The 72,089-nt window shown below is 36.1% G+C and overlaps 1 protein-coding gene across 1 annotated transcript; it reads left to right on the top strand.

The window, feature by feature from the left end:
* Positions 1-27,613: 27,613 nt before the first annotated feature.
* LOC121369961 (protein kinase C-binding protein NELL2-like) lies at positions 27,614-67,367 on the top strand. The gene is made up of 9 exons (XM_041495044.1): positions 27,614-27,710; positions 28,473-28,598; positions 51,890-51,985; positions 57,915-58,055; positions 62,542-62,658; positions 63,043-63,125; positions 64,790-64,960; positions 65,531-65,767; positions 66,955-67,367. Exons 1-9 carry the CDS (start codon positions 27,614-27,616, stop codon positions 67,045-67,047), a joined length of 1,161 nt encoding a protein of 386 aa, XP_041350978.1. The 3' UTR covers positions 67,048-67,367.
* The last annotated feature ends 4,722 nt before the right edge of the window (positions 67,368-72,089 follow it).

Raw genomic sequence — 72,089 nt, 5'->3', positions numbered from 1 at the left:
AAAAAAAATGTAGTAGGTGTTCTTGACATGCAATAGCCGATGATTAATAGATCAATGTGCTCTAGTGGTGTCATTAAAGAAACAAACTTTAACTTTTCATTACCACTGTTTCTCCTTTTCCGTCTTTTTTTTTCATTTTTAATTTCCTCCCCTGTCTGACCTGACATCCAGGTCCTACCCATTGCCTCTCTTCTGTCTCCTCATCATCACCCTCTTCCATCTCTTCCTCTATCACCCTTCCACCTCCTCCCATTCCATTCCTGTGACTAGCATGAGCACATTATGGGAGACTCGTGTATCTGATCCCTTTCTTCCACTCATGTGAGCTCATGTGGCTCAGTGTATTCTCAAGCAAACATGCAAAATCAATCTCTATAAAACAATCAGAACCTCCCACTTTTATTTCTCTGACATGAGTCTTCAACAAAATAGACTGACTGACCTCAGTGGTGTTGTGGTAGGCTGGTAGGTATTGGGTTTGCATACTGATACCGGTTCCCAACCAAAGCAAGTTTAATGACTCAGTGGGTAGGTGTACAACCACTACACTAACTTATCTTTCACTAACCACTAGAAAGTAACCTCTAACCCACTGCCCTGATAGCTGAAGTTTGTGTCCCCAACAGCATGCTTGAACCTTAATTTGATATAAGCATAAAAATAATGAACATATTGATAGCTAAAAAGATCAAACAAATAAGAATTTGTTATTTTCTTCGCTAAATGTCTATTAATATGATTGCACCTTGAAACCTTTCTAAATTGGACACCCATGTGAGCAAGTAAAAAGTCTGGTTCTAAGAGCTATCTAGATTACAGATGTTCTGTTTTGTCTAGTTTTTGAGGCAATTCTGGTTTACTGAGGGTCTCGTTTTGAGGGGTTTGACTATGTGTTGCACTGACTGAACAGGTAGCATTTCTCCAGTCCTGATTGTACAGTTGTAAATAAACGTATACACCAATGCCAGGACGAACAATTTACTGAACAGTATACTTGCATGCAGATTGACACGTTGTCTGTACTGAAGAAACTTGACTTTGAAAACTGTAAACGTGCAAGTCAGAGTTAAAAAACAATGATTTTTGAAGAAGTCTTCTTACGTAACGCACTGTTTTGGTTTGGCAGCCTGCCTTATTTTGGTCATTATGTCTTATCACATTAATTATTCCCAGTGATAACAGGTTATGATTTCAGCAGATGGTTTGTACGGATGTTGTCTAGGCTATCGGTATCCAACAAGCTCAGACACTCACGCACGTACATACATACAAACACATTACAATGTGCTCCTGCTGGGCATTAAACGGCTTCATCACCATTCAGGAATATCTTATATCATTGAATGAAAGAAAAGAAAGAAATGTTTTATTTAACGACGCACTTGACGCATTTTATTTTACGGTTATATGGTGTCAGACATATGGTTAAGGACCAAACAGATTTTGAGAGGTAATGCGCTGCTGCCGCCACTACATGGGCTACTCTTTCCGATTAGCAGCAAGGGATCTTTTATTTTGCTTCTCACAGGCAGGATAGCACAAACCATGGCCTTTGTTGAACCAGTTATGGATCACTGGTCGGTGCAAGTGGTTTACACCTACCCATTGAGCCTTGCGGAGCACTCACTCAACGTTCGGAGTCGGTATCTGGATTAAAAATTCCATGCCTCGACTGGGATCCGAACCCAGTACCTACCAGCCTGTAGATAGATAGCCTAACCACTACGCCACCAAGGCTGGTCAATATCATTGAATGAAGTAATTTATTTGTATTTCTACAGTTATTTTACCAGAAAAAGATCAAAGCTGGGGCATAATTAACTGGTTCACATCAGGTGTGTAGAATATATGCACAGCTTAAGAATATGTGGGATCATCATCATCAGATTACATCATATGCTATTAAAATTATGCTGTTAGGCCAGACAAAATTTTTGGTCTTTGGTTAGCACGTGTGTCAGTTTTGACATTCGCATGTCAACATTTCTTTTTTTAATTTCCTGTGGTATATGACATCAGTTTTTGCCAGGCTTTTCTTGCTATGACATAAAGCTGCCTTTGGAGCCAAAGTGCCATCGTGCATGAACTAGGATGTGCATTTTGATTTCAAATTAAATATGACCCTTATTTCGATATCAAATATACCTACGGTACCTTTTCTGTGCAATTCATTCTTTAAAAAGAGAAAGAAAAAAAAAGCTGCATTGCCACATCAATTCTGGAACTTTTGTCTGACCAGAGATTGACTTGTTGTTTTCATTGGCCTTATTATCTCACTTTTACAAAGTAAATAGGTGAGGTACAGTTATGAATTTTCTGATGGTGGCAGCAGCAGCAATGATAGCGTCAACTTGTGCATTAAAGATTAACGGAGTGGGATGTAGGCCAGTGGTAAAGCACTCACCTGATGCGTGGTCAGTCTAGGATCGATTCCCGTCAGTGGGCCCATTGGTTTATTTCTCGTTCCAGCCAGTGCACCACGACTGGTATATGAAAGGCTGTGGTATGTGCTATCCTGTCTGTGGGATGGTGCATATAAAAGATTCCTTGCTGTTACTCGTAAAGAGTAGCTCATGAAGTGGCGACAGCAGGTATCTTCTCTCAATATCTGTGTGGTCCTTAACCATAAGTCCGACACCATATATGTACCCCCCCTCCCCCCCCAATGTATGGATAGAGTCAGCATGTAAATAAAATGACTTCAATCTTACCTTTCTGATTAAATAATATGCTGGGGTTCCATTTACACATATATTCCTTTCTTTCTTTCCTGATTTGTCTAAAACATTACGTATAGGTACTGTGCTTAGTAAGCAAAATCAATGAGGTGTACCTCATTAGCTGGGTCTGTATAGACTTGGTGTTGAACATTAAGCCATAAAACAGGCTTTTATCTGACATTGTTCAAATAAAGCCAGTGCTATTAGGCAAATACTTTGTGTTCTCCAGGAACCTTTGATTTTGGCAAAGTCTACAGGATAGGAAGCAATAATTGTGATAACAAAAAATAAAAGAAATATAAAAAATAATCCACTTCCTGGAAAAGGTGAGGGATTCAGACTAATTGAAACATGCTGGGTCTGTGTACATGTACTTCAGCTTGTTATTATTATATTCCAATCAGGGCTTGAACATTTTAAATCGGGTGTACGGAGAAATCATATTACCCAGGTAATTCAGTTAAAGTTTGTTATTTATATTTAGCAACACCACTAGAGTACATTGATTTATTAATCATCAGGTATTGGATGTCAAACAATTAAACATGGTTTTTTCCATTAGCAGCAAGGGATATTTTATATGCACTTTCCCACAGACAAAACAGCCACATACCATGACCTTTAATATACCAGCCATGGTGCACTGGTTGGAACAGGCAAAAATACCCAGTCAAAGGTAACTGAGTCAAATTAATTACATTTGTAAAATCAATCCATGGTGAGAACCTATTGATTTGTATTTCATACTGAACATTTGAACTAAAATGTTATAAATATAATACACCTCCTTTTAAACTTGAAAATGTTGCAGGTTTCCTCTGATGACTATGGGTCATAATCACCAAATGTGTGACATCCAATAGCCGATGATTAATTAATCAATGTGCTCTAGTGGTGTCGTTAAACAAAACAAACTTCTTTAAACTTGATTTCTATGCATATATCCAATTATGGTTCAAGCACACTGCCCTGGTCATAGACCTACCTCATCTATCCAGGTCGTTTGTATGGGACAGTGTGCTAAATGGGTCAGAGAGAAATCTGTGGTCTTATACCTCCCCAGTGTATTTTCTGGGGGAGCATGAAGGAAAAGAAGGAAATGTTTTATTTAACGACGCACTCAACACATTTTATTTATGGTTATATGGCGTTGGACATATGGTTAAGGACCACACAGATATTGAGAGAGGAAACCCGCTGGTCGCCACTTCATGGGCTACTCTTTTTCAATTAGCAGAAAGGGATCTTTTATATGCACCATCCCACAGACAGGATAACACATACCACGGCCTTTGATATACCAATCGTGGTGCACTGGCTGGAGCAAGATACAGCCCAATGGGCCCACCAATGGGGATCAAGCCCATACCAAATGCGCATCGAGTGAGCGCTTTACCACTGGGCTATGTCCCGCCCGCTGGGGAGCATAACTCAACCATCTAAAAACTTCACCCACCACAGTTTAGACCCATCTGTATAATTCCCTGCACACGCACCTGATATGACCTTTATGTTCAATGGCTTAAAACCACTAAACCACTGACACTGGTAAAACAATAAAATTATTAACACATTCCTATAATAAATGTCAAAGAAAATATAAATGGTGGTGTGTAACCTTAACCATTGTGCCAGCAAGACCAGTAGGTTATTAATCAGACTCTTTTTTTTTTTTTGCCTTGTAATCTGAATTGTAGCCTTTACATCCTCACTCTGAATGCTGGCTGATCTAGCAGACAGACACAAGTCTATTCTGGCAACAACCTGTTGATATATCTATCTACTGCTTAGAGAAAAAAAAAAACCCGACCATTTCAATCATCATCATAACATTTGACCAATTTATTTACGACCCATCGAGTACAAAAGCCAACCAAATGAGCATCCTGCTGCTTATTCTGTGATGTACTCCATCTTTCTAATATCTGAAGGTGTCTGTGTGCATATGGCAAACACAAAATTAGCTCATTTGAGAGGTCTACCAGACACATGCAATATTTTTAGAGGTGCAAAGTATGTTTATGCTTTTTTTGTTATTCGATCCACTGCCTTGTCAGCATATTAATTCTCCCTCTACCCTAGACTGCAGACAGATTACGTAGTGTTGCATCGTTTTTTTGGGGGTTTTTTCAGTTTGTTTTTTTCATTTTCTTTTTCACCTGTAATTCTCTTTGAGCTTTCTAAGAATATAATGGCCATTTCTCATTGTATTTGTTACAGGCTGTCACACATATATAGACATGTGGGGATTATGTCTGTCTGGCATCCGTTCATGTTCACTGGTTTGTCTCATCTGTCTGTTGATTTGGTTGTGGGATTCATGTTGTTCAGTTCTCTGTTATTTATTTTGTTATGAGAGTTGAGTTACATTGTTGAGGTGTCTGTCTGTTTTGAGATTCACTCTGTTCATTTGTCTGTCTGTTATTGGATTCACTCTGTTCAGTTGTCTGTTATTTTGTTATGTGATTCACATTGCTGAATGGTCTGTCTGTTTTTGGATTTATATTGTTCAGTTGTTTGTCTATTATGGGATCCACACTGTTCAGTTTACTCTCTTTTATGGGTTTCACAGTGTTCAGTTGTCTGTCTTTTAAGGGATTCTGTTCAGTTGTCTTTCTGATATGGGATTATGTCTGTTCAGTTGTTTCTCTGTTATGGCATTCATACTGTTCAGTTGTTTGTTATGGGATTTACACTGTTCAGTTGTCTGTTATGGGATTCACACTGTTCAGTTGTCTGTTATGGGATTCACACTGTTCAGTTGTCTGTCTGTTATGAGATTCACACAGTTCAGTTGTCTGTCTGTTATGTGATTCACACTGTTAAGTTGTCTCTTATGTGATTAACATAGTTCAGTTGTCTGTTATGGGATTCACACTGTTCAGTTGTCTGTCTGTTATGGGATTCACACTGTTAAGTTGTCTGTCTTTTATGGGATTCACACTGTTCAGTTGTCTGTCTGTTATGGGATTCACACTGTTCAGTTGTCTGTTATGGGATTCACACTGTTCAGTTGTCTCTTATGTGATTCACACAGTTCAGTTGTCTGTTTGGGATTCACACTGTTCAGTTGTCTGTTATGGGATTCACACAGTTCAGTTGTCTGTTATGGGATTCACACTGTTCAGTTGTCTCTTATGTGATTCACACAGTTCAGTTGTCTGTTATGGGATTCACACAGTTCAGTTGTCTGTTATGTGATTCACACTGTTCAGTTGTCTCTTATGTGATTCACACAGTTCAGTTGTCTGTTATGGGATTCACACTGTTCAGTTGTCTGTTATGGGATTCACACTGTTCAGTTGTCTCTTATGTGATTGACACAGTACAGTTGTCTGTTATGGGATTCACACTGTTCAGTTATCTGTCTGTTATGGGATTCACTCTGTTCAATTTTCTGTCATGTGATTCACTCTGTTCAGTTATCTGTCTGTTTTGGTATTCACTCTGTTCAGATGTCTGTCATGTTATTCACTCTGTTTAGTTGTCTATCTGTCTTGATTCACTCTGTTTAATTGTCTGTTTTTTTATTATGGGATTCTTTGACTGTTTTAGGTGGGTTTTTTTTTACATCTCTCGATATATTCCTGACTATTCTATGGTGTAATATGTGACCCACTTGCTGGTTATGTGTGCACCTCATAACCCATTCTGTTTCATTAGTCTGACAGTGCAGATATTCTCTGTCTTTATTTGTGTCAGTCAAGCATGTTATTGTCTTGTAATGATGCCATAGCATTCTGGGCGAAATCGCTGGCATTGTCAGTCAGGTTTGGATGAGCATTTGTCACACCATGCATCATTGTCATGTGGGGGGTATGCGGCTATTTACACTGAACCCTTATGCTTTACATGGGGAAATTTCATACATTTGCCGCAAATGAGCAGCATTTCTGCATCTGGATTGGGAAAGCGCTGCAGAGATTGATTGGTGGATGTTTTCGGAATGTGACTGCTGCAGACGGGGTTATTACATAATCCCTCATAATAGTTTGTCTAGCAGACAAAATGAGCCCCAAGTACAGATTATGTGTTGGTTAATACAAATGTCATCTCGACCTAATAATAACCTTTTTTGTATGAAAATAGTACATTAATAATATAATGATTATTATTATAGTAATACATGTATTTATTTTAAATATAACTGTGTAATCCCTCCCCAAAAATACCACCCACCCCCAAATTCCACAACCACTTTGGTGGTGAAAGCATTGCTAAGACACAATATGATATTCTTCTGTATACGGGGCGAGACGTAGCCCAGTGGTAAAAACATTGCTAAGACACAATATGATATTCTTCTGTATACGGGGCGAGACGTAGCCCAGTGGTGAAAACATTGCTAAGACACAATATGATATTCTTCTGTATACCGGGCGAGACGTAGCCCAGTGGTGAAAGTGTTGCTAAGACACAATATGATATTCTTCTGTATACGGGGCGAGACCTAGCCCAGTGGTGAAAGCGTTGCTAAGACACAATATGATATTCTTCTGTATACGGGGCGAGACGTAGCCCAGTGGTGAAAACATTGCTAAGACACAATATGATATTCTTCTGTATACGGGGCGAGACGTAGCCCAGTGGTGAAAACATTGCTAAGACACAATATGATATTCTTCTGTATACGGGGCGAGACGTAGCCCAGTGGTGAAAGCGTTGCTAAGACACAATATGATATTCTTCTGTATACGGGGCGAGACGTAGCCCAGTGGTGAAAGCGTTGCTAAGACACAATATGATATTCTTCTGTATACGGGGCGAGACGTAGCCCAGTGGTGAAAGCGTTGCTAAGACACAATATGATATTCTTCTGTATACGGGGCGAGACGTAGCCCAGTGGTGAAAACATTGCTAAGACACAATATGATATTCTTCTGTATACGGGGCGAGACGTAGCCCAGTGGTAAAAACATTGCTAAGACACAATATGATATTCTTCTGTATACGGGGCGAGACGTAGCCCAGTGGTGAAAGCGTTGCTAAGACACAATATGATATTCTTCTGTATATGGGGCGAGACGTAGCCCAGTGGTGAAAACATTGCTAAGACACAATATGATATTCTTCTGTATACGGGGCGAGACGTAGCCCAGTGGTGAAAACATTGCTAAGACACAATATGATATTCTTCTGTATACGGGGCGAGACGTAGCCCAGTGGTGAAAGCGTTGCTAAGACACAATATGATATTCTTCTGTATACGGGGCGAGACGTAGCCCAGTGGTAAAAACATTGCTAAGACACAATATGATATTCTTCTGTATACGGGGCGAGACGTAGCCCAGTGGTGAAAACATTGCTAAGACACAATATGATATTCTTCTGTATACGGGGCGAGACGTAGCCCAGTGGTAAAGCGTTCACTTGATGCACGTTCGGTCTAGGATTGATCCCTATCAGTGGACCCATTGGGCTATTTCTCATTCCAGCCAGTGCTCCACAACTGGTGTAACAAAGGCCGTGGTATATACTATCTTGTCTGTGGGATGGTGCATATAAAATATCCCTTGCTGCTAATCGAAAAGAGTAGCCCATGAAGTGGTGACAGCAGATTTCCTCTCTCAATACCTGTGTGGTCATTAATCATATGTCTGGTGCCATATAACTGTAAATAAAATGTGTTGAGTGCGTCGTTAAATAAAACAGTTCCTTCCTTCCTTTCTTCTGTATACCTTCCAATTGCACATTACTGGTATGTCTGTCTGTACCATATGGAAATTTATGACAATCACTAAACACTGGTATAATTATATGACTAGATAAAAAAAATTTTTTAATTGATTGGTCAATGACTAAAAAATATAGGTCATGACATTAGCATAATGTGTTATTAAGATCAAAGTAGATTATTTATGGCATACATTTTAAATTGTTTAAATGTAGTATTTTACAAATAAAACATTGGATTATGTTAAGCATGACAAATCTTACAAATTTGTTTGGAATTAGCGTTTAAATCTCTTTACTGACATTACAAATTGTAGCATCTATAGATAGAATAATGTTGTTTATCTTATATGATGTCATATAGTAAAAAAAATGTGCATGCTACCAATAGATTAACAGTACATGATTGACATAAAATATTTCTTTTGATCTATAATAGGGTTAGTAATTTTTAATAATGATCAGTGGGGAAATGATTGGGGGGAATGACCTAGAGGGAAATACCAGGGGGAGACCAAAGGGGGAAATTACCTGGGGGAAAGATATGCCCTGTTACCACCGTACACAATTTTCATGACAAAACTGGAATAATATGAATTTTCCATCTCTTCTTGTTGGATTGCAGAATAAATGAAATATATCTGGCCCTGTGCTTATAAACCTTAAAGTCTAGACTTTAATAAAGTCCAGACTTTAACGTCATGGCAACGTCATTCAAATAGCATTACGTTAAAGTCTGGACTCTATTAAAGTCTAGACTTTAAGTTTTATAAGCATGGGCCCTGGTTGTTGCCTTAAGATATTGGCTTTAGCCTGTCTGAATCTTATGGCGAATGCTGCTGTAGTCAGATATCTTTTCAAAACATCTCATTGTAAGAGGGTGAGCGGTCTAGTAGCCAAATATTCAACTTCAACATGTATTCTGTCCCCACTTATAGAAATGGATAAAAAAAAACCCACCAAAAAATCAAACCTGGTTTAATAATGTTGCATGATGCACCTGAGAACATTGTCTGCTACTCCCAAAGTAGGTTCACAGCTTTTCATTATCAGTATTATTAGTTATATTTACGGCACCACCCACCCACCCCAGTTGAAAATTCCGACAAGCCCATAGCTGTAAGTGTGAATGCAGTGCACACATGGTAAGAGTGTAGGTTTGTAAAACCAGCTCTCTCACACGTTGAACTGATACAGAATAAATATCAATCTGACATTGGTGCCAAAAATCATAAAGCACAAACATACATGTGTAACAAAAAAAATGTCTAGGTTACCGAGTCTATATTTTGTAAGTACGGTGTAGTTTAGAAAAAAAGCTATATTACAGTGAAATCCCTCTAAACCGGACATCCATGGGACCAAGACAAATGTCTGGTCTTAAGAGGGATTCGGTTTATATGTAAAGCAAATTGCGAATGATGTATCATATACTAGATTGTTATAGAAACCAGAGGTAATAAGTTACAGTGTATCATTTTCTTCTGGTAATATTGGCTTTGATATTGGAAAAGTGTTAGGTTGGAGTTTGGGTACAAGTAGATACATTAGTTACAAAAGCAATCAAGTTAATTCAAAAGTGAATTGTTTATTGTGAAGATCTCATGTCATTGCTTAACTTAGTGTCCACTCTCATTTCACTGTCATGGACATATTGACCATCCATTCATTAGGCATTTGCTTAAACAGGTGTCACTGTCTAATAGAGGTAGCTATCTAATAGAGATAGTTGTTTAATAGAGATAGTTGTTTAATAGAGGTGACTGTCTAATGGAGATAGCTGTATAACAGAGGTAGTTGTCTAATAGAGGTGATTGCCTAATGAAGAGAGCTGTATATCAGAGGTAGTTGTCTAATAATGGTGACTGTCTAATAGAGATAGCTGTATAACAGAGGTAGTTGTCTAATAGAAGTGATTGCCTAATGGAGATAGCTGTATAAAAGAGGTAGTTGTCTGATAGCGGTGAATGCCTAATGGAGATAGCTGTATAACAGAGGTAGTTGTCTAACAGAGGTGACTGCTTAATGGAGATAGCTGTATAACAGAGGTAGTTGTCTAACAGAGGTGATTGCCTAATGGAGATAGCTGTATAACAGAGGTAGTTGTCTAACAGAGGTGATTGCCTAATGGAGATAGCTGTATAACAGAGGTAGTTCTCTAACAGAGGTGATTGCCTAATGGAGATAGCTGTATAACAGAGGTAGTTCTCTAACAGAGGTGATTGCCTAATGGAGATAGCTGTATAACAGAGGTAGTTGTCTAACAGAGGTGATTGCCTAATATTAGCTCCCTAACAGAAGTAGATACATAATAGAGATAGCTGTCTAATAGAACTGCTAATAGAACTGGCTGTCTAATGGAGATAGCTGTCTAATGAAACTGGCTGTCTAATGGAGATAGCTTTTTAATAGAACTGCTGTCTAATAGAACTGCTATCTAACAGAACTGGCTGTCTAATGGAGATAGCTGTCTAATAGAACTGCTGTCTAATAGAACTGGCTGTCTAATGGAGATAACTGTCTAACAGAACTGCTGACTAATAGAACTGGCTGTCTAATGGAGATTGCTGTCTAATAGAACTGCTGTCTAATAGAACTGGCTGACTAATGGAGATAGCTGTTTAATAGAACTGCTGTCTAATAGAACTGGCTGTCTAATGGAGATAGCTGTCTAATAGAACTGGCTGACTAATAGAACTGGCTATCTAATGGAGATTGCTGTCTAATAGAACTGCTGTCTAATAGAACTGGCTGACTAATGGAGATAGTTGTCTAATAGAACTGGCTTGTCTAATAGAACTGGCTGTCTAATGGAGATAGCTGTTTAATGGAGATAGTTGTCTAATAGAACTGGCTGTCTAATGGAGATAGCTGTCTAATAGAACTGCTGTCTAATAGAACTGGCTGACTAATGGAGATAGTTGTCTAATAGAACTGGCTTGTCTAATAGAACTGGCTGTCTAATGGAGATAGCTGTTTAATGGAGATAGTTGTCTAATAGAACTGGCTGTCTAATGGAGATAGCTGTTTAATAAAGATAACTGTCTAATAAAGATAGTTGTCTGATGGAAGTGGCTGCCTGAAATGGTTTAACTGTGCATCTATCTATTGTTTCAGTTTATCACAGCATTGTTTTCAATTTCTTCTCCCAGTGTGACCTTTGCTAATATATATATGGATTAATGGAACATCACTTTGAAATATACCCGATAAACACCGTTTGTCGCACTCCTTTCGTTACAGCCGTCTGTAAAATTTAAAATTACTTATCCACCTCTTATCGTACTGATATCTTTTTCACAGGCTTGAACTAAACAGTCTGAGTTTATTTTAAACTCAACACTGCAGACGATACACAATGAAGAAAAAAAATGAATTGGAAAGAAAATGAACCGAAAAAAAAGAAGTTTCTTGTTCCTTAGTATCAGTTTTGGGCTTAGATGGCCTATAGTATTTGCGTGCCGGCACCACGCATGGAGCTGCACTGCGTGTGGTAGGAGAAAAACACCAATCTAATCTAGATGATGTTGGAATCTCACTGGCTTCTGCACAACTCTGATTACAGGGTTCGTGGAGGAGCAGTCACCGTGCAGTCGTGTGTTTTTCGGTCTTGGAACACGATCAAAGACACTGATCCTGATGATCACTAAAAGAAATGCTGCAGCCGACAGATGGAGACAAATGTATTAATAAGTGGTTGTGTAGAAGCAGGTATCAGAATGTAGACGTGTAAGAGCAAGGGATATTGTTATATATATAGTGGAACCACATATTTGTCCCTTTGACTAATTTATGCAGAGATATGATTTAAATAATTTTGTAATGGTTTTGTCATGTAGATGTCACTTCAGTTTATTTTGACTCTTCAAGGTTCGACAAATCTACTAGCCCTCAGTACCAGCTAGTCAATGTTTGGTCTAGACTAGTGGAAATTGTATCGACTGTATTGATATAATTCTTAGGGCATGTTGACCCTTGTAAATGGTTGTGATGCAGACATGCTGTTCTGGATTCACACCTGACCTACATCTAGTTAGAATGTTTCTGTTCAAAGTTTGTTTTGGTTAATGACACCCCAATTAATTAATTAATTAATTAATTGATTAATTAATAATTGGCTACTGACTGTCAAACATTTGGTAACTTTTTCATGTACTCGTCAGAGGAAAAATCTGCTGTATTTTTCCATTAGCATCAAGGGATCTTTTATATGCATTATACTTCAGACACAACAGCACATACCACAGCCTTTGATATACCATTTGTGGCTTGGACAGGAAAAAACTCAATGTGTCCGCTGAGGAGGTTCAATCCTATGACTCAAGCACCTCATACAAGTGATTTGTGATTTACCCAATGAGTAGAATCTTGTCTTGTGTCTTTTCAATGTCAGACATCATTAAATAAAAACAGCAACTGCTACATTTCTAGGGACAGAAATCAGAAATGGTTTTCTCTATTATTGTAGAGGGAAGAAGGCTAACCATAATTATATAGATAGAACAATGTTATATGTATTATATGTATATGTATTTAGAATGTTATGAAAGTGTTTAGTTCAAATAACATTTACCAGTATGACATGTTAGGTGTTCATTTTGTTAATTAATAATAATATATATATACAGGGCTAGCTCGGGATGTGCAGTAAATTTTGTCACTTTATTTATTTAACTTTAAAAATTACAGAAGCCCACCATTATATTCCAAAAAATACCAATTATTACATGAAATTATTTCTGCAAATTAAAATAAAATTTGCCAATTGAGTTTAAAATTAGCAAATGGCAAATTTTGTGAGTGGCAGAGCTAGCCTTGGTATATCTTTAATTTACAATGATAACAGAACTGGCCTGTCTGGAAGTTTTCAAAGGCTATAACAGCCAGTCTGTTAAGTTCAAATAACATACATCAGTATGACATAATAGTGCTCTATCTTGTTAATATTAATTCATATCTTGATACATGTATATCTAACAATGGTGAAAGAATCATGAACATTATATGAATAAAATACTAGCTTGATTTATTACAGATGTATAGGTGCAAAAACATAAACCTGAAAACTTATTATTTTCCAACAATATTTATATGATAATTATTAAAGCCGTGTTATCTCATTACAATCATATATAAGGTTCCCATTAGGTATGAGATTTGCCCGTCTACTCTATATTGGTGCGAATATGTTTATTTTTGGCACATTATCAAAATTCAACAAACTGTGTGACCACACGCACGCATCACTTTTGATGAGTTAGCTAAAGAATTGTCTGTTGCCACCAGTTCCTCCTTCAACAAAACATCCATCTCTTAATTTATTTTCCATGTTTGCGATATTCCTTATCACAGGCCACCATTTGGCTGGGGAGGAAATACGGCAATATCATATATTTTTTAATAAATCAAAGTCTCAGACTTTTGGGTTCCCTAGGTGAAAGATCTAAAAACATTGTTGAAGACCACGGGATACAGGTTACTGTAAATTTTTTCTCTCCTGTCTGGGTTATTTCAAAGATTTAACAGACAGTCTGGTTAAGTCCATATAGTCATGGTTGTCAGAAAAACAAGTTTTGATGTTTAAAAAATTTAGAAAAATCTTCAATTTGTTTGTTTTTTTTCAAATTATATAACTTTGTATCACTTCATTTACATGTATGTCCTCCTTCCTACTAAAAGAACCAACTACTTTTTAAAAAGAAAAGAAAAGAGAACTCATACAAAATAGTGGAATAAACTCTCATTTCCAGAGAGCTACATGTACAGTTGGCAGAACCATTTGTTTTTATCATCTCTTGATTTGTTTTATTTACATACATGGAACCCTGTTGCTTTGTTTTTGTATGTAAATGGGTTTGTGGAAAATATTTAAGCATAACTTGTGAATACAGTTGTTTTATAAATTAAAAAAAGAAAGAAAAAAAAGAAGAAGACTTGATTTTAAACTGATACTTTGTAGGAAAAAATTCTATCCAGCATCGTAATAATGCCTCATTGCATGTTGGCAGTGTATGTGCAACATCTGTGTAAAGTTCAAAGCAATGCACTAAAAATACCAGCTGAGTTGATTACATGATCTATGGTCCCAGTTGTGCAACAGGAGCTAAAAAGATCACCAGGTTCAATTGGCCAGCATTTTGTGAAAAAATTCATTTAGCATCAGCGTAATGCTACATGTGCATCTGCAGAGTGTAAAGAACAACAGTGCAAAGTGTCTGAAGAAAAGTTCCATCTTTAACTGATTAGCTGAATTTTGAAACACTAGCCAAAACAGAATTGGAAAATTCATAAAACCAAGTTGAGCAACACCTAAGTTCAGGTGCGTGTGCAAAGGGGGGGGGGGGGGGGGTTGCGGGGTCAAAATCCACCCCTGTTCAAGCACATTCCCACCTTTTTTTCCCCATTATATTTTCTTGGGGAGTATGATTTGATCCCCCTGTAAACTTAAACTCCTCACAGTATACAGACTCTCTCTATCTAAAATTCCATCACAATCGCCTGAAGTAGAAGTTGGAACTGTTTTTAAAGACACCAAAGATCACTTCCCAACTGCTGTGTCGTATAAACATGAAAGAAAACTTCTCTTTTTTTTAAATCAGGTGATGTGTGCAATGTAAGATAGACTAAATTATGAGAACAGGGGCAGATCCAGGAACTATTTGGGGGGACTAAGGGAAAAAGAGCACATGGATTGGTCAACTTTTAAAAAGGGCAGCCCAATAAAAAAAACATTTTTTAAAAGCCAGAAAAAAAGATGTCCCCTGGTCCCCCATCGGATCCACCTCTGTGAAAATGCCTGTACAAAATCTGAAGCTTAGACTATAAATAAGAAATTAAGCAAGGACAAAAAGGTATTTTAATCTAGACATTTTATGAAAATGTATGTCAGGAACAAATTAGATATTTAAATAATTTTAAATATTTTAATTAAATAAAATGGTTGTCTGTATATTCATACTATGATTCCATCTACTATATTTTCGATAAACAGCATTTACGTATACAGTCGAACTGAAAAGAATGTGTGATTGACAAAATAAAGTCATATGGCTATTTATGTTGTTACGTCATCAGCTATATTTGGGGCAGGTTGTAGCCCAGTGGTAAAGCGCTTGCTGTCAGTATGGGATCAATTCCCGTCGGTGGGCCCATTTGGGTTGTCTTTCATTCCAGCCAGTGCATCACGACTAGTATATCAAAGGCCATGGTATGTGCTATCCTGTCTGTAGGATGGCGCGTTATAAAAGATCCCTTGCTATTAATGCAAAAATGTAGCAGGTTTCCTCTAAGACTACATGTCAAAATTACCAAATGTTTGACATCCAATAGCCGATTATTGATAAATCAATGTGCTCTAGTGGTATTGTTAAACAAAATATTCTTTTATCAGCGATAATAATAATATTTTAATAGTATAATTTGTACTGGCTGCAATCAAAACTGTTTTAGCTCTAGGTCTCTTTGGTACTTTCAATTTATCATCTCTGTATGCTGCTGTCTTAAGATATATTTATATAATGTTGCCACATCACAGTCTTGTTAATAAAAGGACACTTTGTGTATCAGGGAAGATGAAAGAACAATTGATAGTTATTTCTTGGTAGCACATAAGTAAGCAATCAAAAAGGAAGGAAATTAATCAGTGTGCATCCTGGGTTGTTGCTGGCCCCTCTCCCAGACAGGTCAATAACTTATCAATAATGCTGTTTGCTTTGTCTTCTACGATAGTGTTTGGTTAGAGTCTATCATTTCGGTTTGCCCCGGTTGGGAACAAGCTCAGTCAGTAGCAGAACACTGGCTTGAGGTACTTGCACTGTAAGATCAAATCACCTCAGCGGAGTCAATTCTGTGACTGTTTTTTTTCTTGTCCCAATTAGTTCCTTATGACTGGTATATCAAAGGCTGTGGTATGTGCTGTCTTTTGCAAAAAAGTGCATAAAATGAACTCTTGCTGCTAATTAAAAAATGCTGTGGGTTTCATCTAAGACTACTGGTAAAAATTTACCAAATGCTAATGATTAATAAATCAATCTGCTCTAGTGATGTGGTTAAAAAAAAATTGGGCTTGCTCTGTTACACTGAGTACTTCATAAAGTGGCTCTATCTAGCTGCCATCTGGCCTAGTCTTCTGTTCCAACTCAGACATACATGTAATGCTAATAACTTAGTCTGATGCTTATGTCCAACAATGATTCAAGCATACTGCTCTGGATGAAAAAAACTAAAACAATTTAGCTTGCTTATCTATAGCAGTTATTACATTAAATTTATACCCAGTTAAACTTTAAGCGCACTGTCCTAGACAAACACACTTCAGCTATATGGCTTTCTGTCCAGAACAAGGGTCCATGGTTAATTGGTTGTGGTTAGAGAGAAACGTATATTATTCTTAAACCTCCACACTGAATAATTAAAACTCATGGGTGGGAGCCAGTAGTCATTGAAAGCTAATCTATGACCTGCTATTTGTAAGGACCTGGAGCCTAATTAATCCAGCACTCCTGTCTTTGACAGAACTCTCTGGCGAAGTCAGAAGTTGTGCCCACGACAGGCATGCTTGAACAGTTCTCTGATGAAAGCATTCCAAAAATTACCCACACCCTCATAATTAATCCAGCACTGTTCTTGTTCTTGTTATATGCAGGTGCCTATTAAGACCAATTCACTTTACAAGACATTTAATGCTAAATGTTTTTCTGCATGTATGTTTTTCAAACAGCTGGGTCTGCCATTTTTTGGCTAACCTCAGTTTAAGTGTTATGTCTCTGGTAACAAGACTGAGTAATAAAAGAAAACTATGAGATCCAATCAGTTCATTTTTTTCAAAGATGTTTCAACAGCAGCCTGTTTGTATCTAAACAGGAGCTCTTCAGGAAAATAGCATCAGGGCCTATGGCTGAAGAGTTCTATTTATTCTTATGTCATGTAACATTTCTCTTCTATATTTGTCTTCATTAGCTACAGCGGCACACTGGTTAGTGGAGGATTTTATCACCAAAGTATTTAATAAGGATAAGATAAGTGTTCAATATAGAGATTTAAGTGCTACAGGAAGTCTTTTTATAGCAAAATTATTCCAGGTATGAAGTTGTGCCAAAGATATTTTAATGAAAAGCTACCATCTGTCTTTGGAACTTTATAAAAATTGTATTTCTGATGGGTGTCTGAAATTATTATTATTTTGGAACATTTACATATAATTGTCACCAACATAAATAACTTTTTTTTAATTCCTAAAAAGAAATAAAATTGTGGTTTTATAAGGTGAAATATATGTTTTCTGCTGTAATAGGAAACATTACATCACCCCTAACCATTTCCTAATCATTAATCTCTACAGACTGCATTGTGTACCCAGTGCATTATGCTTTAACCGTAAATGAATAACACCCATGGGACCAGTTAAAAAGTCTGGTTTTAAGGAGTATCCAGTTTAGAAAGGTTCTGTTCTGTACTGATATTTAAAAAAAGGTACCATGAAAAATGTCTGGTTTTGATTAAATTCTGGTTTTCAGAGGATCCAATTTGGAGGAGTTTCAATGTGTAAATATATATTCCCACCACACATAAAAAATACATCCTACTTTAATTGCTTTTTGAGCATGATACAGTGGTCTTTTAACTAAACATTATCTTTGAAAAGCACTAAAATGATTTTTTTAAAAGCTCATGCAATTTTAACAATATTCAGAAATAACTAAGTCATTAAAAGACCATGGTCAATGTTGGTTTTATATTATTTGAAATTAAGTCTAAAAGTAACAACACTAAAGTCTGATAACCTTGGGATAGAATCTTCCTACCAAGGTTCATGGAGTTAGTGAAGACTTTTTAGTCATGAAATTAATTGAACATGTAAATTGTCTGTTGTTTGCTTTGGATACCAATTTGGTCCAGTTAAAAATTAATTACAACAATATAACAAAGATTATAATGTCTAGTTGAATAATTCATTAATGTATTAACAGTAAATCAATCACAAGACTTAATTGCCAATTTGTGGTAATGATTATTAAGATTATGTTCTGGCTAACAGTGGTCAATGCTATGGAATTACCAACACTATTTCCTCAAGATGCTATTTACAATACTGCTATTTTGCTTCCTGCACAGACCTGTTTTAGAGCTTGTAATAATGCTGTAGAGAATGTCCCACTTTATGAGACAATCTTACCAGCCCATTGTTACTTACAATAGTTGAGTGCAATAACCCCAGTAGCCGTTCAGTGATAAATCAACCGATCTTTATTCAATTGGCTGGTCAATGTCTTCACATAATGTTCACTGGATTTTACTTCCCTTGACTTCAAAGCTTTTCAAAGAATTCTATTTTCTCCGACTGCTGGAATAGGTTTTTCTTTATCTTGGAAAGAATGGTAGTTTTATATGGCATCATCTTTCAGTGATCATGTCTGATCACGTTTATGTCTTCTTTTCAGGAAACAGGACACTCAGAAAGTCTTTAATATTGCACCACCAAAAGGAAATACTCCCAAAGGTCAATATTTTGTGGTTTATTCACACATTTTATTGTGGGCTTCTATTTTCTTTACAACTGGGAGTGAAATATTGCCATTGTCAATTAATGGCTGTTTTTAAAGTATGAACTTGTTACCACTTGAGTTATCTTATCCTGTGTGCCAATCATGGCAGTCTCTTGACCTTCTCCAGTTTAGAGGTATTCCAGTGCCGTGCCGTGTCCACAACCATACCACTTGTTTCACTGACTGACACACACAAACGGCAATCCAAACAGTTGTGTGTACAAATTATGGATTTCATTTCCACGTGGCAAAGGAGCATGGGCAATGGGTTCAATTGCTTGGAGTACAATTGGTACAACAGCTGTACCATTTTATTTGATGGAAATCACACCAACATGTACCTTAATGCTATTCTTACTCAAGCAAAGATCATCATCCCTGAATAAATGTTCTATGGGTCAGCTATAAATGGACCAGGGGTTTTGACCATACATAACCAATGGCAAACTCACTTCACCAAACTGTACTCTGTTTAGTGGGGGTGGAAGCTAGCCCAGTGGTAAAGTGTTCGCTTGATTCGCAGTCGGTCTAGGATCGATCCCCATCGGTGGACCCATTGGGCTATTTCTTATTCTAGCCAGTGCTCCACAACTGGTGTAACAAAGGTCATGGTATGTACTATCCTGTATGTGGGATGGTGCATATAAAATATCCCTTGCTGCTAATCTAAAAGAGTAGCCCATGAAGTGGCAACAGCGGGTTTCCTCTCTCAATACCTGTATGGTCCTTAACCATGTGTCTGATGCCATATGTGTTTAGTGAAACTTAAGGTGAAAAAAACTAATTCTTGTCATTGGATTGATGATGCCCAAATAATTATTTAGATTTTTTTTTTTAAAGAAATAGGTTATAACATAATTCATTGAAATCACATATTTATATGATTATGACAAAGTAAACTGTATAATTTAATGTTACGGTATTCACCATATTCCTGGAATGTTTTTGTCTTAATTTTAGAATTTAAAAAAATACAACATATTTAGGGGTTTTCCCTATCAATAGACATCTATTGGAATTGTGTTGTAGCGGGAAGGAAGAGGGTAGAGGGTTGGGTCTCAAAAAGACAGGTCACCGTACAGAATTGGATATCATAGGGTCAGAATTTTAGTGGTTTATTTAATATATTTTGCAAGACTATTGTTGTATTGTGCAATGAACTTGATAATTATTTGATAAATTTATTACATTATCTTTCAATGTAGATCCCACCCCATTCTCTGTAGATCAGTGTTCTAATATAAACGTTACACAAGATGGAAAACCTAATGAAGATACAAGTAAAAGCTATTCAACAGATGGAATATAGACTTCGTCTTACAGTCTGTTAATGCCACTCAACACAGGACAGACAGTTATAAAACTATTTATGTATTCAAACGTAGATGATAAAAATTGTCAGGGGTGTTGAATTTTCAAGGATTCTCTTGAAGTGGCTTTCTGTCCATCAGCTCATCTGGAAACGTCTGAGTTAATCAAAGAAACTGAAAGATCACAACAGGACTGTACCGAGAGCATTCAACTCATTACTTGTGCTTGAGATAATTTCACCTCCAAGACCCCTGATGACTCCAGTACGTCTTTCAGCAGACCCAAGGCTGGATCATACAATCAAAGAAATGGAAAGATCACGACATGACTGTAGATGTAACTCATTACTAGTGGTATAGATAATTTCACCTTTTCAACCAATGATAATATCTGTACTTTCTTTAGATAGAAATTTAAATGTTTGAAACTCATGGTCATCAGTATGTTTTACTTTGATCTGAAGATTTTTCAACAGAACCTTTAAAATCTGTTGAAATAGACATTGGTACTGTAGAAATTACAAGGTAATACATAATGATTTAAGAGAGAAGAGAAAAATATTAATAGGAAATGGTTCAGTTATTTAATTCTAAGCTAGTGTTTAGTAAAATATATTTTGACAGTGAAGAATTACATTTTTATATTCAGTTTTTAATCATGTTATAATTGACTGAACAGACAACCTGACTACATGTAGATTGGAGGAACGTCAGTTGATTTATTTTTATGCATTCTTATACATTCACCTTTATTTCCATATATTCTCTAACCAGCTTTGTTATGTGTAAAAGAGATCTAATATAGCATCAAATCCATTATACTTATAATTGAAATTAGAATACATTATAATTATATTTTGAAGATTTAGCTTTCATAGTTTGCAGTATATTAGGAAACACCTTTCTAAACTTGGTTTTATACGTTTAAAAAGGTTACACATTTATTCTTTCTATAAGAATTCTTCCTAAGCAAACATGACAAATTGCTATAGAAGAAAGGCTAAACATATCACAGATTATTTTCTCTGTTTATTTTGGAACTTATTGCAGACATAAATTGCAGGATTTTACTTGTTAGCATTCAAGCATTCCTAAAGCAATCATTCATTCAGATCTTTTTGTCTGGAAAATAGTTTTAAAATTTTGGCTATTTCAGTAAGAGTGCATTTTGAAGAGTAAGCGAAAAAGAAATACTAAATATATTTATATATTATATTGCCAGTAAAATAATGTTATTACGTTTTGTGTGAAAAACTTGTAAACTTTTATCAGACCCGCTTAGAGAATTCAAACTGATGAATTTACCAAGGAAAGGTTACACACAGGAAAAGTGTTGGTAATTGCTTATTACCAAGTTATAATCACCAAGGCAGTATATCACTGTCACTAGGGAACACACAAATAGCCAGGTTTATAAATAAAGATTACTACCTGCATATGAATACTGCATGAAATAACTTTGCAGATGGATGTGTGCCCCAAGTAATACTGTAAATAAGGGAAATATTCTCAAATGAATTTCTATAACACGTACAGGTGTGATAATCTAATTACAACTGTTATTAGAAAAGAGATGCCTAAACCACAGAAATAATGTGTTTTGTCAATGACAGTGAAAGCCTTTAGGAAGGAAGGAAATGGTTTATTTAATGACGCACTCAACACATTTTGTTTATGGTTATATGGCGTCAGACATATGGTTAAGGACCACACAGATATTGAGGGAGGAAACCCACTGTCACCACTTCATGGGCTACTCTTTTCGATTAGCAGCAAGGGATATTTTATATGCACCATCCCATAGGCAGGATAGCACATACCACAGCCTTTGATGCACCAGTCATGGTGCACTGGCTGGAGCTAGAAATAGCCCAGTGGTGAAAGACTTGGAGAGCCTGCAGACATCGTAATGTTTCAAAAAGTTTATTTTGTTTAATGACACCACTAGAGCACATTGATTTATTAATCATCGGCTATTGGATGTCAAACATTTGGTAATTTTGACATATAATCTTAGAGAGGAAACCTACAGTTTTCCATTAATACTGCTTTCTTTCATATGCACCATCCCAAAGACAAGATAGCACATACCATGACCTTTGATATACCAGTCGTGGTACATTGTACATTGGCTGGAACTAGAAATAGCCCAATGGGATCACTCCTAGACAAACCGCACATCAAGCAGGCACTTTACCACTGGGCTACGTCTTGTCCCTCACAATGTTTTAAAATCAATGGACAGTTGATTCAATGTAATTATTACAGCACTATTTCTTTTGAAGAATAATAATAGCAAAGAACCTTATTATGAGTTACTATGTACATGTTAATGCCACCTAGCTCTCCCAGTGTCCACCCCACCAACCCAGTATACAGTCTATATATTCAGTAAGAGCAAATGTTTTTGCTTTAAAATCATTTTTAATGGTCACTCTTTTACCTTTAAATTCATGCCATAACTGAGTTGACATTTTTTAATGCCATGAAATGTTGCAATTTTATTTTGTCATTTAGCAAATTTTATGACAAAATGCCCTGCCCTACTATGCTGTGCCCTGTTCTGCAGATTATGCCTTGCCCTGTTACTTTTTCTTACAAAACGTTATAGATATACAAACACATGCATATTTTCCCATTTTCAAAGAGATTTTTCTCTAAGCTGTGTATGTGATGATATTTTTATCACCACATTATCAGAATGTTTAGCCTGGGTATATCTTTCATTCCAAAGATACTGGAAGAATGAGAATGCTAACAATTACAGCCTTTTCGTTAGTCTTTGAAAGAATTCTAATGGGTGTTAGCATTCTGATATTGGCTGCAAGTGTTCGCTATTAATTTGTATATATGTGCTGTTTATTTCTATGCTATGATATTTCAAAAATAGAACATATGTCAATAAAAGAGCAAGAGTTGAGATTGTACATTGTGATAGTGGGTAACACCATGCCGAGATATTTACTCTGCAGTGGTGCATTGGCTAAACAGATGAATGTAAAAGACAGGAATCAAAGGCGGGCAGGGAGACGGGGTCATGTTTGTGTTGCGAGGCAAGTAACTGCCGTTTTGAGATTTCCCGGAAGTGTTGTTTTACTTGCGGGGGAGAGGCGGAGAGGATTGCTGATTACGTCTCATCATTTCAGCGACTGGTATTTTGAGAACAGGTGCAAGGTAGACACAGGAATGATTCACCTGGACTTGCTGCCAAAAAAGCCATCTCGGCTTCTATGACATTTATTGCATACCCAAGATAAAAAAAGGGGGGGGGGGGAAAAGAAGAGAAAAAAAATAATTTAAATTAACCACATGGGTCTCTATATCATAACATAGGATCGAACCACCTTGTTGGATCCATTCAGCTGATTAGGGTTTTTTTCTCGTTCCAACCAGTGCTCCACAACTGGACAAAGCCTGTGGTATGTGCTTTCCTGTCTGTGGAAAATTGCATATAAAAGATCCCATGTTGTTTCAGAAAAAAATGTAGTGGGTTTCCTCTGATGACTACGTGTCAGAATGACCAAATGTTTGACATCTAATAGCCGATAATTAATTAATCAATGTGCTCCAGTGGTGTCGTTAAACAAAACAACTTTAACTACATGTATATCATAATATTTAATTATGAACAGTAATGTAGATTTATGTTTTATATGCCCACACTTAATGGTATGATTACTTTTCTTTTTAAAGTTAAAAACTTGTCATGTCCACATTTCAGTGGGGTTTTCTGCCTTTAAAAGTGCATGAAAAACAATCAGTTTTGTAGTCTGGTTGCTTGTTGCCAAGTTAATGACCAATTCCATTCATCCATTTCTTATTTTAATAAGTAAATTAGTCGATGAAAAAATTATATATGTAGTGAAACCCGTCAAAATTGAACCTTGTGTAAATCAGAATTCTTTCAAAACAGGAAATTTTTCATGGTCCTTTTTTAAACAGCATCGCAGAACAGAACCTCTCTAAACTGGATACCCCTTAAAACCAGACTTTTAACTTGGTTCCCTGGGTGTCTGGTTTAAAGGGGTTTCATTGTATATCCTTTGCATTAGAATTGGGATTTACCTCAGTGGTAGGGCATTCACCTGAGGTACCAGAGGTCATGGGATCAATTCCCATTGGTAGTTTCTCCTTGTTCCACAGTTGGCCTTTGTATGTGGTGTTCTGTCTGGGAGAGTGCAAGTAAAGGTCCTCCTCAGAACTGATGAAAGTCAGGTTTGTTACTCTCACAAGTAAGTCAGTTCACTGCTATCTAGGTCTTTAACTGATGAAAGTCAGGTTTGTTACTCTCACAAGTAAGTCAGTTCACTGCTATCTAGGTCTTTAACTGATGAAAGTCAGGTTTGTTACTCTCACAAGTAAGTCAGTTCACTGCTATCTAGGTCTTTAACTGATGAAAGTCAGGTTTGTTACTCTCACAAGTAAGTCAGTTCACTGCTATCTAGGTCTTTAACTGATGAAAGTCAGGTTTGTTACTCTCACAAGTAAGTCAGTTCACTGCACTGCTATCTAGGTCTTTAACTGATGAAAGTCAGGTTTGTTACTCTCACAAGTAAGTCAGTTCACTGCTATCTAGGTCTTTAACTGATGAAAGTCAGGTTTGTTACTCTCACAAGTAAGTCAGTTCACTGCTATCTAGGTCTTTAACTGATGAAAGTCAGGTTTGTTACTCTCACAAGTAAGTCAGTTCACTGCTATCTAGGTCTTTAACTGATGAAAGTCAGGTTTGTTACTCTCACAAGTAAGTCAGTTCACTGCTATCTAGGTCTTTAACTATAGATCAAGGTCTAATTTGCCTAAATGGATGGGTGGATGCATGGATTTATGGGTGGGTGGATGCATGGATTTATTGGTGGATGGATGAATGAATGGCTAGGTGTTTTTGTGGATGGCTTAATAGATTAACAGATAAATAAATGAACTTCATGTTTACCTTGGTGGGTGGCTGGATGCATGGATTTATGGGTGGATGGATGGATGGGTGGGTGGGTAGGTGTTTTTGTAGGTGGCTTGATGGATGGGTGGGTGGATGGGTGGCTTGATGGATGGGTTGGTGTTTTGTGGGTGGCTTGATGGATGGGTGGATGATTTGATGGATGGATGGGTGGGTGTTTTTGTGGGTGGCTTGATGGATGGATGGATGGGTGGGTGGATGGATGGATGGATGGATGGATGGATGGATGAGTGGGTGGATGGATGGATGGATGGATGGATGGATGGGTTTGGGTGGGTGGATGGATGGATGTATAGATGGATAAATTAACTGTCCTTTATCAAAAACAAAATCACTAACTTCATAACAGTTTCATTAACAAATATCTATTACAGGATGATTCTGTTGTTAATACATATAATAGGATAGCTATGTAATATGGGATATTTCCATCGTTAATGACAGAATAGCTACGTATTGCAGGATATTTCTATAGTTAATGATAGGATATTACAGGATATTTGTATATTTAATCACACGATCCACATTGCTGAATCTTTCATCAAGTTAACAGCACTATGTCTAGATTCTGCTCATTTGGGTGTAAAACTAAAAAGATAAATCACGACAAAACATAATGAAAATTTAACTGTTTGAAAACTGTTAGCAACACATGTTGTGCAGTAAATAAGACATTCTTGTCAAATCTGTGTGTGTTCAGGTTCACAAAACTGTTGTAATGATTTTGAGAGGTGAAGAAATGCAAGCACCCCACCCATTTTTGTGGCAGTCATCCAAGTGTTCCAGCGCTGTGATAGACAGAGTACGTGCCAGCAGACGAAGACGCAAACTGCAGAAAGAAATGTTTTACCTTGAACTGTTTACTCTGACTTGATGTGTTTCATGAAATGAAAAAATATATATATACTTAAGAGACAGTCAAAACATTCTGATTGTAACATCATATGCAAAACGTTTTTTTTAGTCCCATTTTTTAAATTGGGGATTTTTTTAATGGATTTTGCACCAAATATATATTAAATTTTACAGACTGTTCAACTACACCTTGCAGAATTTATTTTTAATTTTGTTTATAATAAAAAAATTAAATATAGTTTTATATTATGCAGATTTACATAATATATATAAAAAAAATAATTTCATCTAGACAACATCCATATAAGATGAGAGTCTTTTGAGAATGTTCCGAGTTTTAAAATGTTTTTATTGTTTATGTATATAACAGGGCATTGTTATTTTCAGAGACCATGCTAACTTAAACCAGGAACAAATCTGTGGCACAATATTTCATCCTAACGACTGTTCTGTTTGTGTGTCAATTACCCAACTTTAAATTCATCCATATCCCCATTCTGTTATGTGGTGAACTGTTAGTATTCATGTCTTATAAAATTCATGTATTCCAATTTGGTTGTGCATGCATAATACTTTAGCATGCTCATATACCACGAAGGTTTCGAGCATGTCCTCCCCAGGATTTGGTCTCTGGGAAGCCAGGGGCCCAATCCAGGGCAGACAGTTTGGTTGTAAACAATGTTTTGGACACTTAATGGACAGCACATAAAAATACCTTATTGCATATCATTTTGTTTAAAATACTTTTTGAATGTAGTACAGAACCACTGTACAAGTATATAGAGATTATTATACAAGCTTGTGTGTCATACTGATTTTACAAAACAAGTGTCCGGTTTTTGTATTGCCCGAGCAGTATACGTACATGATTAACACGCAAGTGTAATAATTTCTTTATTATCCAAATTTTATTGCTATTTTTTATGTATAACAAGGGCTGTCTCAAAATGTTTCATCCACAGCTAGAAGGAGATGACGAAATGATGTCATATTTCACAGGCACAGTCTGAGCTAGGACTGGGAAAGCAACGTCATGTTACGACGTCACTTTCCAAAATTACGTCATTACACTTAATTATTACATGTGTTCTTCATATGATTTTTACTAACTTGGTTGTGTTGAACCAAATGGATAATAAGTTATGTTATTATAATTCACATAACTGAACAATTGGTTACCTAGGTACATGTAAAATTCAAGTGAACAGACTTTTCAAGATTTTAAAATACATGTAGTATATCCTGAAATCATAGTCATCACACTGGCTGGGACAGAAAAACAAATAACAGTTCCACTGAAGATAATTAATCAATTCTTAGTTCTATGACCATCACAGTTCAGTCTAGTGCTCAACCACCATGCTGCATTCTGTCACAAACAATAAAAGGCACGACTCCAATACAAGAAATCTTCTAAATATCTCACAATTGACCTACATATATTTTGACAAGATGTTTTCTGAAGAGATAAATGCAAAACATCTCCATGTGCTGATTATTTCTCCCATACTACATGAATATAGTTTATTACTTTGGTCATACATTGATAGAAGTGTGATGGCCATGCACTGCATGGAACAATCTCCAACCAAGAGCCTCGCTGGGTATGCTTATCAGACTATAGTAATGGTACGCTCATCAGACTATAGTAATGGTATGCTCATCAGACTATAGTAATGGTATGCACATCAGACTATAGTAATGGTATGCTCATCAGACTATAGTAATGGTATGCTCATCAGACTATAGTAATGGTATGCTCATCAGACTATAGTAATGGTATGCTCATCAGACTATAGTAATGGTATGCTCATCAGACTATAGTAATGGTATGCACATCAGACTATAGTAATGGTATGCACATCAGACTATAGTAATGGTATGCTCATCAGACTATAGTAATGGTATGCTCATCAGACTATAGTAATGGTATGCTCATCAGACTATAGTAATGGTATGCTCATCAGACTATAGTAATGGTATGCTCATCAGACTATAGTAATGGTATGCTCATCAGACTATAGTAATGGTATGCTCATCAGACTATAGTAATGGTATGCTCATCAGACTATAGTAATGGTATGCTCATCAGACTATAGTAATGGTATGCTCATCAGACTATAGTAATGGTATGCTCATCAGACTATAGTAATGGTATGCACATCAGACTATAGTAATGGTATGCTCATCAGACTATAGTAATGGTATGCTCATCAGACTATAGTAATGGTATGCACATCAGACTATAGTAATGGTATGCTCATCAGACTATAGTAATGAAGATACAGAAACTATCATCGCTACATGATGAAGATGGAAACAGTTATCATCAAGACAATAGACTCTTTGAGCATTGTTTGGGATATTGTCTGACATTGAATGTATCATGCTTTCACTGATTAATCTTGTGTTACAGAGGTGGATGAATGCCTGGAAGGAGAACACCACTGTTTATCAATAGCGGAATGTGTGAACACACGGGGCAGTTACATCTGCCGGTGCAAGGAGGGCTATGAAGGGGATGGTCAGACATCATGCAAACGTGAGTATATGTGTTGTCTTTGTGATGGTGTTAATGAAGGAGTGTTGGTATAAACTGCTCCTACTGGCAGTAGCTAGTGGGAATTTACCTATTAACTCAGTTGGTAGATCACTGGACTCTTGTACTGAGAGTCAGTGGTTCTAATTCCAACAGTGGACTTTGATTTTGTTGTTTTGTTACATTTTGAATCCACATAGTGTGTGTGCTTTACACAAGAATACAATTATAATGGTTATTAACCCAGTGAAGATCCATAACAATTTAACTGCCTATGGCCCACAGCTCTGGGACGTAGCTTCACTTAACAGGGGGGTATGTAGTAGTGTTGTTTTAAAGTGCTTCTACTGACAGTAGCTAGTGTGAATTTCCATTTTAGCTCTGTTGGTATTACACTATTATATTAGAGTCTGTGTTTCGAATCCCCTCAGTGGAGGTTGGTTTATCTGTTACATTAATATTACAAATTAATGGGGCTTGTAAAAGACCTCCAAAATAACTTTTATAAAATTGTCTCTTATCACAGCAGCACTATTTCAAGGCTTCATGGTCTAGGTTTTCATCCCTGTATCAGATGTAAAATTAAGTGCAAGTCAAAGCGAGTACACTGGGGTGAAATATCACTTTGATATTAACCAAGATATTTTAAACTGTATAGGTAATAAGTCTGTATAACAAAACTGTTACCACACTCAAGGTTGTATTTCAGCACAATACAAAGGCAAAGGGGTTTAGTTTTGACTAATGAATGACTGATAACAGTGATCATACCAGGTGTTCACAACAAACTAAACATATCCTGTCCCACCAGTGGCATAGTTTTTTAAAAGCGGCACCATATCAGTAAGGACCTTGTTTTACCCACCTTAGTCCATTAATTATCGGGGATTATTATTATTTGGCCTTAGGTTCTGTCTACCGAAGGTCAGTTAATGACAAACATTTATCAAACAATGGGGCTGTCAAATGTAAATACTGCAGAATATAAGCAATCATTTCATTATCTCAAATTGACTTTGTAATTTTACTGAAATATTTCTTAGCTATTGTTTGTGACAGACAGATAGACAGACAGACAGATAGATATAATTATAAATAAATAAATAAATAAACAAACAAACAAACAAACAAACAAACAAACAAACAAACAAATATTTTCACATTTACATTTCACCATAATGGAATACTCATTTATAATATTCTATTTGTGAAGCCAGCAATGAGCAGGTAATATTTTCTAGACAGTCCAAGTCTGGTGAAAGACATACAGCACAGGAAACTGAAAGATATGGGAGCTAGCTGTATGGAGAGTATTACCACTTGTTAGATGTTCTGTGATTGATGGCGCAAGTGGCTGCCTGCACTGATCACTTTGTGATGGTTCCTATCAGACAGCAGTCAACTGGTTTAGCTTTGTTTGTGTCTGGGACCAATGGCTAAAGCTCACAGTCATTTGGTACTGGCTCAATCGGGAGCAGACAGGTTTTCTGGGATAAAAATATCAATATATTTGTAGCAAGAATGACTTACCTGTTGGGGGAAAAAAATTAAAAAAATTAACAAATTATCTGTCCCGAGTGGATGAATGTTGTAAACCCGAGCCTTTGGCGAGGGTTTTACAACATTCATTTACGAGGGACAGATAATTCGTAACTCCTCGTAGCGAGTTGGTTATTCTCTTTATTACCCATTGTCAATTTTAACTGATTTTTAATGTAAAAATTCCTCTGCAGTCTACAACAAAGCCATCTGCCATTACGTCATATAATCTTACGTGCAATACATGACGTAATGTAAGTGACGTCATAACATTAACGACGTTCTTTTTACAGCCAAATGTTTACAGTACAAAATAATACAACTGTATTTGCATTTGAAAATAATTATTTTTATATATTACTAAAGCCGCTGCTTATGAAAATATACCATTTCATGTTTACGAAACAAATGAGTCCATTTTATTTTGTAAATCTGTGTAGATCGTATAACGTATGTGTAATCTGACTCATGAATGGAAACATTATATGAATGAAAGTGAAGTTCCGGCCATAGCAAGCAACCAACCAAACGTCGTGATTTTTAAGCCAGCCAATCAGTGGCTGTAGAAGCAATCTGCACACTGTGCAGAGATCGATAAAATATTACCCCGTATATTTTAGCCCATATGGGTAATAAATATATATATATACAGTGGACTCTGTCTAAACTGGATTCTGTGTAATCCGGATCTCTGCGTAAACCGGTCCATTTCTAAAGTCCCGTCCAGCTACCGTTTATCTCTTAGGTATAAATCTCTGCCTAATCCGTACTCTGTCTACTCTGGACTCCGGATCAAAAATCAAGAACGAAAGAAGCGTTCATACATTAATTATCTCTGTCTACATCGGATTGGGATTTGACTGAACAACAGGCTGCTTAATTAGTTGAACAATGATCGTCAGTTGCCAAATAATCAGGACGCCGTCGCAAGATCAAATACAAAATGTAATCGCACTCGTTTGAAGTTTACTTTTATTGCGGTAGGCCGTTAGATCTGGATTTTGTATTCAAATAATTTCGTACGTACGAATAAATTTAATAATGTTTTAGGAAATAAAATGAAATTTAACCTAGTACAAATATTAGAACAACCAGAAATACGTTTAATATGCAGCCATCTAATATTTTATGCAGAAAAATATATTTGATTTGTAATTACAATCGTTAAAAAGTCTGTTAGTCGATAACATCTTAAAAATTGCAACAAACTCAGAAGTGTCCCTTTAAGTATATTTTTATGTCTGCGAAATAATCGATTGCAAGTCTGGTTTGTATGACTGTTTTCCAACCATCCTTGGGTTCAAATGTCATTGTTAATCGCGAGTTGTCGATCATTCAAGAACCATAATTCTGGATGAACTCTGTCTAAACCGGTCCTCTATGTAAACCGGACTATTTTAAAAGCAACAACAACAACAACAACAACAACAACAACAAAAAAACCCAAAACAAACAAAAAACAAACAAACAAACACAAGCAATCCCCACAAAGTCTGATAGATCTTTCCTTAAACTGTATTTTAAATTTGAACCCTTCGGTGTCAAACTTAGCAGGGGGATCAAGGGTGCAGGTGTCTCAGTGCTCCACCCTGACATTACAAAAGGTCCAACCAGAGGGGAGTGTAGGTTTTGTCACCATCCTTCTGCCTGTCAGTCTGTCCATCTGTCTGCTTATCCCACATACAGTTTTCCAGAGTTTTTGCAATGCCTCCAGATATTGAGCTGAAATTTTCTGTATGGCTTTATTATGTTCTGTTACAGATCAAGTTTGACTTTCATGGCAATTTACTTATTTTTCACAGAGTTATGGCCCTTAAATGTTTGAGATACAAAAATTTACTAAAAAGTACCTCAAGATATTGAGTTGATTTTGTATATAGCTTTATTATGTACTGTTACAAATCAAGTTTGACTTTCATTGCAATTAGCCCATAAAGCTACGGCCCTTGAACTTAGGAGAAACAGAAATTTGTTGGGAATAGTATGGGGTATGAAATGCTCTAGCAGTGCTATCAGTAAATCACCATGGAAGTCAATCTTGATCTGTAACAGTACATAATAAAGCTATGTACAAAATTTCAGCTCAACATTTTGAGCCATTATTAAAAAAAACAAGTTTGGAAACCTTTATGTGGGACAGACGGACAGACAGACAGACAGGTGGATGGACAGACAGAAGGACAGAGGTGAAACCTAGAGTGAATAAAAAAGTAAACACATCTAAGTCTGTTTCAAGCAGACACCTGGGAGTATCAAAATGTGACCTCTAAACATAAATTTCCACTTATACAGGACAATTGTACTGTATTAGGTGATGTGGTAATACATTAAGCTGACCTGTTGAAACAGATGGCTGATCAATACAGATCAATATGGTATTGTATTAGATGATTGTGGAGACTTCTAAGCTGGCCGCTTACAACAGGTAATTGTATAACAGAAATGGCTGCTTTAATGGAGTTGAATGCATATTTGTTATAAATTTAAATTTTAAAATGTTATACATACATTTAAAATTGACTGTAAAAAAAAATCATGGGATAACATTTCACTATCAGTTAAAATAAATTATTTGGCCAAATGTTCATATTTTTTACCAGCTGTGCTTCCCTTTCCCCATACATTTCCACACCCATTTTTATACACTGGAAGGAAGGACATGTTTTATTTAATGACGCACTCAACACATTTCATTTACGGGTTATATGATGTCGGACATATGGTTAAGGACCACACAGATATTGAAGAAGGAAACCCACTGTCGCCACTTCATGGGCTACTCTTTTCGATTAGCAGCAAGGGATCTTTTATATGCACCATCCCATAGACAGGATAGCACATACCACAACATTTGATGTACCAGTCATGATGTACTGGCTGGAGTGAGAAAAGGCCCAACGCATGGGCCCACTGACGGGGATCGGTCGCAAACCGACCACACATCAATGGAGCACTTCACCACTTGGCTACGTCTCACCCTATACTAGAAGGGTCAGTTCCCTGCTTGCTCTGTAGTTCATTACCTTTTTGTACCTAAGTGATCTTGTGTGTGATGCTTAGATTGCTTGTCAGTAGCATTTAGTGATTGACATACAGTTCATCTCGGAATACAGGGTTTTTCCCCATCAAAGCCTGTCTGTGTGTTTTGTCTTCATTAGTTAGATGTCTAAAGAAAAAAAAAAATGGACTCCGCATCTTACAGAAAGTAAGTAATGGAAAGCACAAGCAGTATAACTATATTCAAACAGACAGATGTGAACATAAAAACAACTTTTGATTCTGCTTAGAATTTTTCATGGTTTGCCACGAGTAATAAATAATTTGACTTGCTTTCAGTATAAAAAAATCAACATTTATTTTTTTATTTTTTTTTGATGTAAAACAAAAAAGAACATTATCTCTAATCTCGAAGCATCTTGACGTTCATGTGAATTTATTTATTTTATAAGTGCATTACAATTCAATATCAAAGTTTCCCAGTAATCTTCAAAGAGGGATATGTAATGCACAGTTTTACATATAGTGGATGACCCCACTTAACACATATCAATTGTTTATGTAAAGTTTAAGGTGTGGGCACCAACATGTATATATTCTATTACTCTGTGAAATTAAATAGATTTCTTTTTTTTTCTTTTTTTCCTTTCTTTTTTTTTCTTCTTTTTTTTCTTTCTTTTTTTTCCTTCTTTTTTTTTGTAGAAAAACCTCTAGGACTCTTTTTACCACTAACCTGAAAGATGACTACAAGTTTATTTTATTTTATTTTATTTTCAAAGTGACAATATCCAGATTATGTGGTTTAGATAATACCATCATTCAACTGAGGCTGAAAATAGCCATGTATCTTGGTGCTCACTCTATCACTGAATGTGCAAACAAGATTATTACATCATAGTCTGACTCCTTGCTTTCACTTCTTGTTTGTAATGGCTATTTCCAAGGATTCCTTATGGGCGGGATGTAGTAGTAGAAATTTGATTATACACTTTTATGTATGGCTGGGGGTTGTTTTTTTGGTGTGTGTGTGTGTGTGTGTTTTGGAATAACAGATGTGACTTCACGAAAATGAATATGTGATTAGTCATTATTAGTCAACAGGCAGTTGGAACTTTAAAGTACACCGAGGAGAATTAGTACAGGACAGGAATGGAAATGAAATTAAGAAAACAGAAAGGAAAAGAATGTGTACCAGTTTAACACATCCCAGCACATTCATAAGTGAAAAAGCTGTAAAAAAAATCTTCCGCTGGCTTTGGTGGTGTATAGTGGTTAAGCCATCAGACTTAAGGCTGGTAGGTACTGGGTTCGGTTCCTGGTACAAACTCCCATCCACAGCAAGTTTAATGACTCAGTGGGTAGGAGGGGCGGGACGTAGCCCAGTAGTAAAGCATTCGCTTGATGCACAGTTGGTCTGGGATCGATCCCCGTCGATTGGCCCATTGGGCTATAGCTTGCTCCAGCCAGTACACCACGACTGGTATTTCAAAGATCATGGTATGTGTTATTCTGTCTGTGGGATGGTGCATATAAAAGATCCTTTGCTGCTAATCAAAAAGAGTAGCCCATAAAGTGGCGACAGTGGGTTTCCTCTCTCAATATCTGTGTGGTCCTTAACCATATGTCCAACATTATATAACCGTAAATAAAATGTGTTGAGTGCATTGTTAAATTAAACATTTCCTTCCTTCAGTGGGTAGGTGTAAGGCCACTATACAGACCTCTCTCTGACTAACCATCAACAACTAAGCACTAACCCAGTGTTCTGGACAGACAGCCCAGATTACTGAGGTCTGTGACCACTACATACAGGGCCCCTGTTCCATGAAGCAATCTTAGCACTAACTACATTAGGCACTTAAGGTGATCTTAGAGCTAAGATCGCTTCATGGATCGGGGCCCAGGACAGCATGTTTGAACCTTAACTGGATATAAGCACAAAAATAAGTTGAAGGAAAAGGGAAGGAAAAGAATCTTCAAATTTAGGCAAAAATGATGGGGAATTTTGGGTAAAATGAGCTGGCCTGAAACATTTTCATCACAGAGAAGACAGAACATACCACAGTCTTTGATATATATATACCAGTTGTGTGGCACTGGTTGCGATGGGAAAAATCCAGTCAGAGAATTGATCCACTAAAGGATTTATCCTATGACCAAAGCATCTCTTGTGAGTGCTCTACCGACTAACCTATATCCCACACTGAAATAAATCTTATTTTATTACCCCAGCAGGCACTCATAACTGGGGAAATAAAAAATAAAAATTCTCAGTGACATGCAATATTATTGGACAATTTGGCACTTACAAACCAATCACTTTGTCAGTGCTGATATGACATCATGACGATTTGGCAAACATGCACAGTGATGTCACAAAGTTCAAAGAGGTTGCATTTACATGTCTCAATTTTATCTTTAAATTTCAATAAAATGTTATTTTAATACATTTCATTACAGATGTTTTAAACAGAATAAATAGAGTTTTAATTTGTTTTGTTTTTTAATTACCATATCTGTGAACATGAATAAAATATGAAGTTATAGCAATACTCACAACAGTATGTAGAGTGGTATACTTCATTTCTGTATGTATAGAAATTGAAAATTAAGGGTTTTTAGATAGAAGCAATAGCTGAGGTAATAAATAGAATAACAAACTCGGTACCAGTTATTATCAAATTTATATTCCTCATGAAATAATTTTCATTTGTTACTCACTAAAGCTCATGACAAGTAAAAATTATTTCACTTGCGACATAAATTTGATAGCTGGTAACTCAATAATTATCTGTATATAATACTGGTTAACAAGATTTAGGATATTTTACTTCTGCCATGGACAGGTTCTGAACAGGTTTTGCCCTGAATGTTTTCATGGCAAGTCTGATCTGTGTAAACAAACAATAAGTCTAACATGCTGGCCAAGTGTTAATGTAGGAGTTGCTTGTTGTGTAGAGACACAGACCGTTCAAGATGGATGCACTGGGAGGGTCAGTCATCCCATGGTGCAGCTGTTCCAGCAAGTCAGTATTGTCATCCCGTATTAGAGGATATTCCACTTGGTCTACAGATCTAGGTTAGAACCGTGTCAGAGTTATCTCACCCGTGGCCTACACATGTCACAGCTGTTATAACACCTTGGTGTATAATTCTTGTAGTGTATATACTCATGTACATACATACTTATGTTATAATACATGTACATGCAAGTACTTATAACACCTCTAGGTTCTGTATTCATAAACATACTTAAGTCAATGTATGTTACCTAAATGCATACTTAAAGTACATATATAAGTAACATACATTGACTTAGGGGCCATCCATAATTTTCAACATTTTCACGAGCATACAAACCATACGTGGGGGGGGGGGGGGATGTGTTAAGGGGCCAGCATACACTTTTTTTGAAAATGAAAAATGTCAATCAACATTTTTCATTTGGGGATGTACACTTTTAGGGGGGAGGGGGGGTTCAGAAGTGTATGGTTTGTACGCTCGTAAAAATGTTGAAAATTATGGACGGCCCCTTAAGTATGTTTATGAATGGCATATAGTCCAGTTTAGGAAATAGTTCCTCATTAAAAAAATAAATAAATAATGAAATGCCTTTTCAAATCGTTATTTGATGATTACAAGTAGGTTGACCTCTGTTGTATTTGGTTTCAAGTTACTTGTCATTTTACTGTGCAAGTGGTATGGTGCCATTTATTATATAACATTTAGCAAAATATCTTAAAATATCAGTGAAATAAAAATGTTATTAGTCACTCAGTGATGATAACACATTTTAGAATGAATGAATGAATGAATGTTTAATGACACCCCAGCACAAAAATACATATCAGCTATTAGGTGTCAGAAAGGTAAGTACATGTATATGAAAATATTATTTATACAATTATGTGAGACCACAGAGTAAAGAGCTGTGGGAAAAATATAATACAATACTGATATCAAGCTAGGTATATTTTAAAACTTTGCATAGAAATCAAAGTGCTTTAAAAACTTTAAACTCAATTCTGGGTGGAATTTAAACAATTCCAAATTATTTCACTCTAAAATGTGTTATCGTCACTGTAGAAAGTGTTATCTTTATAAGAAAGCCAGAACTATTTTGCTGCTGGCATTTTAAAAATAAAGGTAAATTGCTAAAAGTTATATAATAAATAGAAAATTTCATGTTTTTTGTCAAATATGATTTATATCTCATCTCATGAAGTTTGCAATCATATCTCACGAGTCGCACTTGAGCGACGAGTGTGATATGATTGCAAACTTCACGAGATGAGATATAAATCATATTTGATAAAAAACATGACATTTTCTATTGATATAACAGCAAACTGAAGTGGTACTCTGGCATAAAAGTGAATAACTCAAAATGAAAGTGGTCATATGTTGATTTTTTGCAATGAATAAATGGATGAAGAATGAATGAGTGAATGAATGAATGAATGAATGAATGATTGAATGAATGAATGAATGAATGAATGAATGAATGAATGAATGAATGAATGAATTAATTAATTAATGAGTGAATGAATGAAGGAAGGAAGGAAGGAATGAAGGAAGGAAGAAGGAATGTTTAATGACACCAAAGCACAAAAATACACATCAGCTATTGGGTGATTTTTTGCATGAAAGTTATGTACAACATTTGTTGAAGTGAAATGACTAGAAACTTCATACAATGGCCAATCCTACCAGTTTTGAGTGTTTCTTTTTTTTCTTTTTCTTTTTTTTTAAATTCAAAATGATAGAAAATTTTAAAGGGTTACAGCCATACAGGTATATGGAAAAAAACACCTCATCCTCATAAATTTGCCATCTTGAAATCTTTGACCTACTCATGGAAAAAATATTTTCCACATGGTATTTTTCAGTCACTATTTTAAGCTGGGACAGCTGTTAGCATGATATAAGTTATTTTCGCATTGAAAAATCAAACAGGTGTGTTTATTGTTTTGTAATTCCCAAAACAAACATGTTTTTAATGTGTTGCACAGGTATAGACAAAACAATACTGATTAAACCTCCATCACTGTTATATATTCCTGGCGCCTATGTTAAGAAAGATTTTAAAAAGAGAAGAAGCTTAATAGTTTTAGTAATATTACTCACTATCTTTGAAAATTGTGAAAACTTTAAGTGGTAAATAAACATAATAATTAATATGTAATTTTGCACTGACTATATTGATACACTTTAATGATACACCTTAGACCCCACCAAATTCTGGTTTAATTAGTACTTGACAAATAGTATAACCAAATTTTGTTTTGTTTAGCAACACCACTAGAGCACATTGATTTATTAATCATCGGCTATTGGATGTCAAACATTTGGTAATTTTTATCATATAGTCTTAGAGAGGAAATATGCTATTTGTTTCCATTAGTAACAAGGGATCATTTATGTGCACCATCCCTCCGACAGGATATCACATACCACAGCCTTTGATATACTAGTCATGGTGCACTGGCTGAAACAAGAAATAGCCCATTGGGCTACACTTTAATGATACACTTTAAACACTACCAAATTCTGGATTAATTAATACTTGACAAATAGTACGGTATAACAAAGTTTGTTTTGTTTAAAAACACCAGTTATTGGATGTTAAACATTTAGTAATTCTGATACGTAGTCATCAGAGGAAACCTGCTACATATTTTCTAATGCAGCAAGGGATCTTTTATTAGTACTTTCCCACAGACAGGAAAGCACATACCATGGCCTTTGAACAGTTACGATGCACTGGTTAGTATAAAAACAATTGTAGTACACTGTATATGTGTACTACTTGACTGTATATGTACTATCATCTTTGTGGGAACATATATATTATAAATTATATACAATTTTCTGTAAGAAGACAGGTGGTAGTTTTGGGTTAATTCCATGTCTCGTTTTCCTGACCAATTAAATGTCACAAATGTTATATTAATAGCCACTGACTGACAATGTCAGCCCCAGGTTCAGTGGGATGTGCTGAGGCCCCCTTTTTTCTACAGATTGTAAAAAAAAATGTTTTAAATAAAAGCCTGTTCAAACACATCTTACCATGTCTGGCGCCCACCCCCTCACAAAGCCCTGAATCTACAACTGAATGTTGGGCTTTTATTAAACCAAATATTCCTTTTCTTTAACACATCTTACCATGTCTGGCGCCCACCCCCTCACAAAGCCCTGAATCTACAGCTGAATGTTAGGCTTTTATTAAACCTAATATTCCTTTTCTTTAACACATCTTACCATGTCTGGCGCCCACCCCCTCACAAAGCCCTGAATCTACAGCTGAATTTAGGCTTTTATTAAACCTAATATTCCTTTTCTTTACACATCTTACCATGTCTGGCGCCCACCCCCTCACAAAGCCCTGAATCTACAGCTGAATGTTAGGCTTTTATTAAACCTAATATTCCTTTTCTTTAACACATCTTACCATGTCTGGTGCCCACCCCCTCACAAAGCCCTGAATCTACAGCTGAATGTTGGGCTTTTATTAAACCAAATATTCCTTTTCTTTAACACATCTTACCCTGTCTGGCGCCCACCCCCTCACAAAGCCCTGAATCTACAGCTGAATGTTGGGCTTTTATTAAACCAAATATTCCTTTTCTTTAACACATCTTACCATGTCTGGCGCCCACCCCCTCACAAAGCCCTGAATCTACAGCTGAATGTTGGGCTTTTATTAAACCTAATATTCCTTTTCTTTAACACATCTTACCATGTCTGGCGCCCACCCCCTCACAAAGCCCTGAATCTACAGCTGAATGTTGGGCTTTTATTAAACCTAATATTCCTTTTCTTTACACATCTTACCATGTCTGGCGCCCACCCCCTCACAAAGCCCTGAATCTACAGCTGAATGTTGGGCTTTTATTAAACCTAATATTCCTTTTCTTTAACAAATAGCAAACATTTTATTATGTACAATTGTTATCCTGTTTAATAAGAGTAAAATGCTAGGTGGGAAGCTTTGTCAATAAGAAGAGTTGAGTGTTTTGTTTTTTTGATGGAGGAATATTTCCCTCAATGCACTTTTAGAAACAGCAAGATGTAACCCAAGATCCGACACATAATTAACAACACCAATTAACCAATGTGCTGAGGTGTCATTAAACACATATTCCTTTCATCGTTTTATAAACAATATACCACATAACACTACAAAATATATCAATATTGTTGATTGCTGCATGTGGGATCATGAATGTTTAACTATTTGGTGCTAATAAGACTGAGATGCCTTACTTCTGTGACCTCACCAGTTCAGTGATATCCCAGTGTCTTCCCGCTGAGTGAGCGGGGGTCTTGCATAAATCACCTCCAGTCCATTCCAATTTGTCTTCCTCCTCCCTGCCTCAACCCTCCGTGTATCTGGTCAGCTCTGCCAGGGGCTGTGCATTCCCCAGCACCTGTGTGCATTCCCTCACTCAACACACCAATCTCTCCTACCTCTTTTCTACCTGACAGAGCCTTCCTTGCCAGCCTTTCAAGTTTTATTCCGGATTTGTTTTGAGACTTTTTTTATATATATATACAGTTCAAAAGTGATTTTTTTATCACTTTTTTTTTTGTATCAGTGAGAAAGATAGACTCTTAGTACCTGTTGACTGGCTGTTTTGTGTTTGTTTGAGAACATGCTATGTCCATATGAAAAGGTCTTGATAAATGCATGTGCATTTAATCGACTAAGTAGGTAACGTAAAGATTTTCTATAAATATGAAAACAATTTTGAAAATTCACACAAGCTGTGTTGAAGCACATTGGGAACATATTAGGTTTTTTTTACAGTAATTATAGCCAAGAAGTGACAGTTGATTCAAATGTGGTTATTTTGAAATGTTAGTTTAATAAAATATTTATATAATACTGGAGTCTGGCATTAAAGAACTGCACAGACAGTCCATGATAGAAAAGAAAATGAAATAAATCTCTAGGTCTTTGAATATTAGATTTTGTGAATGCATGAGACTAATAAGTAGCTATTTAAGAAATCTAAAGTTACAGATCTGCCTATTAATTTCCATGTTACAATGTGTCATATTTTTCAAATACATGTACTAGCAAACAAAAACAAACAAAGGTTTAATAAATAAATCTTTTATAATTTTCTTTTTCTAAATGTTGAATCTTAAATTTAGTTTAAATTTCATTTTGTATTTTGTTTTGTCCATCTGTTTCTGAGAATCAGGTTTGTGTCTTTATAAAAAGACAATATTTGTATAGTTTGTTAACACACTCTGTACACTTTTATGCATCAAACACCACTCCAAGGACAGCATATCAGCCAGTTTAACTGAAATCAGATGTAAAAAGCAAAAACAACAGTCTTCTTAATATAGCAAGATTGTGAATGTAGCAAATTCAAATCCAATTTCCATCAGATCTAAAAAACCCAAAAAACAAGTCTTCTTAATATATCAAAGTTGTGAATGTAGTGAATTTAAGATCCAATCTTCATCAGAATGGACATAGGCCTACCTTATATGTAGCAGGTAATTTACCAGTAAGTTTTGTTTTGAGTTTTACAAACAGCCATTAATTCTGCTGTTTTAATTAGTGTAGCCACTGACTTCTTAGCACACACACATGGCCAAGATGTCCCACACAGTATGGTACAGTATCGTTGATGCCACTTGTCCATACTTTTTCCACCAAGTAAAAACAATATTATGCGTAGGTGATAGATTTATGGCATTGTTTTCCTAGCTGACTTGAGAAGAGTGGCCAGTTTGACGCATGTTGATGGGTCCGGACATACCTCATCTACTTCGGACATCCATCACAGTCTCAAACATTGTACCGTGAGGTGTTTAATCAAGCGAGGCCTTTCAACTTCAGATCTGTTGTCTATTTTTGCATTTCTTCCCTCGTTAATATGGTGTCCAGAAGTATTCCACCAACTCTGTGATGGATGTTACTGTTCAGTGTTAGTCAACTAAAAGTTTAGCAGTTTATAGGCACACAAAAAATGTGTTAATTGGATGACTATCAAAGTACAGTGTACTGTGTATTTATTAATTGTAATTGTAATTTAATTTATAAATATATATATTTTTAAGCAGTTTTTTTTTTAAATGTGGCCCATTTCTGATTATAAAGGAAGAACATGAAAAAATCTTTGCCAGACTAAATACAAAGTGATTTTTTAATTGTTTATTTATTTTACTTCTATTTTTGTTTGTTTTATTAAATGTTTTTTAGTTGATTATTTTGAGACATATCATTTCACACACATTACCTTATACTGTTCATGATTAACCTACATAAATTTGTATTGTTTCATCTGCATTTAACATGAATAAAAATTATATTTTCTGCTTAAAATACTACATTTAAAAAAAAAAAAATTTTTATTAGAATTCTTTATAGAATGTTATATTTTATAAATTTTAATTTATGCTTATAAAATACAATAATTTTTATTACATTTTTGTTGAATGCTTTATAGAATATTATATACAGAATATAATACACGTATTATATAAATTTATACATTTTGTTGAATTTAAAAATTAAATTTAATAAGTGAGTCTGCTTGCATGTGACATTTTATATTTTTGAAGGAACATGTACTGCACTTCATTACAAACTGCAACTAACTATCAAGTTGCCACTTTTCATTATCAAGATCAGATAACTCTCATTCACAAAGTTCTTCAGTTACAATCACAAGACAATTGTCAGTCAAACAGTGTCTGTTTAGCATTCACACAGAGAAAACTGGCCATCTTATAACCTGATTACCATTCAAATAGGCCAGCAGATATAGTACCTGTATAATTTCAAAACAACCTGATTGCATAATTTTCTATCTAAAAGGTCCCAGAAATTCTTGATTGCAATCAGTGGTTCTGTAACCAGATATTCGGTGTCTGTTTAATATATAAAAGAATTTGGGCTATTCAGAAAGGCAGAACTCTCTTTGAAAGTGGTGATCTTGGATGTACCAAGATGTCAGTGATAAAAGAGGTTTTTTCTTAACAAGATTGAGATTCAGTGGGAAATAATGCAGTGATTGAACACTAGGGAATAGGGCAACAGTCAGCACATTTGTTTTCTTTTTTAAATAGTTCAACGCATGTTAAAACAGCAGCTTTTGTGAATGAATGAATGAATGAATAAATGCAATGAATGAATGAATGAATGAATGAATGAATGAATGAATGAATGAATGAATGAATGGAATGAATGCATGAATGAATGAATGGTGAGCCAGTGAATGAATGAATCAACCCATGATTGAATCAATACCTGAATGAATCAACCCATGAATGAATTTAACCAATACATGTTTCATAAAAACATTGGCTTCAGTATTATATGTATAAGAATTATAGTACACATACATTGCCTGTCAACCTATACTTCTTCTTCTTGGTCGTACACTCAGACAGGGACCCCAGTGGCTCGAAAAAAAGCTGCTGTATTCCGTAGATTCTCCACGGGGCCAAAGAGTTTCTCCTTCAGGGGTTCATCTGAAGGCCACACTGCTTTTCTCTGATTCTGGTAGGTGGAACAATGTTGCAGGAAATGTTCTGCAGTCATGGATGCTATACCACACTGGCATGTTCCACTGTTTCCCACTCGTCAACCTATACCATATTTATAAACTGATGAAATAAATCAATCAGTAAGTGTATAAAAGAAAATGCTGAATTAAATTATTCATTATTTTGTATAAATTTTTTATAAACATTTTTTATATTCCATATTAAAACCCCCCAAACATATATGAACTTTAAATTTTAATTGATTTTCCAACACTCTTTATAACAGTTTTTTCCCTTCAGTGTATACTCTTAAAAGTAATAGAAGGAAGGAAGGAAATGTTTTATTTAACAACGCACTCAACACATTTTATTTACGGTTATATGGCGTCGGATAAAGAAAGAAATGTTTTATTTAACAACGCACTCAACATATTTTATTTACGGTTATATGGAGTCAAACATATGGTTATAGACCACACAGATAATGAGAGAGGAAACCTGCTGTCACCACTTCACAGGTTACTCTTTTCAATTAGCAGCAAGGGATCTTTTATATGCACCATCCCACAGACAGGGTAGTACATACCACAGTCATGGTACACTGGCTGGAATGAGAAATAGCCCAATGGGCCCACAAACAGGGATCGATCCCAGACCGACTGCGCGTCGAGCGTGCGCTGTATGGAATAACAGCTACATCCCGTCCTTAAAAAAAAAAAGCATGTTCTTGTGAACTGTTATTCCATATAAGTTTCTGCTGACCCATTGAACTGCAGTAAATCTTTACCTACATCCAAACTGTGTACTATATCAAGTGCTGATCAAAGACCTCACCGAGTATCTAAACTACATGTCAGATCATTATTAACAGTAACGGTGCTAACTGCAATCAAAGGGTGGTACAATTGGAGCCTGTGCATGCAGTAGAAATACTTCAAAATCCAAACAAACACAGCCCAATGGTCACTATAGCTATAAACATTTCTGGCTGCTCTTGCAGAAGATTTTTCAGATGATTATTAACAATAATGGTAGATACTACATACAGTCCAAAGGGTGGTGCAGTTAGAGTCTGTATGTACAGTAGAAATGGTTTTAACATCCAAATAAATATGGCTGAATGGTCACTTGATCTAAACATTTCTGGTTGCACATGCAGAAGACATCCTCTGGTACATAAACAGTTATTGCTGTACCTGCAGTAGCATGGCCTCACAGGCCAAACATTCACGGTCATTCACAGTCATTCTCGTTATACGCATTGGTAATACAGTGAAACCCCTCTAAACTGGACACCCTTTGGACCAAGACAAATGTCCAGTTTTAAGAGGGATCCAGTTTAGAGAGGTTACGTTCTGTCCTGGTTTTTAGAAAGGGACTCTGTAAGTAAAACATCCGGTTTTGAGGGAATTCCGGTTTACAGAGGGTCCAGTCTTGAGCGGTTTCAGTGTACACACATTTCTAATACTATCACAATGGCAGTCTTCATCACGATTCTGGTAAAAGCGGCTTCACCTGGTACATTTGTTTAAATTCCACCTGACCAAATAATTGCAGTAATGGTGGAAATCAAAGAAGGGATCCATGTCTGAGGTATTTTTGGAATGTGCTGTTTTAATGTTCTGGTCAAAAAGTGTGGCAGATCTGAAATGTAAGGAAACAGGTCATAACTACGCCCATTAGTGTGTGAGGAACAGTAAAAATGCTGTTTTAGTTACCAAAACGCGTGGTCAGATGAGACTAACAGAAAAGGAGAAGTGCATAAAATTGATTTATGTGCAATCTGGGAAGACTTAGTTTTGTCATCAAGAACTGAAAAAAAACAGGACAAGAAAATATATTAATGAAGACTTAAAAGCATGTTTAATATTGGTCTGAAATGAAAACCAGACTTTTAAGAATCTAGATTTAGAATATTATTCATTTGTTGAGTGATTTTTTGCCAAGAGCAGGTCTCCAGATTTTACGGTAATGATTGTTTCTGGTACCGTGTCGATAGCATGTCAGTAAAACCATGGAACTGAATATTTTCGTTTTTCCATGATTATTATATCTCTGTGATATTTGTATTTTTGCACAGTTCTTTACACTGTGTTTTTATTTGACCAAAATTTTTTATATTGATGTTGATCATCAATGTTTTGCCTTTACCATAGTTTGACAACCAATAGCCGATGTATTTTTCATGCTGGGGTGTCGTTAAACATTCATTCATTCATTTATATCAAGTACGACTAATGTCTACTATTCAGTGAAAATAATATAAACAATTTCCAATGGGTTCCCATGATCACAAGGCACAGAACTGAAAAAGTGTTTTCCGAATAATAGGTTAAACTTAGTATTCGGTTTCGTACTATTGTTCTATAATATCGTAATATACTAGTAATCTGTGCATGGAGTATAAACTTGTATAAAGAGAATACTCATGTACTGTTCTCTCATGATTATCTACAATATATGTGGCGAAGCTTTTGTTTAAAATTGCATTAAGATTATTAGGAAAAGATTATAAACTGTGGGTCACTGAAGCAATACTTTTAAAGGTGGAAATTACCCAGGCATGAGCACAACTAATTACAAGGATTGCCCATGTGATATTTTGACTGTTGGTAATCCCAGGCACTTCCATCACACCCAGTGCTTTTCCTTGGTGTCCCTGCTGCTTCTGGTATGTCCATTTAATTGCAAAAGTCCTTCTGTTAATTACAGAGACTGAGCTGCCATTAATTTCCTTGCACCTGGTAACGGCCTGTGTCTTTGATTCCATTCTAAGAATCCTGCCAATGTTCTCTGTTTGTTGTTTATGTCGAGTACAACTGACCAGTTGAACGATGTGCAGTCTGCTTCCACCACTCATCTGGGCGGCCATCATGACTTCTAGTCCTATAATGTATTGGTCATTCTCACACATTGGTATAACTGCATGGGACATCAAGTAGGTCCCAGCCAGCGAATCTGTGCATGGTAATAGAGTGGTTGTAGCCATGTGAACTGGGCAGTGTGTTTATTATATACAACACTAACAAGATAATCACGCTGATAATGATAATGTAAACAAGTAGAACAATTATGGAGGAATGGGAGATTGGGATGATAATTTGTACTGTGTAAGATAAACAGGAACACCAGGTACACCACAGACGTGCAATACACACGTGTAGGGAACCATTAGTTTAAAGTGAGAATTTTAAAAACATATTTTTGGTCAATTCTGTCTATAAAGACCACTTTTATGCGGAAATTTCTGCAATTTACACATTAAAAATCATATATATGTGTACAGAAGAGAGTATATATCTAAAATACCTAAACATCTTTATGGCATATCATTATTATGTAACAGTTATATTGAATACTAATATTACAGATTGACTGTTTTAGCTTCCATTTTAAGACAGAAGATTTTTACAGAGCTTATTTGTTGCTTGTGCTAGTGTTCTCAAATATTCATTCATTCAATACTTTATTTTTTGGTTAATTCCATCTATCCATCCATCTGTTCATCCATCCGTCCATCCATCCATCCATCCATCCATCCATCCATCCATCCATCCATCCATCCATCCATCCATCCATCCATCCATCTATCCATCCATCTGTTCGTCGATCCGTCCATCTGTTTGTCTGTCCGTCCATCTGTTCGTTCGTCCCTCCCTCCCTCCCTCCCTCCCTCCCTCCCTCCCTCCATCCATCCATCCCTCCCTCCCTCCCTCCATCCATCCCTCCATCCATCCATCCATTCATCCAACCATTCATCCAACCATGCATTCACCTATTCAGTATTCACTTTTACAGTGTTAAATGTGATCTAGTTATAGCATTATCATTATCATGAACTATTATTTGATAAATATTTTGATTAGTTCTGTCTTGTCTGTGTGTTGCTCTGTTCATATCTGAAATGCCTGGATAGATTAATCATCATGAAATGGTGGACAGATACGTACCATTCTTTGTCATTTAACAATTAAGTTATGAATCATAAGTTAGGCAAAAAAATATATATATATGTCGTTTTGGGGTGGGGACGTGTGCATTTGAACTTTAAAAAATAATTATAAGTTAATAAACAAATAAATGTTTTGGGGGTGGGGAGAGGATGTAAGTGTCAAGATTCAATTAAAACTATCATTCATTCATTTCAACTTATTTTCATGCTTATATCCAATTAAGGTTCAAGTACGCTGTTCTGGGCACACACCTAAGCTATCTGGGTTGTCTGTCCACGACAGTGGGTTAGTTGGTTAATGGTTAGTGAGAGAGAAGAGGGTGTAGTGGCCTTACACCTACCCACTGAGCCCTTAAGAACTCGCTCTGGGTTGGAGCCGGTACCGGGCTGCGAACCCTGTACTTACCAATCTGTATTTCGATGGCTTAACCACTGTGCCACTGAGGCCGGTTTAAAACTATTCTCACAACCACATATATTATTACAAACTTGAATTAAAACCATCCATAAAATATATTATTCTGATGTTCAAAAATAAAAACTGAATCATCATCTAACAAATGCCATTATCAGCTCCATTACCTGTAAATGTCAAATCTGTTTATTCTTGTAACTATAATAACTATTTCATGACTTGTCTCTGTCCGTGACAGTGGCTATATAGCTGGTATATCACTATCTATCACCACGGCTTCCTCTACCTGTATCCTCAGTGATTGAATCAGGTAGGTGATCCAGCCGATACATTATCGAGAAGCTGTGTCTAGACTCGAATCTTCTTTTCTTATTAGCTGGTGATGTACAGTCCCATGTCAGGATTGCCCGTCCCTTTGATGTGAAAGATCCGGTCTCGTGGATGGATACTTGAGGGGGTTTACGTTTCCACATTACTGTAGGAACCGGTCACTTCGCCAGACTTAGACCTTTGAAATCGGTCTTAAAATAGGAAGAATATTGTTCATAAATGATGGACAGGGTCATGATGTATTGTCCAGGTATCAAGTTTAATAACGTTTGTCAAGAAAATATTTGTTTCATTTTTTTTTTTTTTTTCACTTTCCCTAATAACGTAGCTGAGTGGTAAAGTGCACACTTGGTGTATGGTCGATCTAGGATTGAATCCCCTTCGGTGAGACCATTGGGCTATTTCTCATTCAAACCAGTGCACCACGACTGGTATATCAAAGACAGTGGTATGTGCTATTCTGTTTGTGGGATGGTGCATGTAAAAGATCCCTGGCTATTAATGGAAAAAAAATGTAGCAGGTTTCCTCTCTATGACTATGTCAAAATTACCAAATGTTTGACATCCAATGGCCAATGCTTAATAAATCAATGTGCTATGATGGTGTTGTTAAACAAAACAAACTATAACTTTAACTTTGCCTAATACATGTACTGTCAGTATCATCTTGAGAATAATAAGACATTGTTGTCTGCATGCAGTGTCCAGAGGGATATAGTTTTCAGTAAGATATACGTTATCTTTTTTTAAAACATTCTTTAATATTGACAGTGTCATTTTGTGAGTGGTAACACCATTGTAACACCATTGTAACCGTAAAATAAAATGTGTTGAGTGTGTTATTAAATAATAATAATTTTTTAAATACCGGCCTCGGCGGAGCAGTGGTTAAGCCATCAGACTACAGGCTGGTAGGTACAGGGTTCGCAGCCCGGTACCGGCTCCAACCCAGAGCGAGTTCTTAAGGGCTCAATGGGTAGGTGTAAGGCCACTACACCCTCTTTTCTCTCACTAACCACTAACCAACTAACAACTAACCCACTGTCCTGGACAGACAGCCCAGATAGCTGAGGTGTGCCCAGGACAGCGTGCTTGAACCTTAATTGGATATAAGCATGAAAATAAGTTGAAATGAAATGAATGAGTGCATCGTTAGATAAACCATTTCCTTCCTTCTTTCTTTAATACTGACAATATCATCTTCTGAGTGGCAAAGTTTCATGTGTTTATCAAGAGGTCATATAATGTTCATCTATTTCTTATACACTGAGAAAATAAATAAAGTCACACTTAATTGGTCTTGTATTGTAGACCAAATTTCAGTCACTATTGATGTCATAATGTCTGTATAAAGTACAATGGAGGAAATGGTTTATTTAATAACGCACTCAACACATTTTATTTACGGTTTTATGGTGTCGGACATATGGTTAAGGACCACACAGATATTGAGGGAGGAAACCCACTGTCGTCACTTCATGGACTACTCTTTTTTTCGATTAGCAGCAAGGGATTTTTTTATATGCACCATCCCATAGACAGGATAGCACATACCATGGCCGTTGATGTACCAGTCGTGGTGCACTGGCTGGAATGAGAAATAGCCCAATGAGCCCACTGATAGGGATCGATCCCAAACTGACCGTGCATCAAGTGAGCACTTTACCACTGGGCTACATGTCACCCTGTATGAAGTACAAGTAAGTAATGTGAGATTGAATGCCAGTAACACAGTCAACTTCCTAACACTATGGATGAGGGTGTTCGTTGCAATCACTCTTTTTCTGTTAGTGTATTGGTGTCATCCCTTATTTCTTTCCATCAGTATATATTGGGGAAAAAACCCTACCTTTTGACAATATCACATCTTGTGAGTGGTAAAGTCATTCTCTGTCTGGTCCAGGAGGCTGTCAGCTTTGATTGACAGGTTGTAGCATGTCACAGCCACGCCAGCAGATGAGCGTTAATAACGGGTTTCGATGGCAGAACGGGATCAATCATGGCCTGTATGGGTCGCGCTGCATCAGTCCGTGTTGCTGTGACAGACTGATTGACAGTGATGGGTCGGACTAAAAGGTCAGATGGCAGGTCGTTATTAACACTCAGCTACTTGTCTGTAGCCCAAGTGTTCACCCTGTCATCATACGGCATGTCAATTCTCACCTGTAGGTTTTACTGTAGGATGCCGATTTATACAGGAAGAAGGAAGGAAGGAAATGTTTTATTTAATGATGCACTCAACACATTTTATTTACGGTTATATGACATCGGACATATGGTTAAGAACCACACATATATTGAGGGAGGAAACCCGCTGTCGCCATTTCATGGGCTACCCTTTTTGATTAGCAGCAAGGGATCTTTTATATGCATCATCCCACAGACAGGATAACACATACCATGGCCTTTGATATACTTGTTGTGGTGCACTGACTAGAGCGAGAAGTAGCCCAATGGGCCAACTGATGGGATTGATCCCAGACCGAATGCGCATCAAGCGAATGCTTTACCACTGGGCTACATCACGCCCAATTTATACAGATACAAGTATACATGTAGATGTGTTATTAAACAATGTATATATAAAATAAAAATTCAGGTGAACAATGAATAATATGTTATACTTTTTTTAAATTATTTAAATATTGTTTTTCTTGTTGTTTGTTTTTGTTGGGGGGGGTTCTGGGTTGGTGGGGGTGGGGGTAAATTAAGTATGAAATTTTGTGGGGGTTTTAAAATTAATTATAATAATCAATTGATACTTTATATTTGTCAGAAGTTTTAAGTTAAATTTGAAGTGTTGATAATTGTTTGTATTGATTTGTCATTAGTTTGTAATTTTTAAAAAATACACATTACCTTAGGAAAGTTTGTTTTGTTTAACAACACCACTAGAGCACATTGATTAATTAATCATCGGCTATTGGATGTCATACATTTGGTAATTCTGACAAGCAGTCATCAGAGAAAACCTGCTTAATTTTTTTTCATTAATAACAAGGGATCTTTTATATGCACTTTCCAACAGACAGGAAAGCACATATCATGGCCTTTGACCAGTTGTGGTTCACTGGTTGGAATGAAAAAAAAAAATCAGTTGAATAGATCCACTGAGGTGGTTTGATCCTGCAACGCAAACATCTCAAGCGACATTACCTTAAGTCTCCAAGAGTCCATTTGTGTGTGATTATTGGTTTTGGCTCCTAAAATTTATGATAATATATTACACATCATAATTAGTCTGATCTTGTTTATGATAATATTTTCATAAGAGAACTAATGTTATTCTGTTGTATTTAAATGCCTATAATTGCAAATATTCAACACACTTATAGCACATAAAAAAATCATAGCAAAGAAGAAGAAAAAGGTATTATTTATTACAAGCTTTTATTTATTCTAAACAATGGTTTTGGCTAAAAAAAAAAAAAAAAATTGTTTTAATTAGTTACTGAGTTAAAAATGTTTTTGTTTTTTTAGTACAAATAATGATAGCTTAATCATTTTAATTATTATTTTTAAAATGTTATATACGTTGTTGTTTTTTAGCACTTTGTCATGGACTCTGTCTCAATGGAGGGCGCTGTGTGGCACCGAATGTTTGTGAATGTCGTCATGGTTACATTGGTCCAAACTGTGAACTTGGTAAGTTGTAACTGATACATTACATTTTGTTCAGGTAATTATCATCACACCACAGTGATTAACAAGACTGGATCTAGAACATTACGGAGGTTACATCAGATGCATAACAGTTAAATGTATACAGTCAAATGCGGATGCAAGGTTCAGAGTCTGTGTAAAACTAACATCCATTATGGCATACACATTACAAGCACCTGTTGTGGTTAGAGAGACAAAGACTGGGAGGTGGAGGTAGACAGCAAAAGTTGAAGAAAAGGAGGACTTATTGGGAAGATGGAGATGGAAATCAAAAGAGGGAAAGAAAAGTGGGAAGTGAGATTAACAAAAACAACAAGACACCCATGAATATGCATGCACACCCTTCCCCCCACCCAAACCCCCACAAAAAAGCAACCCCAAACCAACAAAAAACAAACAAACACAAAACCTCTGTGGATCAGCTACTTTTATGAAATAATCTGAATGATAAAAACTATTAAAACATTCAAGCTTGTATCTCTGCACAAGGCAGAGTATAAAAGACTTTTGAAAAGGTTGTGATAGTGCATTCACATAAATCACTGCCATGCATTTCATTCATTAGAGAATTGTGGCTCCACAGGATTATTCATCCTTCCAACTTGGTGTTTAGGAGAACTGTCATTCAACAGGATGATACATCCTTCCTACTTCATTTGTAGAACAGCCACTCCCCAGGATGAAACATCCTTCCTACTTGTCATTTAGAAGAACTTCCATTCCACAGGATGATACATCCTTCCAACTTGGTGTTCAGGGGAACTGCCATTCAACAGGATGAACATTTAAAGCCAAGTATACCAAAAATATAGCTCGCTATCGGTATCTGTATTGTGTCAATACTGAATACTGTACCGATACTGAAGGAAATCACCGTACCAAAATACTGATACAGATACCGAACCTCAAATTTCAATACCACCCAGCTCCAATGGTAGCGTCATGCATATGATGTATTGCTCACTATCGGTATCTGTATTGTGTCAGTACTGAATACTGTACCGATACTGAAGGAAATCACCCTACCAAAATACTGATACAGATACCGAACCTCAAATGTCAATACCACCCAGCTCCAATGGTAGCGTCATGCATATGATGTATTGCATGCATGTGACAACATTAAAGATTTGAATCTAGACTGTAAAGTTTTATATGTATGGGTCAAGATGCTTGAAGAGTGACATTTCAGACTGCTTGATACTTCTTCTTCTGCGAGTCTGGTTGTGGTGATAAAAAACACTGTCTCTGTCAAGTCTTCTTTGGAAGCCCAAAGCTTGACAGCCAGTGTTGCTCCGTTGGGCCAGTGAGACTGCTTGATACAGATCAGTCTGTATTTAATGAAATAATATGGCAGAATTGTAAAGTGTATGTGACCTTTTTAGACCGGTGGCTGCTCAGTTCTTAAGAAGGTTTGGCTGAAAATCAATTGACTAACATCATAATGCCACCCTACAAAAGCTAAAGGTAGTAAACTTGAGGTGCATTAACAAATTCAAGAAAAATCACTTTTTGTGTCTTTTACTCATCTGGAAAAGGCTTGGTTTAGTAGTGGAATGATTTTGTTTTTAGAGGTTAATGTTTCAGAAAGATATTTCTCTGATTATTGTGATGCTTATTCTAAAATACCAAAATTGATACATTAAGTCATTTTGTACTTGATTATTACTTACTGCCTTTTGCCTTAGCTGGACTGAATTATGGTTCTGAGGATGATTCTGTTAAAGTTTGTTTTGTTTAACAACACCATTAGAGCACATTGATTTATTAATCATCAGCTATTGGATGTCAAAAATTTGGTAATTTTAACAGTCTTAGAGAGGAAACTCGCTACATTTTTCCATTAGTAGCAAGAGATCTTTTATATGCACCATCCCACAGAGATGATAGCACATACCACGGCCTTTGATATACCAGTCGTGGTGCACTGGCTGGAACGAGAAATAGCCCAATGGGCTCACCGATAGGAATCGATCCCAAACCAACCGTGCATCAGGCATGTACTTTACTACTGAGCTATGTCCCGCCACTGACAATGATTCTGGTGATGAACGGTATATAGTATTGCAATGGAGCTGAAGATGGCACCATACATTAAACTGTCCATTAGGCTGGGAAACATGTAACAGTTAAGACAAGTAGACTTGTTCAGTGGGTTACCGAGATAACCGTTTTCTAACAGGTGCTATATCAAAGAGCTCTATCAATTGTATCATTGTCACAACTAGTTAATGTGGATCTCACAGAAAGGAAAAGAAAACATGTTCATCAGTTAACTTCAGTCTGGGTTTGTTCTGCTGGTTCAACAACATCAGAAGAGGGAGAGATAGAGTTTAAAGTTTGTTTTGTTTAACAACACCACTAGAGCACATTGATTAATTAATCATCGGCTATTGGATGTCAAACATTTGGTAATTATAACTCATAGTTATCGGATGAAACCTGCTACATTTTTCCATTAGCAGCAAGGGATCTTTTATATGCACTTTCCCACAGACAGAAAAGCACATATAAAAGAGAGAGAGAGAGAGTGTGAGAGAGAGAGAGAGAGAGTGTGTGTGTGTGTGTGTGTGTGTGTGTGTGTGTGAGAGAGAGAGAGTGTGTGTGTGTGAGAGAGAGAGAGAGAGAGAGAGAGAGAGAGAAGGAGAGAGAGAGTGTGTGTGAGAGAGTGTGTGAAAGAGAGAGAGAGAGTGTGTGTGTGAGAGAGTGTGAGAGAGAGTGTGTGAGAGAGAGAGAGAGAGTGTGTGTGTGTGTTTGTGTGTGTGTGTGTGAGAGAGAGAGTTTGTGTGAGAGAGAGAGAGTTTGTGTGAGAGAGAGCAAGAGAGTGTGTGTGTGAGAGAGAGAGAGAGAGAGAGAGAGAGAGAGAGAGAGAGAGAGAGAGTGTGTGTGTGTGAGACAGAGAGAGTGTGTGTGAGACAGAGAGAGAGAGGGAGTGTGTGTGAGACAGAGAGAGAGAGTGTGTGAGACAGAGAGAGAGAGAGTGTGTGAGACAGAGACAGTGTGTCAGACAGAGACAGAGTGTGTGAGACAGAAACAGAGAGAGAGTGTGTGTGACAGAGACAGAGAGAGAGTGTGTGTGACAGAGACAGAGTGAAACAGAGACAGAGAGAGAGTGAGACAGAGACAGACAGACAGATAGTGAGACAGAGACAGAGACAGACAGAGACATAACTGGTGTAACAAAAGCTGTGGTATGTATTATTCTGACAGTGGGATGCTGCTGCTAATCATATGTCCCAAATGGGATATGAACTCATTATGCACCAGCTATCAGTCTGGTAGTGTATGGGTTTTCACTAAGCAAATTCAGGAGAGTGGCCAACTCATTTGTTCACAGTGTGCACAGTGCCAGTCTGGATTTGTCCACAGTCATACAACACCAGCCAGCCAGTGGGGAAACCTTTGGCATGTTTTCATCAGAACACTGTTCAAGCACACTCTCCTGGAGATTTAAGTTTAAGTTCTGAATCAGGCATTTAATCCCAATACTTCCCAGCCTAGAACTTGTTGGCATAACCACTGCATCATTAAGGCCGTCATACAGTCATACAGTCTGTGTTCACCTACTGGTGCAGATGTACCACTTGTGAGCAAGTCAGCCAGCCTTATACCGAGTTAGCAAGTACATAATGAATAACTGCTTGTAATTCCCTGCATTGTGTCTTTCAGACCACCTTGAGTAACTAGTATGTGCTTTAATGTCCTCTGTGCAAATACATTATCTAAAGCATGCCCTTTCTCCTTTGTTTATTGCCCCGCCATACAGACTACATCACAAGGAAACAAATTCTTCATCCAATTCGGGTATGCACAGGCTATTCATTTTACATAAAGTGTCATCAGCAATTACACAAGTTGTACAAGGTTATGTGTTCTGCGGCAGCATTAAAGGGAAAGAGGTGTCATGTGTGACAGGGTAGAATGGGCACACCACACACAGGTTACCATCATGGAATCTGATCAACCTGCAAGATCTGGAACTGTCTGTCTTCCTGGTAATAACTGAGACAATTGCTATGCCAACAGTGTCTTGTCTGGAACCTACAAATTAGCTGAGGACATGAAGGGTTAATAGGTTTTTTTTCAAAACGTTATGTACTCTACAGCAGTGTTTATGAGACTTGCATGGTGGCACACAGAGGTCATGGATAAGTCACTGACCTTTAGAATGGTTGGAGATGTATGTTCACATCCATTCTTTAGAATGGTACTTTTTTTGGTAGGTGGTATAAGTTCAAATCCATTCTTTAGAATGGTTGGTGATGTAAATTCACATCATTCTTTATAATGGTAGGTGGTATAAGTTCACATCCATTCTTTAGAATGGTTGGTGATGTAAATTCACATCATTCTTTATAATAGAAGGTGGTATAAGTTCAAATCCATTCTTTAGAATGGTTGGTGATGTAAATTCACATCATTCTTTATAATGGTAGGTGGTATAAGTTCACATCCATTCTTTAGAATGGTTGGTGATGTAAATTCACATCATTCTTTATAATAGTAGGTGGTATAAGTTCAAATCCATTCTTTAGAATGGTTGGTGATGTATGTTCACATCATTCTTTATAATGGTAGTTGGTATAAGTTCACATCCATTCTTTAGAATGGTTGGTGATATAAGTTTAAATCCATTCTTTATAATGGTAGATGCTGTAAGTTCACATCCATTCTTTGTAATGGTAGATGCTGCAAGTTCACATCCATTTTTTATAATGGTAGATGCTGCAAGTTCACATCCATTCTTTAGAATGGTAAGTGCTCTAATGTTACATCCATTCTTTGTAATGGTAGGGTTGCTGTAAGTTCACATATCCTAACACCAGCTCCTACCCAGATACGTTTGTAATGGGGAATGAGGAAGGTATTGATCCAGCACTATACCAAATTTTCTTTCATTAACCAAAACAGTTAAAGTTTTTGTTCTTTCATTTATTCATTAATCACTGGCTATTGGATGTCAAATATATGGTAAGTCTGATATGTATCACATACCATGGGCTTTGATATATCACTCGTGAGGTGCTAGAAATAATCTCAATTCTGGACAGAGAACCTAAATAACCAAGGTATGTGTTCAGGATAGTGTACTTCCACTTTAAATGGATCTTAGCATGAATTTTTTTTTAAAAATGGCCTCGTGGCACAGTGGTTAAGCCATCGGACTACAAGCTGGTAGGTACAGGGTTCGCAGCTCGGTACCAGCTCCAACCCAGAGCGAGTTCTTAAGGGCTCAATGGGTAGGTGTAAGACCACTACACCTCTGCTCTCTCACTAACTAGCTAACAACTAATCCACTGTCCTGGACAGACAGCCCAGATAGCTGAGGTGTGTGCCCAGGACAGCGTGCTTGAATCTTAATTGGATATAAGCACGAAAATAAGTTGAAATGAAATGAAAATAAATCAAAAATGAAAAAAACAACCAATGAACTAAAAAGGTTTCTTCTTCAATCTTCTTAATACTGGGATATGATGGGTTACATAACTTGATGTGGACTTCTTTTTTCCTCAGTTCTTTACACTGTGTTTTTAATTAACTGTTGAATTTTTATATTAATGTGGTTCATCACTTCATGCTTTGTATTTACCATTGTTTGACACCCAATAGCTGGTGTATTTTTCATGCTGGGGTGTCATTAAACATCTATTCTATTGATGTGGACTTCTGTTACGATTTTAACCGGGGGGGGGGGGGGGGGGGTTGTTGGGGGGGGGGGGGGGGGGGGGGGGGGGGGGGGGTTGTTGTTTAATATATTCTGCTTGGTTGTCTTTTATTTAATCTCACACAGACTGGTGAAGATATTGTTGCAGACCATGCAGATATGTTCCATGATTATAAAAAAAAGACTATATTTTACCATTAGAGTTTGTTTTATTTACATATAAAGTGATCCTTTATGTCCTTCTAGATATTGATGAATGTGCGCTAGGCATCTCGGCTTGTCGCGGACATTCTGTTTGTATCAATTTGCCGGGTTGGTATCATTGCGACTGCCTGGAAGGTTTCCACAGCAACTGGCCTGACAACCACTATGGCAGTCTTTGCCTAGGTACTACGTGTTGTCGTCGTGTGTAACTTTTGCATTGTGTTCTTCTTTTTTGTTTTATGTTTTTTTTTGTTCTAAATTATTTTTGCACCACAGTTAAATGTTTTGTGTGATGTAATATGCATGATTCTGATATGATAATCATAGTAAAACTGGCCAATGAGAAATTTCCTTCAAAATATCTGTTTTATTTGATACATTTAAATTTCCGACATTTATTTTTGTGGGTTTTTTTTTACCATTCTTCATCATACCTTTTAACTAAACTGATATTCTAACTGCATTTTTCAAAGTTTTATTTTTCCATTTAACAACTTCAAATCTTTGGTACCAACTTTAAAGCTACATTTCCAAGAAAACTAGGTCCATTGTTACTATTGTTCAAAGTTGTAAAAACTTAAAATTTGAATTTGAAAAAAAATAGGTGTTATCAGGATCACCCAAGAAAACCGGGTCCATTGTTACTCTTGTTCAAAGTTATAACAGCCGGATTAAACAATAATCATGAATGATCTGTTTTAAAGAAAATTTTGGAAGCTTGAGTCCAAATGGTTAATTTTAAAAGATTTTTTGTGTGTTTTTTTGTTTGTTTGTTTTTTTCTTTGGGGGGAGGGGGGGGGGGGGAGGTTGGTGTGTGTGTTTGATTACATTTTTTGTTCTGGAACATAAAGATTAACTCTGTTAACTACATATTTTTACAATAGATGATCCATTTGAAATTTGTTCTTGTTCTTATATGCCAGTTTTCAATTTCCTTTAACTGATATTGTTGATCTAGGTTATGTAAAACCCCCAAAATGTGGCATTCCCCATATCAGGACCAAAGTGTTAAAATACTTCTCAACTATTTAATAATATAGGGCTGAATTTATGATGCCTGTTTTTCTTAAAAGCAGGTGTTTAAGCATTGTAAATGTATGTAGATACACAATACATTAGACATAAACAGGCTTGGTAATTTGGGCCCATAGTGTACTAATAGATGCCAACAAGACTGGTTAACCAGGTATGTTGCATCGTAACAGTTGACTGAATGATAATGAACACACATGCTGCATTAAAAGTCTTCATTTAGTAGTGTTTGCATTTAGTAATGTTGTAGGATAGACGGTGAGATTGCATTTTTAAAAAACAGTTTGGCCATCCTGTCAAAGCACTATATTTTAAAGCTGTAATTACTGGTTAGATATATTTATGACAACAACAAATAAAATGTAGCATGCATGTAGTAGTAGCAGTTGAATTTCTTCAGTAATATATGGTAAATTACCATTGGTAATGCCAGTGTAGGGTATATGTTTCATGTTTGTGAAGTTTTTCATTTTTTTTTGTCTGTTTAGTATTTTTCTCCTTTTTTCTAATTGGAGTTAATTTGTGTTATTCCCAGGGCAGTAGCCTCCGGAGGTCTAACGGTAGTGTACTTAATTTACTTAATTAGTTCTAATTCCGATCTGGTTATAGACCTTGTTGATTCACTGGCCATGTAAACATCTGTGTCCAGGTTTCCATGTTGTAGCAATTCTGTGGCTTAATTTAGGCAGTGAATCTTGCCTTACACTATCTACTATTTTATATGCAGTATTAAACTAATTTTATACATGATTCTTCAACATTTTTGTCTGAGCTAGGTTTTGGGGTTTTTTCTTTTTTACTTCAATTTTTATTAACACAAAGTACTTCAAATTGCGATATTTATGTGAATTAATGTTTAATGATGCTGTACAGTGAATACAAAACATACCAATTTCTTTTTAACTTTTGTTCATTTATTACTTTGTTACTTGGTATTTGTTTTCTCAACAAAGTGAGCAGTCTTTTAGTAATCTTTTTAAAAGAAAAGAAAAAATTAAATCTATTATTAGCTAGAAAAATTCTGTAGATTTTTTTATACTCAGAAACATTTAATTATTATTTGTGGGTTTGTAATAGTTAATATAAAGTGAAAAATAAAACTAAGAATAAAAGACAGAATAAGACTGTGTATGGTATGGTGGATTTCCACTTTTCAAAATGTCTTCATACCCAAGTTGACCGTGCATTCTTGAACTCTGTGCACATCTGTAGCTAATTAATGTGGTATGAAATCACAACATTTGTGGCAATATCACTAATTGTAAATGAATTTCCATGTTTATTAATTGCAATTCTTAGTGAACACCCAGGAGTGTTTGATTTGCCAGACACGGCTGATGTTTGTTTATGGGCAGCGCTCGAGTCCGGAGGATTAGCTGTATTTTAATCACTTACATTGTTACAGTGCGTCCCGGCCCTCACAAATCATGATGAGGCCAGACGTGGAGATTAACTTTAACAAACACCTCCGTCCCTCCGGATTAACAATATTCCCAATATTGATTCTCATTTGTTCATGGGGATTACTACAAATGTAGGGTTAACCGAAAGTGAGACTATTAAAAGGATGAAATTGATTTTACAAGTAGCACAAGTTAATGGCATTTGTGGTATCACTAATGCTTTTAAAAAAAATTAAAATAGTTGTTCGTCTTGGAGTAAAGTAGTTGTTGTCTCAAACGAACACTGTTCGAAAGATGATTCATCAGGTTAGGTACACCGAACATGTGTCAAGGTTAAAAAAGAACAGAACTCCAGTCTATTTCTGTTGCTTGTTCATTGTTCACCAATGTAATGGCTATTCGGTGGACTAAGGGGAGCAACTCCTTATTCTTCAAAAACTCTGCTAGAGGGTTTTAGTTATTAATGATAAGAAAATCAAGAACGACTAGTCATACCAAACTTTTTTCCATCTGGTAGAGAGTATTCATAATATATCGATCATAATGATGATTCACTATTGACACGTACCAACAGAAGAGTGTGTACAGGCCACTGTGCCCTGCCAATGCTTATTTTAAGGTCATGCTATCATCATTTTCCACAGCAACAGAACCTCTCCCTCCTTTCCTCCCATCTCCAAATGTTGCCTCCCTCCTTTGCCTTCCCCACCTGTTCTCCCTTTCTCTTCCCCTCCTCTCACCCCCCTTCTGCCTCTCCCTCCCCTCCTCTTCTCCCTCCCCTCCCCTTCTCCCCCTCCCCCCTCCAAACATCCTCCAAAAGGATGGTTTTCCTTAATATTTAAGGCTAGCTATTACTTCACTGATTCTTTTTTTTGGTTGTGCTAAAGCCAAATTTTGTTTTGTAATATACAGTACATGTTAAATTAGCTTTCATTGATTGATAATTATGGTGAAGAAAATTACTATCTCCTGTGAGGCAGCAATAGCAATGAGGAAATTTGAATCTAATTAATAACTATTTTCTTGATGTTAAATAAATATGTATATGCAAACCTTAATGAGAAAAAAATTATTGAGGGGAGTGATTAATTGCTTCACTAATGTGGATCCTAGAGATATTACCACATTGATACCATATAAATTTACAGGCTAAGGGGAGCTACAAATTACTCTCCTTAAACTAGTTTCAGGGGAGTGATGGGGAGTGAGAGTGATCACTCCCCTTAAACGGCAAAGACTTTTCATATACTAGTTACGATATTGTAACAGAAACTTTCACCTACGTCTCAGTTACAGAAGACTTTGTTGATGTCAGCGCTACGTTATCATATCTGTACATTTATGTGTACCACGTTGTAGTTGGATCATGGTCTTGTGCATGTACTTTTGCCATTGTACTGTTAAAATTTTGGTAGCGCTTATTTAAAATGTCCAATAATATGCACACATGAGCACATCATTACCTGTATATTTCTAAAATATTTTAGCAGTAGTTTCTGTGGCTAGAGTTTCTTTTAATGCTTAAATTTTGGTTCATCTTTCCCAGTCTTTTATTGTTGCATGTTTCTAAGTAAATGTTGTGTGTTAGCATAGAAATATTCTTCAGTGTTTGTGTAAATACTTATGTTAGTAGTTTTTGTATTGAAGGAATTTTTGTTTTTATGTTATTCTTCAATGGTCCTACTATATTTGTAGGGTTTTTTTAGGGGGTTTTAAACCCTACAGATTGATATTCACATTTTACAATCTTAACTTTCAGATCTACGTAAGTACCGGTAATATTAAAACAGAATGAAATTGGTATTTTAAACTCTAGAAATATAAACAGAAATAAGGAAAAAAGATAAATTTTTATATGTTTATATTAATTTTTGTATATCAAGTATAAGGCAAATAATTTAATCATGGCTGATAGTTTATATTACGTAAGTTTTATTTCTTACAACATTTGTATACAAGAGAACACATTTACTTTTATAAACTATAATTTTATAACAAAATCTGTGAAATAGTTTTCAGTATGGACTGATGAAGTTCATATTTACTTCATCTATGACTAACACATTCAGCATAATTTTACTTCATATTGTGAACGATCGGAATTAAAAAAAGTCATAACTGTGTCATATTTCAGATTGCTTTATTTGGAGAGGAAAAGTTTGTGAACATTTTTTTTTTCTCATAAAATTACATAATTTAGTTAACTTTTTTTCTTTTTCTTTTTTTAATTTTAGATATTAATGAATGTATTGGTGAAGGTGGCGGCCATACTTGTCATCCCAGCATGCAATGTGTGAACACAGAAGGAAGCTACGAATGCAAGTGCAAAAACACCAACACATGTCTGGAAAGTAAGATATTTGATGTTTAGATATTTGGTTGACAATAGATCTATAAAGTTCTTTACAGTTTCATTAACTGCAGATACTTGGACTAAATTAATATATTACTGATACTTTATATACTTTTAAGTGCCTTTAACAGATATTTTGTGTAAATAATCAGAAATATGAATGAATAAAGTTTTAAAATTTATAATTTGATTTTATTGATTTTTATAATTGCTAAAACAAACACTGTTTCTAAATAAAAGAATCCCAATATACCTGCGGGGTGTGTTTTCTTTTAAGTTTTAAACTTACACAATGTTTGAATTTGTATAAAATAATTAAGTATAAATTGTAGTTTATTGTTTGACTTGTGTATGTGTGGTTTCTAATTGTTTGTATTTATAGCCTGTCTCTTTGAGGGGGCTGAACACAGTGATGGAGATACCTGGCAGTCGTCAGTTGACAGCTGCCTCACCTGTACCTGTAAGGTATGTCAAACAATAGAACTCATCTGTTCCTGTAAGGTATGTCAAACAATAGAATACACCTGTACCTGTAAGGTATGTCAAACAATAGAACTCACCTGTACCTGTAAGGTATGTCAAACAATAGAACACACCTGTACCTGTAAGGTATGTCAAACAATAGAACACACCTGTACCTGTAAGGTATGTCAAACAATAGAACTCACCTGTACCTGTAAGGTGTGTCAAATAATAGAACTCACATGTTCCTATAAGGTATGTCAAACAATAGAACTCACCTGTACCTGTAAGCTATGTAAAACAATAGAACTCGCCTGTACCTGTAGGGTATGTCAAACAATAGAACTCAAATGTACCTGTAAGGTATGTCAAACAATAGAACTCACCTGTACCTGTAAGGTATGTCAAACAATAGAACACACCTGTACCTGTAAGGTATGTCAAAAAATAGAACACACCTGTACCTGTAAGGTATGTCAAACAATAGAACACACCTGTACCTGTAAGGTATGTCAAACAATAGAACTCACCTGTACCTGTAAGGTATGTCAAACAATAGAACACACCTGTACCTGTAAGGTATGTCAAACAATAGAACTCACCTGTACCTGTAAGGTATGTCAAACAATAGAACTCACCTGTACCTGTAGAGTATGTCAAACAATAGAACTCACATGTACCTGTAAGGTATGTCAAACAATAGAACTCACCTGTACCTGTAGGGTATGTCAAACAATAAAAACTCACCTGTACCTGTAAGGTATGTCAAACAATAGAACTCACACACTAACTCAAACCCTCGTTAGTCGACAGTTGTCTCACCTGTATACCTGTAGTGGGTGTCCTCTGAAGTCTACATGCCACAATTACCAAATGCTTGACATTCAAAAGTCAATGATTAATTAATTAATGTGCTCTAGTGGTTCAACTTTAGAACAGGTGGCTACTTAATACCGGTCAGTTTGTACTATATTAATTAAATGCTTTGGATTTGAGATTGAAGAGGTGACTTATTGACAGATGTGCCCACTTGGCCAGATATTGCTGCACTTTGATTTATCTTGGTGGTACATGTATCTCAAGAGGTGGTGATTGACTCATGATTCTTCAACCAGCTATCTTTCATGATACTCCACAATATATTTTTGGTCAAAGAAAAAGAAAACAATTTCTGTCAATAATTTTTCTTCTCCCCCCACCCCCCACCCCCCCCCCCCCCCCCCCCCGATGTCAGTTTCATAATTACAACCAAAAAAAAGATAATTTTTTTTAAAGTTCTTTAGGAGGTCATCATGAATAACCCTTTATATCTGTCACAGTCCAACTCTTTTAAAGGTATTGAAATCTCCTTTCTTTTCAACTTATTTTGGGGCTTAGTTTGTTAGTGGTTAGTGAGAGAGAAGAGGGTGTAGTGGACTTACACCTACCCATTGAGTCGTTAAAACTCACTCTGGGTGGGAGCTGTACCAGGCTGTGAACCCGGTACCTACCAGCCTTATGTCTGATGGCTTAACCACAACGCCATCGAGGCTGGTATTGCAACCTCAAGAATGAGTGGACAGATGATTGAATGAATGAACACCTTGAAAGTATGATATGAATTGGCAGAAGTGTTAGGTCTAATTCTCTCTTGTTTATTCATTACATACATGTGTTGTTTTTCACAGGCTGGTGTAGCTACTTGCCACAAGATGGCCTGTGACTGTTCCCAGGCCGATGTTGACTACGACTGTTGCCCCCACTGCAACCAGTCTGCTCAGTGCCAACATCAGGAGTTTGAGCTGCTCATGCAGAATGGAGAACAGTGGATCTTCCAGTGTCAAACCTGTGAATGTCTGGTAATAACTGATGCTCTATATTCTTCTAGTACACAGTAATAAAGATGATTATTTTTAGTTTTTTTGTTCTTTTAATGGATAGATACGTAGAAGGAATACATGTAGGTGGATTTGCTGTCAGGGTTCTGGGTTGGATGGATGCATGGATTGGTTTGTGGATGGATGGAAAGATGGATGGGTGGTTTGTGGATGGATGGGTATAGAGTTGGTGGTTTGTTGATGAATGGATAGATGAATGTATGGGTTAGAGATTGGTTTGTGGATGGATGTATGGATAGATGGATGAATAAAAAGATGGATTGATGGAAGGATGAATAAAAAGATGGATGGATGGAAGTATTGGTAGACGGATGGATAAATAGATGGGTGGGTGGGTTCAAGGTTGGTATGTGGATGGATGGATGGGTTGGTGGGAGGATGAGTGGGTGGATGAACAAATGGAAAGATGGATAGATGAATGGGTGGGTGAATGGATGGATAAATAAATAAATGAACAAACCAATGGATATAGACAAACAGTTACTCAGTTCATTAACCTACTATAATTGGTGCTGTTTTTCATGATTTCAGCATGGCGAGGTGGACTGCTGGCCTATTGAGTGTCCCTCCGCAGCGTGTCAGAACATGGTGCAGGAGAAGGGCGACTGCTGCCCGCGCTGTATCGATGACAACCCGTGTCTGAGCCCACACATCGGGATCGGGGGACTCGACCACTCCATGGACACCTGCATGTACCGCGGACACACGTACGGACACGGGGACAGCTGGGTGCTCAACACGGACCCCTGCACGTCCTGTGAATGTATGGTAAGGTTTCACATCTTTTACTTTTAATATTTATTTTACATAATTATAAAAATGGTTTCTAAATGGTGATTTTCTGTTCATAATTCATTGTCTACTGGTAATAGTTTCATTTATTTATTCATAAATGTTTCAAACATTTCTCATTCGTCCGTCCGTCTGTCTGTCTGTCCATCCATCCATCCAAACCACCCATCCATCCATGCATCCATTCAAACCACCCATCCATCCATCCATCCATCCATCCATCCAAACCACCCATCCAAACCACCCATCCATCCATCCATCCATCCATCCATTCCATCCATCCATCCATCCATCCATCCATCCATCCATCCATCCAAACCATCCATTCATCCATCTATCCATTCATCCATCATCCATCTATCATCCATCCATCCATCCATCCATCCATCCATTCTTTTATTCATTTCAACTTGATTTTTTAATGCTTATTTTTAACAAAAATGTAAGCATTCTGTTCTGGGTGCACAGTTTGGCTATCTGGGCTGTCTCTCTAGCACAGGATTGAATGGTTAGTTATTAGCAGTCAGTTAGTGGGAGAGAAATCAGTATACTGGCCTTACATTCTTTCACTGACCTATTAAAAACTCACTGTGAGTGGCAGCCAGTACTACAACGTGAACCCAATACCTACAAGCCTTAAGTCTGATGGCTTAACCACCTGGACCCCATTCCACGAAGCGATCTTAGCTCTAAGATCACCGTAACTGGACAGCTAACATATGCACTTACCGTGATCTTGGCACTAACATCGCTTTGTGGAACGGGGCTCTGGTCACAGAAGATGGTAGATTTTCATTTCTAAGGTTACTCATTTCACAGATACTGACAAATTTCTGAATGCATGCGTATAGTCCGTCCCATAGGGAATGCCTTTTTTCATACTATGAAATTTACTACAAGTTATTTATTTCTGAGCCAATATATTTGTAAATTACACACAAAAATAGGATGCTTTTTTTTATTTTTAAAACACTTTTACTTTTATTGTACATCAAACAAAATTGAAATTAATAGCAAAAAAACATTTTTATAGAATGATGGGATGGACTATAGGTCTGTATACTCCTTATTTAACTGTCAAACTTTGTATCATTGGTATTTTATTTTTCCATCATTTTGTTAATACAATGTATGTGTATTACACTCGGACTTTTCTATTCCAGGCTGGCCACATATGTTGCTCCTTTAACCAGACTTGTTCTGCCGAAAAAGGTCTCCCTCCCGTGGACCCGGTGAACCAGATTACACTGGGATAGACCAAGTGCCAGAGACAGAGAGAACTACACAGCACCAGCAACAACCAGTTTATTACATGTTCAAAATCATGATTATAGCTGTAGATTATTATTTTTATTTTTTTTAAGAAAATGCTTTTTATATGAATACATACACTGTAAACATTTACAATATACAAACTTGCATAATTAAATTAGTTTTTTTTATTCAGACTCAGTAGCTTGTTTTATATTCATGAAATAATTAGTAAAAAAAATTGGTGGTAAAATGAAGAATGTTTGTGATTGTCAAAATTATGACACAACCATTATGATTTTTTCTGTTTTTTCTTCTCATTTTAAATAGGTATTTCATGCTAAAATGTCACACACAAAAAAAAATCTGGTTCTGTTTTATACATGATTGAATAAAGTTTACATACATCATGTTTTTATCATAAGTTATCTATTTTCATAAATTCATTTTAATGTGGATTGCACATTATGGACAAAACCAGTTGCATGTAATCCATCTACAAAATGTCGATTGTTGGATATTCATTTTGTATGGTAAATTATTTTTTAAAATTGGATAAAATAAAAAAATAAAACATTAGTTTAATATTATGGAATAATTTATAAACATCATGGTATTCCATTGTTCATGAGAAAATGTCTGTTGCAGCTGAAGCTATCTATAGAGGACACCAAAGACACTTACAAACAAATATAAAATACATGTACATTTGTTATGGAAGGGACATACCTACCATATATCTTTGCCTATCAATCAAATTTGTTTTCACCAAAAAATTATTTTATAACTTGGGCGGTCGACTTATAAGAGTGTAATGTATCATTTATAGCAACCAGTTACTGTTTTTCACTTCATTTTCAATAGTAATTTATTTCCATGTTTATATTCATTTAAGATTGAAGTTTGTAATCCTGAGCACAGACCTCATTAATCTGAGCTATTCTGTACGGGACAATGGTAGATGACTGCTTGTTAGTTTTTAGTGAGACACCTATCCAGTTGTGTTATTCTGGTGGTATACTACACACACATGGTGCGATGCGATAATATTTTAACATGCTCATATACCACGAGGGTTTCAAACATGTCCGTCCCAAGGTTCGGCCTCTGGAGGCCAGGGGCCTAATCCGGGGCAGAGACACACATGGGGTGCAGGTATCTCACCACTGTTGTTTTTACAAACATGAATCTGTGTAACAATTAAAGCAGCAAAACAATGTTTATCTTTCTACCATAGAAGAAGAGAGTTGCCCCCTGTGACAATATTCTACTAAACAAATCAAATAACAAGTTCACCACTAAGTCTTGCTGTTCAAAATATTACCACTCATTTCATTTCAACTAATTTTCGTGCTTTTATCAAATTAAGGTTCAAGCACGCTGTCCTATCTGGGCTGTATGTCCAGGACAGTGGGTTAGTTGTTAGTGAGAGAGAAGAGGATGTAGTGGTCTTACACCTACCCACTGAGTCATTAAAACTTGCTCTGGGTGGGAGCCGGTAACGGGCTGCAAACCCAGTACCTACCAACCTTACCACTCTTTACTTTGAAGGGTCTGACAAGGGAAGCAACTCTTATTAAACTTCAGTAGATAGGCAACATACTACACATATGGCGTTGAGTTCTAGATGCAGGAATCAACCTTGTTTTTTTCACAATAATTATGTGACTTGGACTCCCTTTCACTACTACATAACCTAATTCTTATTCCAAGAAAATAAACTGAAGAAAAGAGGCACTCATTTCAATGGAACTATATTTTTTGGATGAAATAGTGGTGGGATCCCCACGTACAAGCCATTCATTGTCTGAATGGAACTATATTTGTTGGATGAAATAGTGGTGGGATCCTCATGTACAAGCCATTCATTGTCTGAATGGAACTATATTTGTTGGATGAATATAAGTGGTGGGATCCCCACGTATAAGCCATTCATTGTCTGAATGGAACTATATTTGTTGGATGAAATAGTGGTGGGATCCTCACGTACAAGCCATTCATTGTCTGAATGGAACTATATTTGTTGGATGAAAATAGTGGTGGGATCCCCACGTACAAGCCATTCATTGTCTGAATGGAACTATATTTGTTGGATAAAATAGTGGTGGGATCCCCACGTACAAGCCATTCATTGTCTGAATGGAACTATATTTGTTGGATAAAATAGTGGTGGGATCCCCACGTACAAGCCATTCATTGTCTGAATGGAACTATATTTGTTGGATAAAATAGTGGTGGGATCCCCACGTACAAGCCATTCATTGTCTGAATGGAACTATATTTGTTGGATAAAATAGTGGTGGGATCCCCACGTACAAGCCATTCATTGTCTGAATGGAACTATATTTGTTGGATAAAATAGTGGTGGGATCCCCACGTACAAGCCATTCATTGTCTGTAAGGATGGTACCTAAGATTCCTGCAACATAGTGTCAACATCTGTCACTGGATTACTGTAATGCAAGATTTCTTTTATAGCAAATTCAAATTCAACTATGGTTCTAACACAGGTTGTTGTTTTTTAAAACAGTTTTTATGGTTTTAAATTCATCAATGGAACCATTACTACATCATGCCTTTCATGATGTTCTAATAATTTGTTGTTAATGTTAAATACAGTTCTGGAATAACTTGTATTGTTAGATTTTTTGTCTCACGTTTAGGAAATAAAAAGATGAGAAATAGGTACATGTATTACTTTTCTAGCAGGAGTGGTTTTGGTGGCGTCAACTTTGTGTTAAAGTTTAACGTTAAAGTTTCACATATTGATCAGTTTCTCACAAGTTATAACTCTTAAGTCAATGAAACTTGGTTTGTAGTTGCACCGATGGATGTTCATCACTGTGCACTGAAACGTTTTATGGTAGGTGAGACATTTAATTGTGAGGAATTGTTGGAGTTTTTTTTACTTTAGTTTCAAACATTTAAAATTAGAACCTTACTTTTGAACATTTATTAATGATCTGTGCCATGCACATTCATAATGTTTCATATTCTGCAATTAATAATGACTTTATAGTTATCAAATGTTACATTTTGTTTATATTTCATTTATGATTCATGCTACATTTTTAAAATAAACATTGTGAAAGCTCAACGCAGTTTTTAGCAAAAATTCGTTTTGCAGTGCTTTGTAATGAAATTTCGCAACATTATATTGTTCTAAAATATCAGCTTTATTTTGCAGCAGTTAAAATGAAGTATCCAACAATAATAAGAGTTAGAATTTAAAAGCATGAAATGAAATGATTAGTAGGAAATTAACAAGATAAACCAGCCATTAAACTCATTATTAGATTTTTTTTTTGCTGTTTTTATTTACAAATACTGGATGTTTTCAGTGTATCATTAAATTATAATTGCTATTGACTGAGTTTAATGGCAGGCAGCTAGTAATATTATGTGTACTATACTATATATGGCCTTACAGCTTTCTGTTTATTTGCTATAGAAAATGTACACTACACTATATATGGCCTTACAGCTTTCTGTTTATTTGCTATAGAAAATATATACTACACTATAAATGGCCTTACAGGTTTCTGTTAGTTGCTATAGAAAATGTACACTACACAATATATGGTCTTACAACTTTCTGTTTATTTGCTATAGAAAATATGACTATATATCTTGTTTTCTTTTTTTTTTCATTTACGTGTATCATTCGCATAGCAATTGTTTGTATTTAGATTTGCTTTGCAGTTGAATTTTGTTAGTTTTTTAAAAACTATTTGCCTTCTAAGCACTTGAAAATAGTGCACTGATCTCACATACTGGATGTTTGGTCTCACATCATTGTTATTTAATGTTAGATCGTATTATTATTATTTAATGTTAGATGGTAGAATTATTATTGTGTGTTCATATTTATCAGAGGGGCCAGAATTGCAATCATCTGATTGGCCAGTTTTTATCCATATTCTGGTTCATACTTTATTATTGTCCATAATTATTGTCAGTTTATGCCTACAGCAAAGATAATGGAATACAAATGTGTGGTACAGTTACCAAACAAAAAACAGTGATTTGACAGAATAGAACTGGTATGGGTCGTTGGAGAAATGAAAGGAAATACATTAGTGTGATAGATGTCAGAATAAAAAAAGAAAAATAGACCTTAATAGCAAAAAAGGAACACTTGAAAAAATAATATTAAAAGCAAGAGAAATTTCACCACCGAGTTATTGCAAAGAACTACGGTATACAGACTGAGTTATAGCAAATGTCTTTTACAGACTGAGTTATTACAAATAAACATTTTGGTATTCTTTTGGAGGTTTTTTTTTGTTTTATTTTGTGTGTTCTCACAGATGTCTTTTCAGTTGTTTGGGGTCTATATTGGCTATAAAGCTGACATATATACATGTACAATAAGATAATTTAGTCAGTTAAATTATATATTTCAATGTGTATCATTTAGAATATTTGATTTTTATTCAAACTGTTCAGCATCATTTGTCCTTTATAAAATAACTGTCATTATTTTGACGTTGAGTTTAGTTATCGCTCATGTTTTTCTTTATTTTGTTTTTGTTTTCAAAGAAAACAAAATTGTATTAATTATAATTTGTTGTAAATAGATTTATTATGTGTTTATTTGTTCAGTGATGTATATTTTATTGTTTCTTTTCACCCTGATCATTTTGTTTACTGTTAGTTTAGATGTCCATATTATATTGTTTCTTTATATTACTAATATAATTCTTTATATTGGTGAATATTTACAATAAATAAGGCAACATTTAAAAAAATCCTAATGAATGAATAAATATACTAAAATTATTTAGAAGCCAGTTAAAAAAAATAAGTTTTAATTTAAATTTCATGATATTAAATAATAGATACATATTCCATATTATTTCAGTGTAATATATTGGCACTAAAACTAACAACTTATTTAACTGCTGTTGTTTTAAACATAGTCAACAGATTGATTACTAAACAATACTTTATATATATAATACTTTGTAATAACACTAAAATAAATTATTGTGTCATAATTATTGTAGTGTGTTTTATCAGATTTAGTTCATAAAATACATGTAAG

Source organism: Gigantopelta aegis, chromosome 4, assembly GCF_016097555.1.
Source record: "Gigantopelta aegis isolate Gae_Host chromosome 4, Gae_host_genome, whole genome shotgun sequence".
Classification (NCBI taxonomy): Eukaryota; Metazoa; Mollusca; class Gastropoda; order Neomphalida; family Peltospiridae; genus Gigantopelta; species Gigantopelta aegis.
This window is presented reverse-complemented; position numbering and strand designations above follow the sequence as displayed.

Excerpts from the sequence above, each read along its gene's own strand:
- LOC121369961 (XM_041495044.1), top strand. The coding sequence starts at position 27,614 with ATGGCCATGCACTGCATGGAACAATCTCCAACCAAGAGCCTCGCTGGG. Across the intron at positions 63,126-64,789 it reads GCCTCACCTGTACCTGTAAG|GCTGGTGTAGCTACTTGCCA; the intron begins GTATGTCAAACA and ends TGTTTTTCACAG. Across the intron at positions 64,961-65,530 it reads GTCAAACCTGTGAATGTCTG|CATGGCGAGGTGGACTGCTG; the intron begins GTAATAACTGAT and ends TCATGATTTCAG.